Raw genomic sequence first — 72,089 nt, 5'->3', positions numbered from 1 at the left:
CCAGGCAGAGATGTCTATTGTCATTAAATTGTGTATTTCTAATGAATAATTTTGAAATTAAATAAATGAAAAAATTAGTTATTGACTCCTAAGCTATCAGTATCATCCTACTAGTCTATAGGTATGATGGGCTTGTTTTATCACTTTAAATTTGTTTTTTTATAGATTTTTAAATATTATAAATAAGCAATTACCACATATGATTCAATAATTTCCAAGTTATTCCATTACTCTCATGTAAGGATGAGGAAAGTATTTAGAAAGGTTATGACTTCTTTTGGTTTATAGAGCTAGTTAGTAGGTGACAGAAAATTTAAGTATAGCTATTCTAATTCAAAATTGTTCTTTATTATATATAGATATATATAATTTTGAGACAACCCCTTTGTTTAGTGGGGTATTTTTTGTTTGTTTGGGGACCATACATAGCTGTTTTCCAGACTTACTTCTTGTTTTAGTAATAACTGCTTATAGATCTCTTCCGGCAGAGCTCAAGGATAAAATCTCAATCACTTGCATGGTAAACACTTTGACTCTGTCATTGTTGTACTTTCTTTCTGGCCCCAATTATATAGTTTGTAATCTTTGGTCCTCACATCATCAGTCTTCGATTCACTGACACTAGAGTTTGACTTGCTCCTATTTTTTATGGTGAATCTTCAGCGACTGGTTTCACTTCACTAACTGGTACTGTGTTTGCCTGTATTGCTGAAAGATTACCTGACATCCATCCCATCTGAGTTCTGGATAGAATTTTGCCAATAATTACTATGAGCTCTTATTTTTTTTTAACAAAATAGCATTTGTTCTTTATTGTAAACTAATATGATATTAAATTATTATTAATAATAAATTAATTGTAAACTAATAGGATAATAAACTAGTAAAACTGCACAAAAAGTATTTATATTTATCTTCATCTCTAATGCTTTTTTTATTAAACACAGAGTAATATTAATGGATTGATTGCAGATTGGCAAAATCAAAAGGCATTTAAATTCTAACAGTTTTCTTATCTTTTTAACTTTTTGGTGTTTTTAAGGGCAATATAGCATAGTCACACTTGTTGAATTAGTTTTTTTTCTTTATTTATACAATTTGATTACAAACATGACTGTAGTTGGGTTTCAGTCATATAAAGAACATCCCCCTTCACCAGTGCATCATGCCCATCACCAGTGCCCCAAATCCCTCACCTCCCTACCACCCCCACCTGTATTTGAGAAGGGCTTTCTACTTCCCTCATTCGTTCACATTGTTATGTTAGTTGTCAGTGTAGTTATTTCTCTAACTGTAGTCATCACTTTGTGGTGAGCTTCATATTGTGAGCTGGATGAATTAGTCATTTTTACAATATTTATTTATCTAATTGATTATACTGAAAAATTGCCCCCCCAAATTACAAAGAAGTTACCTAGCATGTCATGTTATAGAATTACAGTGGTATATTAGCAGATCATGTTAGTGTGATAAAGTAACTTGCATGAGAACATGTATAATTTTGGTTGAGTTAAATTCAGATATAATTTAAAAATACAATTTTTATAAAATTGGGGGAACATTCTTAGTAGAATTTACCTTCCGGTCACTGAAATGTCTTCTTTTTTCTACTTTATGGGATTTTAAGTCATCTCCAAGAACTTTCCCTTTTCCTGTAGAGAAGATTTACTAGCTGTTCAATTCCAAATAATAATCTTTTACCTTTGAATAGCTAGAGGACTATTATCCTTTCTTTAAATAAATCTTTATTTAAGCACCATGATTATAAGCATGTTTGTAGTTGGATTTCAGTCATAAACAGAATACCACCCTTCACCAGTGCAATACTCCCACCATCAATTCATAATTATCCATTCTAATTGTTTTGTATATCTCTTATGATGCCATTTGTTTGTATTTATCTCTTGACAAATATACCTTGCCTTTTATACTAGATCAAACTTACTGTAAAGGGCCTTTTGGTCTCTCTCTGTCTCTATCTCTCTGTCTCTGTCTCTCTCTATCATTCTATCTCTTTCTCTCCCTCTCTGTTTTCAGTATCTGGCTCAGTGCCCAGCACATGATCCTCACCTAATGAATATCTATTAGGATGTATGTCACAGAATTCCAAGAGAATCACTTAAATAGTATTGACTGCATATTACTTTCAAGACAATTACCTGACTCTTACTTAGTAAACATGTCATGTTTTTATTCATAAGGTTATTAGCCTTGCAACCTTGAACTCTAGTTGATGGATAGCCAGGAGATGAGCCAACAGAATGTTTTCTGTGTATCTGAAAAATGTTTAGAAATTGTGAAATGGTTAAAGTCCTTTCAATCTACTACATCAAAATATCACAGACTGGGTAGCTTATGAATAACAAGCATTTATTTCTCAGAGTTGTGGAGACTAGAACTTCTGGGTTCTCTAAATGGTTTATGAGTCAATATTAGGGCACTTCTCTAGTTTTTAGACTGCTAAACAATATTCTTGTAGAACAGAAGGATCTAGAAATTTGTGCACTGATGCTTTTATAAGAACCTCATAGAAACCTCATGATTTAGAATACCCACCCCACAAAGATAACTCCTCCCAATTCTATCAATTTCCATTGTGGGTCAAGATTTTAGTATATAAATTTGGGGGGAGACACTTTCAGACCATAGTAATGTGAATACTAATTAGCAGCATTCACAATATTTTTCTGTTTGTTTATTAGAAGAGTGATGTCCAGTGATATTTTAAAGTACTCTGACTCATTGTTTTGCTAGGGAAATCACTTATAATACCTGGCACATCGTTACTTATTTAATATTTACAATCACCATTTAAAACCAGAAAATTGCCAGAAATAGTATAGAATGTGAAATTTTTGTCTCACATGCACTTGGCCTGTTCTTGATCCCTTACATCACATATGGTCCTCTGAGCAAAATCATGAGTGATATTCTAGTGCATAGCTAAGAGTAAGCTCTGAGCACTGAGAGGTATGACCTAAAATCAAATAAAATTAAACAGTTAAAAATGTTTATAGAAAGAATATTGCTTCTCTTTGAACAAATGAGAAAATGGTGCATTGATAGGTTACTTGCTAATGACTGCACAATTAGAGTTTGTCAGATAGCTCAAAGGGATGGAGTGTATATCTTGCAGGCATGGGATCCCAACTTTGGTCCTGACAGCACTTATCATCCTTAGCACTGCTGGGGTAGCCATGGTAAACCCCAGTAATGCTGTGCTAAGTGAGCACTTGTCAGGTTCACACTGCTGAATACTTCCGGAAGTAATCCCTGTGCCCCCAAGCACTGCTCAGGAGGATCCCACCCCCCCCCCCCCCAAATAGTATACAGTCTATAAGCCAAAGACCTGGAATTTGAATCTAGAAGCCTGACTTCAAATTCTTAAAGCCACAAACAACATTGGTTATATATTTTATAGTGATTTTAGAGACCAGTAAAAATGATTTAATTAAACAATTTGAAAATTAGGTTACTTTTTTTCCACAAGGTATGAAGACCACATGAAAGATGAAAAAAGCCATATGAGGTTAAGCACTACACCAGCTCAAGGTCAGATTGATACTCGGTTACTTTCCTATCTTTAAGTTATTTTCCATTAGTGTAAAAACAGAAACAGAAGAGTCCTGACTGAGGTGAAGAGAGCCTTTCATCTTCCTAGGCAGGGGACCACTTGGGAAAGCAGGCTGATCTGAGCTGCAGGCGAGCTGAGCCATTTAAAAACACATGAAAGTAAGATCTTAAAAGATAATTTTTATGAGGATGGCAAAGCTGAGGGTGTATGCTTATAAAAGTGCACAGGAAACGTGGGTTAAAACTGATCAGTGATTAAAATTCCCTAGACCTTTAAAATGCAAATGATTTGAAAAATGTCAGAGTTTTGAAAAGTAAGCATTTTCATTTATGGAAGTTACAACATGGCCCTTTCTTCCTGAGAATATTTGAAGTTCCATGAAATTCACAAGAACTTCAGTAAAAAGAATTAGTTATAAAATATTGCCTGCTGGGGCTGGGAAGGGTGTTCCACTGATCTCCCATCATTGTTTTTCTCCTTCAGAATGTGGTGAGGTAGTTAAATTTTTCCCATTTTACCCATTGAAAGAATGATGCAACAAATGTCTTCTGTGTAAATTGAAAAAAACAACACCACAGGCTACTTTTCTTAAATTGTAAATTTCAACTCACTGACTTTATTTCCTGGAGATAGAAGTCAGGCACACTGATTTTCATTGATATGTGGTGTGTGTGTGTGTGTGTGTGTGTGTGTGTGTGTGTGTGTGTGTGTGTGTGTGTTGTTGACCTTCTAAACTTGCTGCTATATTTTTCTTTCACAAATGCATACTGCCAGCCAGATTCTTCCATATCAATAGTGGTTAGGATCCTCGATGGGAATGTTGCATTGGTGATGGGTGGTGTTCTTTACATGACTGAAACCCAAACACAATCATGTATGTAATCAAGGTGTTTAAATAAAAATAAATAAATAAATAAAATCAACTACAAAAAAAAATATCTGACTAAAAAAAAAAGTCTATCTATAAGATTACAGGTCTAAGTTTGAAGGTTTCAACTTGCTTTGGGACACAGGTTGGTGACTCAGTATTTAATTCTATCATTGGGCTATCTAATTAATAAAACTCAACAATTTTGTCACAATACATTCAGCAGAGGTTTAAATAACTAGTTTTCAAAGATCTCTATTTTGCTATTGTCAAAAAATGTTCTTTAAATCTGCTAAAAATATCCTACGATACAGTAAAAGGAATGCAGAGCTTCTTCACATTGTTAAGATATGGTGAGTTTCTTTTGCCATTGACTCTTTAAGTATATGTCAAGGAGAGTGGGAAGCAGAAGAAGCAAAAAATTTTGGCATCAAAAGCCTCAGTTACTAAAGATGTACTTTCTTCATCCATAGCGACTGCAAGAATATGTTTAAAATTTTAAAGATCATCCTTTCCTCACTTTTGATTTGAACAAATGAATCTCAACCAAAATGAATCTAGTTGTATTGCATTTTTCTTCCTAGATGTAAGGGAGGAAATTTCCCCTTGGATTTTACTTTAATTAAAACCAACATCATGAGTTCTCAAGGATAGATAATCAGATGAATTAGTGATGGAAACTAGAAACTATGTATGGAGGTCAAAGGAAATTTGAAAATATATACTCAGTAAAAATATTCTCAAACACTAGATATGTTATAAGCCATTTACACAGTATAATTTAACTGAAAATTAGTTAAATAAAAAGTAGCTCTGCTTTGTTGTATTGCTGCAATAAAATTTGACTTATGTTTGTTTTAAAAATCTATCTGAGAAAAATTATTCATTACTTACTTCTCTTTTTTGTTTTAAACTTTTGGTTTATTCCCTCCTACACTCAGAGCTTTACTATTGTCCCTGTGCTTAGGGATCCCTCCTGGTCATGCTTGGGGAACAATATATGGTGTCAGTAATTGAATCTATGTTAGATGCATGCAAGACCAGCACTGTAACCACTTATACTTGCCCCAAAGAATTCAAAGAAATATTTATTCGACATTTTATGTGTCAGTTATTACTATTGGCAGAGAGTACACCCAATTGGTGCTCAGGACTTAGTAGTCTTATTCCTGGTTTATATCTTTCTCTGTGTTCAGACATCCATTTCTGGAAGTTCTTCTGGAGCAAATAAGGAACTAACTAGAATTAGCCAAATGCAAGTGCTTTAATATTATGTTATTTATCTGATATCTGGTTCTTTTTTTTCCCTTAAATATTTACTTGTTCACTCAGTGAATATTTATTTGTATCATCTATGTAACATTCTTCTTGTAAAAGTTAAAAACAAAACAAACAACTTTAAGATGTTCTTGAAGCTGGAAAGATAGTACAGAAAGTAGGGTGCTTGCCTTGCATGTGGCCCACTCAGTTAAGTTCCCAGCACCTCAAATAGTCCCCTGAGCTCACCAGGAATGATTCTTGAATACAGATTCAGAAATAAGCTCTGGAAACATTCAATTGTGACCCCAAAACAAATAAAAATATCTTTTTCCTCATAATTTTTTATAGTTGAGGAGACAAAATATGTAACACAATACAAATTGTTAAGAAGCCTACACTAACAACTACCATGATAATGATAGAGAGAGAAATACAATCCCTGTACCAAAGACAGGCAGGAGGTGAGGAAAGTAAGAAATGGTGGGAAAATAGTAGTGAAAAATTTGCACTGGTGATGGCAGAGTGCATTTAATGAATTAACACTAACTATGAACATGTCAGTTGCCATGGTGCTTAAGTAAAGAAAATACTATTAACAAAAAAGTTGTTAAGATCATGTCTCTAAATTTAATTTATTATAGCAATTTTCATAACAATAAACTAGGACCCCTTGAAATCTATCTTTTTAAGAGAACAAATAGATAACATATATTATATATCCTTCAGTTTCATCCATTTATACATAAGATAGATATTAAATATACATATATACTTAACATATATTAATATATAATTCATTAAAAGTAATAATTAGCAAAGAATAGAATAATGTACTTGAATATATTCAATGTGCATGTATACATACATTTTTGTTGTAAAAAGATGGGGGAGTCAATTTCCCCAACTTTATTCTTTTTATTATCTATCTACTTTTTTTTTTTTTAGTCTTTCACATTTATATTTAACATGCATAGTGACAGAGAATTAGAGCAATTCACACCACCAGAGTTGACCTCCCTCCACACTGTTCCCAGCATGCATCCCATACTTCCACCCTTAACCCCCTGGACTGCTAGTGTAACAGGTCTCTTTTGTGTATAGCTTGTTGTAGTTTGGGTCTTCTGATTCGATTGTCCACGATTTTGGTTGGGTATTTAGGTCTGATCATTTTTTATTTCCACTGAATGATCACGAGAATGCTTTGCCTTTGGTAAGCCCAAACAATGTTTTCTATATATACAAATAGGTATATATGTATAAATTGAAATATGAGTGTAACATTGCATAGAAACAAACTTAAAAATGTACTAGAGAAAATAGAATATGCATACAATTTTAAAGACAGTAAACATATAGAATAGTGAAAATCTGTAGTTGCCATTTTGTTTTTTGTTTTTGTTATATATATGTATATATATATATATATATATATATATATTTAAACACCTTGATTACCTACATGATTGTGTTTGGGTTTCAGTCATGTAAAGAACACTACCATCACCAGTGCAACATTTTCATCACCAATGTCCCAAATCTCTCTCCTTCCCACCCAACCCCTGCCTGTACTCTAGACAGGCTTTCTATTTCCCTTGTACATTCTCATTATTAGGATAGTTCAAAATGTAGTTATTTCTCTAACTAAACTCATCTTTCTTTGTGGTGAGCCTCATGAGGTGAGCTGTAACTTCTAGCCCTTCTCTCTTTTGTGTCTGAAAATTATTATTGCAAGAATGTCTTTCATTTTTCTTAAACCCATAGATGAGTGAGACCATTCTGCAGTTTTCTCTCTCTCTATGACTTATTTCACTCAGCATAATAGATTCCATGTATATCCATGTATAGGTAAATTTCATGACTTCATCTCTCCTGACAGCTGCATAAAATTTCATTGTGTATATGAACCACAGTTTCTTTAGCCATTCATCTGTTGAAGGGTGTCTTGGCTGTTTCCAGAGTCTTGCTATGGTAAATAGTGCTGCAATGAATATAGGTGCAAGGAAGGGATTTTTGTATTGTATATTTGTGTTCCTAGGGTATATTCCTAGGAGTGGTATAGCTGGGTCGTATGGGAGCTTGATTTCCAGTTTTGGGAGGAATCTCTATATTGCTTTTCATAAAGGTTGCACTAGACAGCATTCCCACCAGCAGTGGATAAGAGTTCCTTTCTCTCCACATCCCCACCAACACTGCTTGTTCTCATTCTTTGTGATGTGTGCCAATCTCTGGGGTGTGAGGTGGTACCTCATAGTTGTTTTAATTTGCACTCCCTGATGATTAGTGATGTGGAGCATTTTTTCATGTGTCTTTTGGCCATTTGTATTTCTTCTTTGTCAAAGTATCTGTCCATTTCTTGATGGGATCAGATGTTTTTTTCTTGTAAAGTTCTGACAGTGCCTTGTATATTTTGGAGATTAGCCCCTTATCTGATGGGTATTGGGTGAATAGTTTCTCCCACTCAGTGGGTGGCTCTTGTATCCTGGGCACTATTTCCTTTGAGGTGCAGAAGCTCCTCAGCTTTATATATTCCCATCTGTTAATCTCTGTTTTCACTTGCTTGGAGAGTGCAGTTTCCTCCTTGAAGATGCCTGTAGTCTCAATGTCCTGGAGTGTTTTGCCTACGTGTTGTTCTATATATCTTATAGTTTCAGGTCTGATATTGAGCTCTTTCATCCATTTGGATTTTACCTTCGTACATGATGTCAACTGGGGGTCTAAGTATAATTTTTTTGCAAGTGGCTAGCCATTTGCCAACACCACTTGTTGAAGAGGCTTTCTTTGCTCCATTTAGGATTTCTTGCTCCTTTATCAAAACTTAGATGATTGTATGTCTGGGGAACATTCTCTTTGGATTCAAGCCTATTCCACTGATCTGAGGGCCCATCTTTAGTCCAATACCATGCTGTTTTGATAACTATTGCTTTGTAGTAAAGTTTAAAGTTGGGGAAAGTAATTCCTCCCATATTCTTTTTCCCAATGATTGCTTTAGCTATTCTAGGGTGTTTATTTTCCAGATAAATTTCAAAAGTGCCTGATCCACTTCTTTGAAAAATGTCATGGGTATCTTTTGTCTACCATGGCTCTTTGCCAAGTTTGGATTTCGTTCTGCTGCTTCTGAGGAAGGACCTCTGTGGAGAGATCTCCGAGCGCGGAGTCCTGCCCCAGGCTGCGTCCTGCTGTCTCCCATCCCTCGGAAACAACTGCAGGGCCAGCGAGCAGGGGACCCATGTGCTACATGTTGGGTCACACATCTGGCCATTAGGTCTTAGTGTGGAGGACCCTCACCATCACTCAGGATTTTTACCCTCACTCAACATGGCAAAATGCAATATGTGTTTAATAGATTATTGTTAAAATTAGATGCTTTTGTGTGAGTGTTTGTCTGTTTGGGCAGGTCACTGCGTGGTGTGGCTCTCTGACTCTCACAGTTTAAAATTTTGGCTCTTTTGAACTTGTTCGCCACCCCTGCTTAAGTAAGGCATGCTCCAGGAAGACTAACTCCATGAAGTACTTACTCCATGAGGACTTACTCCAAGACTTAGATGAAGCCATCTAAGCCTTATACTTAAATATTTCACTTAACACAGTCATCTCAAGTTCTAGGCACAATTCCATCTTATTTTTTGGTATTTTTTTTTGCGGGGGGGGGGGTCAGACTCCTTGAAGCTCCTGGGTTACTCTTGGCTATGTGCTAAGAAGTCACTCCTGGCTTGGGGGGACCATATGGGACGCCAGGGGATCTAACCACGGTCTGTCCTTGGCTAGCCCTTTCAAGGCAGACACCAGACCTCTAGCGCCACTGCTCCCGCCCCTATCTTTTTTTTTTTTTTTTTGAAAAAAAAATTTTTTTTCTTTTTTTTTTTCACCACACCCAGTGATGCTCAGGGATTACTCCTGGTTAGAAATTGCTCCTTAGTCCTAGCTAGAAATCGCTCCTGACTTGGGGGACCATATGAGATGCCAGGGATCTCAATCCCATCCTAAGTTAGCACGTGCAAAGCAAATGCCCTACCACTCAAGCTCCCAATTTCATCTTTTGATAGTAGTTTAGCACCCCACTGAGTAAACAGTAGTTCATCTGTATCATTCATATCATATCATGTCATACCTTGAATTTTAGGCTATTTCTTTTGGCTATTGGGAATAATGATTATATTTAATATAGAGGTAGAAATATTTTTAAATAGTGTTTCCATTATGTTTGGCTAAATTTCTAGGATTGGCATTGCTGAATTATATGGAATTTCAATTTAATAAAAAAAGTAATAGGATCTATTTATCTCTATAATTGTTGTATGACCACAGCAACTAGAAAGAGGCAGTTCTCATTTACTGAGATAGTGTTGATAAAATAAAAACAAGCTTTTACAGAAATATATAGGAAAAGAAAAATGGAGAGAAGAAAATATTTCAGATGGGACTAGACATACATATATGTGCAAAATACATCTTTGTATTTGTATATCTTACTATCAGAGTCAATAGCAGATAGGTAATCATATAAAATCATAGAATTACATAACAATTGGCCTTGAAGAATAATTCTTGCCTTGAGATGTAAGACTGAGAGTTCAATCCTTGGGGATGCTTTACTTATTAAATGTCATCTGGCAGCTCTTCTGTCTGAGATCCTGAATAATATCAGGAATCACCAGCAACAACACATCCAGCAGTATGTGAGAAATACAACAAAAGGATGTAGTCTCTGGTAATTACCACTAATGAAAGGTGTGCAAACACCATAGCCAAGAAGTACAAATCCTGCAGAGGTTGTGTGCTCATGTGTGTGTGTGTGTGTGTGTGTGTGTGTGTGTGTGTGTGTGTGTGTGTGTGTGAAATGAAGCAAATGCTAACCAGCTCTAAAACTAGAATGTGCTTGAGTACAACCACTGAAGCATACAACCCTTGTTAAGTACAATGACATGACTGTGTAGCCAATTTAATCTGATGTGTAATTCCCAGTGAACCTTTGCAAGTCTCACAGATAGGGATGTATGAAACCTTTGGTTATTGTAACAACACTAACTATAAAGGAAATAAAAGTAGAAAATTAAAAAGAAAAGTATAGGTATGATTTTTGTGTGTTTATGTGTGGAAATGAAGTGTGGGATCAACTAGAGCACAAAATTTAATTTCAAGGAGATGAAGAGTTATAAGAGAGACTAGGAAGAAATGACTAGAGGAGTTGAATAAGAGTTAGACCAAGTGTGTTGAATCATTCTGAGTCCTTTGTGGAGAGACTAAGATAGAATTAAATATCCAAGTGTTTAATTAGAAAAACTTCTGCCTGTTAAAGCAATTAGGCTACAAATGCAGAGACAGCTGAAAGACTGCAATGATATTCTGATCACAGTGATGCAGAGAGGAGGAAAATGACTGCTGCAGTTTAAAAGTCCATTAGGCCATTTTCAATCCATTACTGACCACTGAAGAATGCTAACATTCCAGGAATGCTCTTGTCTTTGTGTCCATATCACAGAAAAACACTGGAAAACTTGATTTGTCTCCTATAAAAATGTAAGGAATTTCAGGGACAACAGTTGGGGATTTTTAGACAGTTAAACTCCCTCTATTTGGAGGTAGATTTTATGTATGGTAATAATGGTGATCCTCTTTTCTTTTTTTCTGTGAAAAAGCTTCAATAACTTGTGTCATAAATAATTTATTATTTTATGCAAAAGTTGTTTGAATTGATTGATAGAGTCAGTGAGGTGGCTCTTATTTGATGTCACTCATCTAGCTGATGTTTGGATCTGGGAGTCATTGAAGATTTGACTGTGTGAAAGGTTAAAAGACCTTGTGTGTGTGTGTGTGTGTGTGTGTGTAAATGTCCAGTATTTCCATTTTCTCTCAAGGGTCCTTCTTGACTATTGACATGACAGTTCATAATTCCAAGTGGCAGAAAGCAGGTATCCGGCCACTTACAGGCTTTATCTGGAACTTTAAATTATTTCCACCATCTCATATCATTCAAAACCTTAAAAGGCCAACAAAATTCAAAAGAATAGAATGTGTATTCAGCAATACAATGTGTATGACACCTAGCTTTGTTTGCTGGCATGTGAACAATTACACACATTCACGCATTCAGATATACTCACACATACACACAGATAAGCAAGATATAATCAAGGAGACAGGAATAAACCCTACTATATCAATAGGGAAATGGTATGCACTTCCTATAAAATAAAGAACTTCTCACAACTATTACTGGAGATAGCTACCTTTACAAGTAAGTAAAAATAAATAAATAAGGGAAAAATAATCAACTTGATCAAATATTACTGATAAATCATTAAAAATAAAAATGAGATGTACAAATCAAAGGAAAACTGTTAAGAAATATTCCCTGTAATGATATTGGCAAAATATCGTAAAATGAATGAACAGTATGGAAGAGTTATAGTATACGGAAAAAAGAGATAAAGGTAGTTTGAACAAATTTTTGAGTTTTTTGTTTTTTTTTTGTTATACAGAAATGAGTTTAGCAGAAGCAAGAAAAGGGATGAGGAAAAAGTTATTTTAAAGAAAAGATCTGTACCATATGTGGGATTAAAAAAAAAAGCAGCAGTAAGGGAACAACAAACGGTCAAAGTCATCAGAGTTGGAGATTTTCTCTATAGAACTGAACTTACATCAGAAGGCTATTGGGAGGGGTCTGGTGGGGCAGTGGTGGAGGGAATTGGGCTCTTCCTAATGATGTGTTGAATACTGTATGCATGAAATTAAAATTTATAGCGTTATAAATCCTAACACCCCAATGAAAGTGGTTAAAATTTAAACAAGATGTATCATGTGTATATGCTCAGTATAAATCTAGTAAGATAAAAAATGATAAAAGAAAAAAGAAAGCATTACTGAATATTTTCTGTAAGTGGGCCCAATATAAAGGAACTAATGGATAAGTGGAGAATGTGGCCTTAGGTACATGGAGAACATATGAACATAGATGTAGATAGCTGGAAAACTTGAAAATTCATTTTATTATTATAAAGTTCTGTTTTTTTCTGTGTAATATAAAATAGTGTTACCTGCTGTGAATTGGAATGAGTAGAAGATCTTAGAGTTTTCAGGAGTGTAGAGAAAGGGATCCATAGACTTGGAGAAAGAATTAAGGAATGGAAACTATTAAATATTGAAGAATTAAAGAATAGAAACTATTATGCTGAGTGAAATAAGTTAGAGGGAGAGAGATACAGAATAGTCTCATTCATCTATGGGTTTTAAGAAAAATACAAGACATTATTGTAATAATGTTCAGAGATGAGGGCCAGAAGGACCGGCTCACAATATGAAACTCACAATAAAGAGTGGTGAGTGCAGTTAGAGAAATAAATACACTAACAACTACCATGACAATGATAATGAGTAAAAGAAGTAGAATGTCTGTCTCAAATACAGGCAGGGGATGGAGGAGGAGGGAGATGGGGGCATTGGTGGTGGGAATACTGCACTGGTGAAGGCGGGGTGTTCTTTTATGAGTGAAACCAATCATGTTTGAAATCGTGGTGCTGAAATAAACATATTATTTAAAAAAGGAATTAAGGAATGATTTGGTTGCATGAAACTTTAGGAACCCTTTAAGGTTCATGAACTTAAAATGTAGTTAATCAACATATTTGTACATTTTATTCAAGTGTATTCAGCAGGCAAAGATTAGTAAAAGGAATACATTTTAGCCAGGGAGTAACAATCACAAGAGAAAGGGAAGTGAATTGCAGGCATCAGAGTGTTATTATACTAATTAATCAAGGAGTATACATTGTGGATTTTTATTGCCAAAGTTGATGACTATCTCAATATGCTATGCCTTTTTTTTGTGGCTTAAATTTTTTCCAGTGTTTGTTTTATTCTTTCCCATCAATAAAGTTTCCAACATTTTGAGCAAGCTTACTCAGAAGGCAGTGACTTAACATTAGATTAAAAGTATACACAGAAAAACCAAGCAGATGCTTTGTGTAAGATATTTTAAAGAATCAATACTTCAGACAAATGTTGGACAAGAACATGATGCCAGATAACTGAATATCTTAAAAATAAGATTAAAGTATAAAGGTACTGAAGAGTAAGTAGTTAATAATTGACAAAAGTTGATATTTGTTCATCTATTAGTTCTTATGTCATTTTATTAGTTATTGTGCCATAATGGAATAACTCCTATTGTTCTAAACTATCACACCATCAATAAATTTTAGGGTCAGGCAATATTACCTACCAAAAACCTTGGTCAGAGATAGAATTAACGGGTTGATTTTTCTCCTATAGAACCTGTCTGTTTAAAATATGGGTAGACTCAGGTTTTATTCATGTAGGTCATTGGAAAATGAAGAAAAACATGGAACACTTTGACACCAAAACAGAAAGAATATTTTTGCTGGGTTGTAAACATAATCATAGCCTTCTTTGTGTAGAAAAAACTGTTACCAGTATATAGGGCACTTCTAAATTCAGCCTCTGCATTAAACTGGGACACAGCTGATGCACTCATTTCAGACAGTACCAATTTCTGCAGATGGACCTTTAATTTATCAGTTGGCATATTCATTAACTTGGAAGAAATGATTAGCTTCATTGTGCCTTATTCTAGTTGTTTTATATGTAGAGTCCTGGTATCCTAGATACTCTTCAGCCTTCAGGCAAAAAATGTCATCCACATACAAGCATATTACTTTAGACAGTTTTATCATTAAGAAAACCCTGGCAATGCTGAGAGATTTTTGGAAAGGTGTTTTTCCATTGCACAAGGCTTTGTGGTGGCAAATGGTATGATAATGCTTAGATTAGAGTTTATTATATTCTGTAAACAATTGTTTTATTAATGACAAAATTCCTGTTGAGGTTGCTAAAGTTTTTTAAATGGATTGGTTACAAATGTATAACACATATATATCAGGGGAAAATTTGTAAAATAAATAAATGTTTATAATGTGAAATTTCTTTCTCCAGAAATTTATAAAATATTCAGCAATTACTGAATTTTAATATTGTCCAATATATGAGAATAGAGAGAATCCATCTCTGGAAGTAAGGCATTTGCCTTACACATGGTACCTGATAGGAGTTTAATCCCCAGTATGCCATAAGGTTCCCTGAGCCATACCAGAAGTTATCCCTGAGTGCAGAGCCAGGAATAAACTCAGAGCACAACTGGAGTGGCCCCAAGAAAACAGCAATAATGATAATAACAATAATAATAAATAAATAAAATTGTTTGATTTTAAATATGTATTTATTAATGAGTTCCAGGGGGTTTGTTAATGTCACATTTTCAATACTTAAATTAAAACTGAAAAAAAGAGGATATGTTGGCCAAATTTGCAAAAATCAAGTGTCAAAAAATACTGCAGAGCTCTTTATATTTTGTAATGTGTCAGAGGAGTAAATATCCATAGCTCAGGCAAGCAGGTGGGTAGACAGGCAGGTGGGTAGGCGGTGGTGAGCTCAAGAATGAACAAGGTGGGTGCACAATCTGGCAAGCTGTTCCATTCCTGTACTCAAGAAGATTCGTAGGCAGTCCATAGAATGGCAAGATATATTGGCAGCCAAAGAATCATCAATTTTTACTGAAGGATTTCAGCATTAATGCAGAGGCTGTTTGTTTTGTCTTTTGTCTGTGTGGGCAAATCACCTGCTCTGTGTGGGTCATTTGAGTTGAAGGGTTCTGAATACCCAGAAAAAGCTAGCCACTAAAGTAAATTCTAACCATGATTACAGAGGCTAGCATTACACTCAAACTAAACTTGTGATTGTGAATAACAGGGTCACTAACAAAAATGTATGCTTTGTTTCTTGGAGTTGATGGTGATAAAAATAACTTTAGTAGCCTTGTGGCCTTCCTTGATAGTCAGAGAAGACCTTGATGTAATTGAAAGTCATTTCTTCTCCAGATTTCTGTTTGAATATTCCAAATTAAGCAATAAATAAACCAATGATAGTTTTTAGGGTTTACTCCAGGCTATGAACTCAGGAATCAATATCAGCAATGCTGAAGGATCTTATGAGGTGCCCATGGTTGAACCCAGGTTGGGCAGTCACAAAGTAAGGCAATCATCTTCTCTGTTTTTTTTTTTATCTCTCTGGCCCCTACTGGTTCCTATTTATGATTGTAGTAAAAGTAAGGGATTTATTGAACTTGAAACAATAAAAATAAAACAACAAAGTCAAGAATAGTGTTGGCTCCACCAGTCAGGGAAGATGGTGAGTAAGAATTAGTGATTTTTTTACCTTTCAAGAAGCAAGCACCAGGTTTCACATTCTGAGAATGCTGTAGCAAAAAAAAATCAATTGACTCATAAATTACAGATTGTCTTCATATTTGGAGAATACTCAATAATCTGGGCCATGTCCTGTTCTTCCTAATACATGTGTAACAAATCTGACAAATTTGACATATCTTCTAACAAATCTAAATTTCTAATTGTCATGACTTGGTTTTATATATTTTACCTGAGGAAAGAAGAAAGCAAATGAAGCCACAACTTGTAATATCCTTTGTAGATTATATTTTATAATACTTTTAGTAAATTTTTTTTGTTTTTTGGGCCACAACCGGCAGTGCTCAGGGGTTACTCCTGGATCCAGGCTCAGAAATCGCTCCTGGCAGGTTCAGGGACCATATAGGATGCCGGGATTTGAACCAATGACATTACCTCCATTTCTTAGTGCTAGCTAAAACCAATCATAAAATATATACCTTATATCATCAAAGATTTATAGGATGTTGGACATATAGAATAACCCCCTAGCTTAAACTTTCTTCTTTTTTTCTTGGTTTCATTTTAATCTCTCACTGACTTAAATGCACAATTTATATATTCTAAGCTAATATTCTAATATTCTAAGCTATATATTCTAATATTTATATATTCTAAGCTAAAATTTAACTGGTCTTCACTTTGGTTGCTTATACTTTTTGTTCTAGTAATTTCATCTATTGCTAAGGCTTCAGAAATCACACCTATCCCTCAAACTTCCAAGTGTCAAGGAATGATGTTCATAGAACTCAAAGAAAGCATAGATCGAGTTGAATGAAACACAAATAAGAATCAAGAGGATATGAAGATAGAAATCAGACAAATCCACACTGAAATGACATGTCTGAAAAACTCAGTAGATGAATTGAAAACCTTAATGGAAAGCCTCTCCAAAAGGGTAACAGCAGCTGAAGATAGAATCAGTGAACTGGAAGATTAGATGCATAATAACTCCACAAAACAGAAGAGACTGAAAAAGAGCCTTAAAGCAAATGATCAGACAATAGAAAAATTACTCAAAAAATGTGAACAGATGAAAATAGAAGTTTTTGATAAGCTCAACAGAAACAACATAAGAATCATTGGAGTCCCAGAGACTCCAAAAAAAAATGCCAAGGAAGAATCAGCAGTCAAGGATATCATTGTAGAGAAACTCCCAGAGATAAAAACTGCATGCAAACAAATCCTGCCTGCCAGAAGAGTACCAGCTAAAAGAGACCTGAAGTAAAGTACCCAAGACACATCTTAGTCACAATGATGAATTCCATAGATAGGGTTAGAATATTGAAAACAGCAAGATCAAAAAGGGAAATTATATTCAAAAGAGCATCCTTAAGATACCGAGTTGCTAAATGGATCAAAAAACTGAATCCAACCTTCTGCTGCCTACAAGAAACACACCTAAATAGGCAGAACTAACATAGACTCAAAATCAAAGGCTGGTGGAAAATCATCCAAGCAAACAGCATCCTTAAAAAAGCTGGAGTGGCATTATTAATATCAGATGACACAAACGTTAGACTTGAAAAGTTGTAAGGGACAAAGATGAACATTTAGTACTAATCAATGGATATGTACAGCAGGAAGAAATCACACTCCTAAACATATATGCACCAAATGAAGGACCAGCAAAAGATTTAATACAACTGTTGACAAATCTGAAAAGAGATATCAATAACAACACAATAATTTTGGGAGACTGTAGCATATGAAAAAGTTTCCATAAGATGATTCTTGGAATTGTATATAAAAGTGTCTCCTTAGGATTGTTCTGTGACTTTTGCCCCACCTAACCCTTCCAGGTGGGGCGCTGTGGAGTTGAGAATAAATAGCTGGAGGAACAGGAGTTAGGGGTCCTTCTGTGAAAAGCTGCTGGCTGCAGGAGGATTCTTTGGCTCTCCTTGCCCGATCTTTTAAACCCTATCGTTCTGGTCTGTGTGAATTATTATTTGCTGCGGATAAATATTTCCAAGGTCTTCCCCCGAAAGGGGACAAGGGGATGGGAAGTAATTTCTCATTCTGGGGACTGTTCTTGGATTCACAAATACCCAGCCAAGATAACAGCGAAGATATCTTGCAAATGGCGCCATCCAGCCTCATACTTAATTAATACAACAAATGGCGCTCCGAACTTTGACCTGAATCCTGACCCAAAAAAACAGCAATAATGGTAATATTTCTGCTTTTCAGTTTCATTTTGGCTCTTTTCGGGTGCACTGAGCCCAAAACACTGGGCCACGTGCAACAATGTTCAAATATGGCCGTTGCCCCTTCTAGGGTAAAAAGGGCAATTAAAAAAAGAGAGGTGGAAGCTTGCATCACCTCCAGCCCAGGCCCAGGCCCAGAACTGAAACTTTGTTACAAGAAACAAAAACCTCGGCCTGTACAAAAACTTATTAAAAGTCTAAATTGGAAACGTAGGAGAAAAAAGACTATTGAAAATGGACTGATTTTCTGAGAATAACCTTCAGCTTGAATTTGGATTTCGGCTTTGGAAATTTCGGACTGAACTTTTAGTTTAAATAACTTTGAACTTTGAACATCCAAAAGCCCTCTGCAAAAAAGCTGTGGCCAAAAACTGGCTTGCTAAGTGTTGCCCTGAGGGGAAAAGCGGCGAAAAGTTATCAGCCCAAAAGCAGAAACGCCTCAGCTCAGCTCAGCTCAGCTTTTGCTCCGCGGCAAACCTGAATTTCAACTTTGAAAATTTCGAACTGAACTTTTAGTTTAAATCACTTGGAACTCTAAACATCCAAAAGCGCCCTGTAAAGAGGTGGGCCACAAACTACTTCCAAAGTGTGCCCGGAGGGAAGAAGCAGCAAAAAGCTCCAAGTGGCTCGGCTCGGCTGGGCTGGGCTGGGCTGGGCTGGGCTGGGTTCAGCTTGGCCCGGAAAAGCTAAAAACCTGAAATCCACCCTCCAGCGAACCGGCAGCGGGCAGCGAAACCTGCAACCTCATGGTCAACAGAACCGTCTACGGGGCCTGAAACTATGAAAGTAAGCCACATGGTGAGATCAGCGTGAAACAAATTAATCATCTAAACTGTGATTTTAGGTGTAGGGACTAAGCGAATAGTCATATATTTCACTCATAGTTGGTGATGGAATAAGTTTTAGTTAGTTAGTGGTTAAAAAATAAAAAAAGGGAGGTAATACAGTTTAACATCTAATTTCTAACCACCTGCATCTTTGTCTTAGTCATTTTCTTTATAATTTAAATGTGTTTTGTTGTCTTTCAAAGTTAATATTTTCAATTGCAAAATGTTTTACTGTGTATTTTAATGTACTTAGCCTGTTTTTAAAATGTATGTTATGCATGTATGCTGCAGTACTTGTGTATAGAAAAGGTATAGGAACAATGAAGTTCCCCCAATATAGTTTAAAAGTATAGAAACATAAAAGTTCCGAAATAGTGCTTGGTAAAAAAGCATTAATAGAGTTTTAGGTTACAGGTGTAAAGTATATTTTGCAAAAATATGTTTTTGAAAAGGGCTGGTATATTAATTTTCACTCTATTACGTTGGTGCATAAAAATATTAAGAAAAGGAGGAAATGTGGGTGTACCTATTTGAAACCCTGAGACCCACCCATTTCTGGGAGGGGTCTTGGGAACCGGATAGTAGGTGTAACCTTACCTGCGAGACCCTCCCATTCCTGGGAGGGGTCTTGGAAATGTTAGATAAGGCTTGGACCAAGGGAATTCGGGCCCCTTTTGGCTTTTTGGTCCTTTTGGCTCTTTGCCCTTTTTGCGCTGCTGTGCGCTCTGGCTTCTGGGTTTCTGTGTTCTGGTCTTTGACCAGCATGGAGCCCAAAGGAAAGATGGCTAACAGGAAATAAGATGCAGGGCTAGCAAAATATTGCTGTGCTTGAAAGATTATGAATAGGCCACACACACGTGGTGGCTAGGGCTTGAATAAAGTTGTTGCTTCCTAACGCCTGACTGTGAGTGAGTGATTTCACCTGGGCCTGGGACTCGCTGACTGCATGGAGGTTGCAGAGCCACGTGAACTGAAATGGCACGGAGAGAAATCCACCGCCATCCAGCCTCATACTTAATTAATTAACACAACAGGAGACCTCAACAGTGCCCTGCCATTCCTTGATAGGTCAACCAGACTGAAACACAACAAAAATATACTAGCTCTGAAAAAAGAAATGGAAGAAAGTGGACTAGTATATATATATATATTGGGTGCTCCAATCCCAGAAACCTGGATACACATTCTATTTCAATGCACATGGGTCATTCTGTAGGATAGACCACATGCTGGCCTATAAAACATACCTCCATAAAATCAAAAGGATGGAAATCGTGCAGACTACATTCACTAATCACAAGGCACTGAAATTAGATGTGAACAACAAAGATACACACAAAAAAATTTAATACCTGGAAATTAAACAGCTTACTCTGAACAACCAGTGGTAAGAGGTGAAATCAAAGAGGAAATAAAGGGGCCAGAGAGATAGCATGGAGGTAGGTCGTTTGCCTTGACTTGTATGCAGAAGGATAGTGGTTTGAATCCCAGCATCCCATATGGTCCCCCAAGCCTGGCAGGAACAAATTCTGAGCATAGAGCCAGGAGTAACCCCTGAGCGCTTCTGGGTGTGACCCCCCAAAAAACAAAAACAATAAACAAAAAGAGGAAATCAAAACATTCCTGGAAACAAATGACAATAAAGAACAAATTGTCCGAATATATGCGACACATAAAAGTAGTACTGAGAGGAAAATTTGTAGCTTTGCAAGCACACATCAGGAAGGAAGAAGGGGCCTAGATGAATTGCTTATGAAAGAGCTCATAAATTTAGAAAATAATCAACAAAAGGAACCAAAAATAAATAAGCAGAAGGAAATAACAAAGCTTAGAACAGAAATCAATGAAATGAAAAGTCAAAAAACAATCTGAAAAATCAATGAAAGCAAAAGTTGGTTCTTTGAAAAAATAAACAATATTGATAAAATTCACAAAGAAAGGGAGAGAGAAACTTCTAAACAGGATTAGAAATGAAAGGGGAAGATCACTACAGATATTGCAAAGATTCCAAAGGTAATCTGAGACTACTTTGAGAAACTCTAAGCCACAAAACATGAGAACCTGGAAGAAATGGATAAATTTTTGGACTCATAACCTTTCATGGTTAAATAAAAATGATAGAAAATATTGTAACAGCCCCATCACTATTAAGGACACTAAAATGGTAATCAAAAGTCTTCCCAAAAACAAAAGTCCAGGCCCAGATGGGTTCACTAATAAATTCTTTCAAACCTTTCAAGTGGATCTATTACCAATCCTTTTTAGGCTCTTTCATAAAATTGAAGAACTAGGAACACTTTCAAATAGTTTTTATGAAGCTAACTTCACCTTAACTTAACTAGACAGAGATATTGCCAAAAAAGAAAATTACAGACCAATATCCCTGATTAATACAGATGCAAAGATTCTCAGCAAAATTCTAGCAAATAGGATCCAATGCCTTGTCAAGAAGGCCATATACCACAACCAAGTAGGATTCATTACAGGAATGCAAGGATGGTTAACATATATAAATCAATCAACATAATACACCATATCAACAAAAAGAAAAATATAAACTATATGATCATATTAATAGATGCAGAGAAAGCATTCAATAAGGTCCAACACCCATTCTTAATAAAAAAAAACTCTCATCAAGATGGGAATGTAAGGAATGTTTCTCAATATAGTAAAGGCCATCTAATATAAGCCAATGGCAAATATTATTCTCAATGGAGATAAACTAAAAGCCTTTCCTCTAAAATCTGGTACATGGCAAGGTTGCCCTCTCTCACCACACCAGTGTTGGAAGTTCTTACAATATCATTTAGTCAAGAAAAAATATCAAGGCCATTTAGATAGAAAAGGAAGAAGTCAAGCTTTCACTTTTTGCAGATGACATTATACTATATTTAGAAAACCCTAAAGTCTCTGCCAAAAAGCTTCTAGAAACAATAAATTTATATAGCAGTGTGGCAGGCTACCAAAGTCAATGGCTTTCTTATAGACCAATAATATTAGAGAAGAAATCGACATTAAAAAAAACCCACCCCATTCACATTAGTGTCACACAAACTCAAATATCTTGGAGTTAATTTAAATAAAGACGTGAAGAACCTATACAAAGAAAACTACAAAAGCCTGCTTCAAGAAATAAGAGAGGACACAGGAAATGGAGAAATATTCCCTGCTCATAATTTTGCAGGATGAATATCATTAAAATGGCAATACTCCCCAAGGCATTGTACAGATTTAATGCAATCCCTCTAAGCATACCCATGATATTCTTCAAAGAAGTGGATAAAACACTCCTGAAATTTATTTGTAACAACAAAACCCATTGATAGCTAAAGCAATTCTTGGGAAAAGGTATATGGGAGGCATTACTTTCCCCAATTTTAAATTGTATTATAAAGCAGTAGTTATTAAAACAGCATGGAATTGAAATAAAGACAAACATTCAGGTAAGTGGAATATATTTGAATATTCAGAGAATGTTCCCCAGACATACAATCAACTAATCTTTGATAAAGGGAAGAGAAATCCAAAATGGAGCAAGGAAAGCCTCTTCAACAAGTGGTGTTGACACAACTAGTGAGCCACTTGTAAAAAACTAACTCAGACCCCCATTTAACACCATGCACAAAGGTCAAATCCAAATGGATTAAAGACCTTGATATCAGAACTGAAACCATAAAGTATATAGAATAACATGTAGGTAAAACACTCCATGACATTGAAACTAAAGGCATTTTCAAGAAGGAAGTAGCACTCTCCAAACAAGTGGAAGCAGAGATAAAGAGATGGAACTATATTAAGCTACGAATCTTCTGTACCTCAAAGAAAATAGTACCTAGAATACAAAAGCCACCCACAAAATGGGAGAAACTATTAACCAAATACCCATCAGATAAGGGGCTAATATTAAAAACATACAAGTTACTGACAGAACATAACAAGAAATAAATATCTAACCCCATCAGAAATGGGGAGAATAAATGAACAGACACTTCCTCAAAGAAGAAATACAAATGGCCAATAGACACATGAAAAAATGCTCCACATCACTAATCATCAGGGAAATACAAACCAAAACAACAATGAAGTACCATCTACACAAAGAGACTGGCACATAACACAAAGAACAAGAACAATCAGTGCTGCCAGAGATGTGGAGATGCTACACCAGGTCTAACACCCATTCTTGATAAAAATAATAAACTCTCATAAAGATGTTGAGAATGCCGTCTAGTCCAGCCTTTATGGAAAACAAAGTGGAGATTCCTCAAAAAAACTGGAAATTAAGCTCCCATATGATCTAGCTATACCACTCAAGGGATATTCCCTAGGAACACGAAAATACAATTCAAAAATCCCTTCCTCACACCTATATTCATTGCAGCACTATTTACAATAGCCAGACTCTGGAAACAACCAAGATGCCTTTTAACAGATGAATGGCTAAGGAAACTATGGTACATATACACAATGGAACATTATGCAGCCATCAAGAGAGATAAAATCATAAAATTTTCCTATATGTGGATGTACATGGACTTTATTATACTGTATCAAATAAGTCAGACAGAGAGATAGACACAGAATAGTCTCACTCATCTATGGATTTTAAGAAAAATTAAGGACATTATTGTATAAATGCCCAGAGACAATAGAGATATAGGCCAGAAGGATCAGCTCACATAATGAAGCTCACCACAAAATTAGGGAAGTTAAACAAGTTAGGGAAATAAACTACACTAACAACTATCATGACAACCTTAATGAGTGAGAGAATTAGAATACCTGTCTCAAATACAGACAGGGGTTGGGAAGGAGGGGGCAGGCAATGGTGATGGGAATGTTGCATTGGTGAAGGGAGTGTTCTATTTATGACTGAAACCCAACTAAAAACATGATTGTCATGGTGCTTAGAAAGCATGTCTCAAATACAGGCAAGGGTTGGGAAGGAGGGGGCAGGCAATGGTGATGGGAATGTTGCATTGGTGAAAGGAGTGTTCTATTTATGACTGAAACCCAACTAAAAACATGATTGTCATGGTGCTTAGAAAGCCTGTCTCAAATACAGGCAGGGGTTGGGGAGGGAAGAAATGGGGCATTGGTGATGGGAAGGTTGCACAGTAAAAGGGATTTTCTTGTTATGACTGAAACCCAACTACAATTATGTTTGTAATCACAGTGTTAAATAAAGAAATTATAAAATAAAGTAAAAAATAAAATGGGAGAGGAGAAAAAAGAAAGAAGAAAAAGTTCAGTGACAAGTATATATGTGAAAATAATAGTATCTCCAATAAAGTCTTTAATGCAATAGCAGAAGGTTTAGTAAGCCTTTTTATTAAGATAAGAGATCAAAAATACAATGAAAACGTGTGTTTGTGTGTGGCAGTTGTTGTTTTTGTTGTTGTTTGCATAGACACAACAAAATCTGGGGAAAATAGAAAGGAAAAATCTTTGTCTTAAAAACAGGGAGACCTTACCTATGAAATATTCTGGCTTAAGACCGACTCCATGTTTCAGGCATACTAAGTTGTCTAACACCAAAGTCTTTCTCTGTGGTCCCAGTAAAAACTCTTCATATTCACTGCTGTTGTTAGATCTCTGTGGATAGAGATCCTGGTTACTGTACAGATCCTATGCCAAAGTTAGGGTGACGTGGAGAGTCTTCTGGTTTCATCTCATCATTAGGTGGCAATGCAGAAAATCTTGCCCTGAAAACTGTTACCAAGTCCTCAGGGAGAACCCACTCTGGAGTAAGTCATGCCAGGGCAGCAGTAGGGTCTTCCCTGGTATAAGTCCAGTTCCTGGTGCTGGTGTAGAAAACCATATTATTTCCATAGATGGGATCCAAGGTTCAGAGGTGAATGGTCAATGTCTGATTTTCTAAAGCCTAAGCCAGGTGTCGGCAACCTGCGGCTCCGGAGCCGCATGCGGCTCTTTTGAAGGCTTGCCGCGGCTCCGGAGCCGATGTCATAAAAAAAAAATACTGCTTTAATCTCAGCTCCGCTTCTCTCCGCTATATCTATAGCAGTGAGGCGGAGCTGAGGAGCGGAGCCAATGGAGGCAGCCGTACCTGGTGACGTATATAGCATTAAGGTAAGAAACAATATATGCAGTGTTATATTTGTTTTAAATGTTGCAATGGTTTTGCGGCTCCCAGTTTCCTTCGGAAACGGGTCCAAGTGGCTCTTTATGTCTGAAAGGTTGCAGACCCCTGGCCCTAAGCCAAATCACTTTGACAAGTGTTCAGGATGTCAGGCCTTACTGTAATATAAAATTTAAATGTTCCTATCTCTATTAGATAAGAACTTGTTTGCACACTTAGATTTCCCCATTTTAATGTGCCTATGCATAAAGGAACAATGCCATATGATTGGATAATACTTTTGTATCTCTCTCAAGATCTCCCTGCTGCTGGGGTTGGTAATTGGATTTAATAAAGAAGGAGGTGCTCTGGCTTGTTGGCTCAGGAGCAAACACAAGGAGAAAGGCCACAGAATCCATGATTATCCTTTCCTGACTGGCTTGGTTGATTATTTCTTCCCTGCTACCCTGCTTCTTCAGACCGATCAACCTAAGGTTTTAGAAACACTGTGTTTCTAACAAACCATGAATTTTTATTTTTTGAATATTCATAAAATGTCACTTTAAAAATATTGCATATTATATAATTAGTATTGTGTAGTAATTTTTTACTAAAAATCTAAGAAAATTTTAATCATTATTAGTGTCATTTAAAAAAATTATTTTTGTTTGTCTGGGCCCTAACCTGCAGAGCTCAGTACTTAGTACTTAGTCTGGGCTCTGCACTCAGCAATCATTCCAGGAGTGTCTCAGTGGACCATATGAGATTATGAAGATGGAACATTCACTGATCATGGGGAAAAAAATTCCTTTCTTGTTGCACTATCTCACTAATTCACCAATATTTTAAAAGATGCTGCAGTGTTTTGATCATAGATGCGATAATGAAAGCAACACATTTTGTGGTCAATTAAATGAGGAAATACAAAAATATAGAAATATAGTAGAATAAAATGTCTTAATAAGCAAAAATGGAAGAGGAATACTTTCAAGTTGTTAAGAAACAACATATTAGTATACTTTACATGGATCATTACAGTTACCTGATTATATCACAAAGCATTTATAATAGTTATTGAATTTATTTTTTAATGTCAGTTCTTAGAATTGAAACATCTGAGTTTTCAGAACTATTCAGTATTATGATGATTTTCTCCTGAAAACAAAATCTCTGAGATGATACATGGCCTCTCAAAATTATTGAAAAGCACACATGAATAAAAATAAAGACCATTGGTTTAAATTAAGGTGGAATATTTGCAACAGACTTCTCTATTTGAGCTAGCTGGAAATGCAAGCTAAGGTAATTATATCTGTGTTCAATTAAAATAATTTCCATCCAGATATAAATTTGGATAATAAAGAAAGTTGGAATTTAGAAAATAGTAGATCTAGACAGGAATTTCAAGCGATGAGATTTTTCAAAAGTTCTGCCAATTTTGAGAATTTGATCTGAATTGAGAAGAGCTTCTCAGTTTTATTGATATCACAGAGGGCTTTGTAGTTGATCTTTTCTTGTTAGAATATTTCCTATTGTTCTGTATTAAATAATATTTTGCCTTTTATCACTCTACTTTTCTTCAACTATTAAACCTGCTTGATGTAAACCTATTTTATAATATTTCCTTTCCCTTGATACATAAAAGCTTTTTGAGTTATAGATATTTGGCATCTTAAAATTGAATTAAAGGTTATGCTTTAAAGTTTATCAGAGTTCAAAGTTTTTATTACAAATTTTGTAATATCAATAAGTTCTGAGAATCTGATGTATAAAATGTATAAGCATTGTATTATTTATTTTTCTTATTAGAAGGGGCCTGCCAGATGGTGCTCAGCCATCCTAGGAGCCCATCAATGATTCTCAGCCTATAGGACCAGAGATTTAATTTAAGAACCAAAAACAGTGATTCATCTTGGGCTTTACAGTGTTAGGGTTACCCATCCACAAATCTGGGCCTCAAGAGCTGCATTTGGTGATGCACAAACAGGCCAGGAAGTGCCAAGAATCAAACCTAGGTCTAGCATGTACCTTGATTATCATATCATTTCTTGGTCCCTATATGTGTTCCAAATTGATTACATCTTAGGTGTTTTCAACACACACACAGTTAACTGGATGAGGTTATGTATTGCATAGTGGTAATAATTTTTAATATGATGTAACAAATCAGCATCTTATATACCTTTAAATGTAGAGATTATTGCTTATACAATGTCACATGAAATATTGTTAATAAAATCAAAACAATAAAGAAACAAAATTATCATTTTAATGCCAAGATATCTAGTTGAATACCTTACTAAAGAATGCCAAATAGAAATTAAGAGATTTTTCACGGAGCAGACATGGGGATTAGGAGGAAATGAAGCTTACATGATGGGAGGAAAGAGCGTAATGAAATGAGTAAGATAATATCTATGGAAATGAATGCTATAGGAGAAGAAAAAGGTTGTGAAGGAAAGTTTGTGATAATGGAAGAAGATAGCTGTGTGTCTCTGAGGAAAGAAACAACAGCAATATCAACTGGAGAAACTATAAAAACCTGCTATGGACTCATGCTGAGAAAATATCTGAAGGAGCCCAGGCTGGAGCTGATAAAAGTAAGTTAAGGTCTAACAGTTAATGGAAGGCAGGACATCTCATAGAGCAGTATTTTATCATGTGTGTGCTGGGAAACCAGTAAATAATTTTCAGCAGATATATAATAGACTTTGACAGATTCACTCAGGATACTGGGTAGAGATTAAACAGGAGTAGAATAAAGGTAGATGTTCAGGCTTTTTAGGCAGCAGTTAATTCGTACAGGTTAAGATGTGGTGATGACAGAAGCTGAGTATCATCAAATAGAGAAAAGGAGCATTCAGAATGTGGCAAAGACCTGAATTTAAATAGGTGTTATTAAATAGAAATGTTTTATTTTGTTTTTATAGTTTATAAGCTTGCTGAAAATAGCAAGGCACCAATCACATCTAGAGTGCTTTCAAACCATTATCAGTCTCTTATATTTACCTCTGTAACTATAAGGACAAGAGATACTGAAAATCAGCTTCAGCACAGAAACCAAATGCTATTAAGGTGTTGGTTCTTTATTTTGGAAAGGTCATTGATTACTATTGAAACCAAAAGACTGGACTGAGACTACACTTAGAAATATGGGAAGAGAATTGCCAACACAGTCAAAAATACAACGTGGAAAGTATCTACTGCTGCCTGATATAATTAGCTCAAAGATGAAGATGTGCAGGCATGCCACTGGGGTGGAAAATGTAAGCTCATAGCATATGGATCCCCTCTAGAGTGTTATTTTCTCAGCAGGCTGGAGACACAGGGTTTGTGAGATGAGGTGAGGGGACTGTTGCAGAGTCAGAACACATGGACTTGAACATTTGCTTCTGAGCTGAAACAATTTTCCCTTCCAACTGACAACACAGGCAGAGCCCTCAGTTTTGTTCCAGGAGCTTCTTTGTTCTCCTATTTGAACATACATCTGCTAACTGACAGCTTGGGAATTTGAGTATTTACTTCTCTTGTCTGCCAAAAACCAGGCCTTTCCTGCTAGACCTAGGGACTAAAGTGATTGCCAAAGTAGCCAATTAGTCTTATCTCTTTTCCAGAGAGATGCCAGCTACATTTTCATATGAAAAGAAACAAAATTCTCAGAAAGATAACCAAGTGGAGAAGTTGGATAGTCAGAGAGAAGTGACTAGCTAAAGGGGCACTTAACTTTACCGGAATATTAAGCCCTTTGAGACAGACATATATTTATAAGGAGTCATCAAACAAATTTCTAAAATAGTTGTATGCTCATTTAATATATTGTTTGTAGACTCCTACATTACTTTTTAAGATTAGTTTTCTGAATGGTAGATCCAGATGCGAACATCTTCCAGTGTCCTCCTAAAAGGATATTAGAGATGTTAAAAACTTTAAAGCATTAGGGAAAGTATATATTCTAATTCTGATTTTAGAGATCATCACAAATGGTTGTTATGACTATATAGTGCTATTGAGGTAGAAAAATTTTAATTAATTAATTAGTATTAGAATGTACATTTTCTATGGCTCTTCTGTTTATCTTTCTTTTTTTTTTTTTTTTTTTTGGTTTTTGGTTTTTTGGGTCACACCCGGCAGCACTCAAGGGTAACTCCTGGCTCTATGCTCAGAAATCGCCCCTTGCAGGCACAGGGGACCTTATGGGAAGTCAGGATTCAAACTACCGTCCTTCTTCATGAAAGGCAAATGCCTTACCTCCATGTTATCTCTCCAGCCCCTGTTTACCATTCTAAAATGACTGATTTATTATTTTTCTTAGTTTGTCTTTAAACTAACTCCTTGTTTTAAAACTTCTCAATCCTTAAGCCTGAGCTCCCTGGAAATATGCTTATATGAAAATAAGCTTTAAAAACCTTCAATAGTGAGAGATTATTGGAAAGGGCAAAATAAAATAATATTGGGTAAAGCTGACCATACATATACCAATATATTCGAACTCAAGTAATGGTGTAGAAAAAGATTTTAGCTCTCAATGAAAGTCAATTTTAAACTGGAAACAAAATCAAAAGTTTTATGATGATGAAATATTGATGTCAATTTAATATAAAATGTGTACAAATACAGTGAAGAATAAGGATCTGGTTCTATGTATCATTTAGATTATAAATACTGAATAAGGTTTGCACACATTTGTAGTACAATCAGCTAGCAAGGAAATTATCTCCAAGAACTATGCTGGAGCCAAATGAGATTACCATGGAAAACAACCATTGTCTTTATTATAATGTCATCCTTCTGGAAGGAACTGCATATAAAAGCCTCATTTCCACACTGAATTTTTTTCAAATTCACTGGAAACCTGAAGATAAAAGAGAGAAAAGATTAGTATAGTTATAGACTTTATATAAATGTGCATACTTCTAGGTGAGAGATGACTATCCTGGAAGGAAAACTACCATATTTTTCACTCTATAAGATGAACCTGACCATAAATGCACATAGTTTATAGAAGAAGAAAACAAGAAGAACAAAAAAAAACTAAAGCAAATGGGGCAACACGAGATGCTGTCTGAGATTGTGACTGAGAATAACCAGCCTGTGTGGCCAAAGTATATTTGTAATAAGGTAGTCCATGGCAGGTAAAAGATATTTACTTCTTTTATTTTACATCAGAAAATTAAAAAATCATTTTTTAAATACATTTTAGTTAATATAAAAAAATGAAAGTCGCAGCAGCAACCAATCAAATAGTCTTAAACGAAACTCTGTAAGTGATGTTAAAAGTGCATTAACCTCCCTCCCTACCAAATCCTTCTACCGTGGACTGTTACTTGAAACCGGACTTAGCTCTAAGAGTATCCCCAATGCAAGAACTCTTACTAGACCTCCCTGCCGCAAATCCTTTGCCAATCTCAAGAAGGTCAGGGGGAGCAATGGAAAGGTGCCTGGGAACCCACACACCACAAGAAAATCCCAAAAGACAATGGGGAAACCTATACTTCCAACATAAGTATAAGACCGGTATTGCACCACCTCTTTACCTGCTTTTCCCCATAAGTAAGGTAGTCTCATGCATCACATGGTTCCTTTAATTATTTTGTTAATTCATTTTTTTAAATGTTTGTTCTATGTATAACATATGTGAGCACATATACTTTTATTCCTAATTTTATCTTGTTTGGATGTGTGACCTGTTTCTGTTTTCTTCTCTGTCCACCCCCAAATGCACCAACAATATAAAGTAGCACCATTTCTCCCTGCAAAGGCACACTAAAAAAGGGGGAAATCTTACATATAAAAAAGAGCTCTTATCTACTAGAGATAAGAACTCATACTTGTTTACAATACAGGAATATTTCCTACTTTGAAAATATGTCATGCGGACCCAACTTAGACCTCAGGTGATTACACACCATCCGTCCAGCCTGAACCCTGGATCCCAGACATAGAATCAACACAGTTCTTCACAACAGCTACAGGAAACAAATCCCATCCAGGACATCCTTAATACTGCTGGGCCACCAACAAGTGCCAGCTCTAATATGATAACCTGACAACAAAGAAAATGGGAACAACTTGACCTAAGAACAGGTTATCCTACCTCACCAGCTAACGATAAGACAAAATCAGAAACTTGTCACCCTTTGATCGGCCCAAAAGCCAAGATCGCGATTTACAGATGACTGGCTGCTAGAACCATGACTGGACTGAAAATATCTTTTTTTTTTTTTTTTTTTTGGCCACACCTGGCGGTGCTCAGGGGTTACTCCTGGCTGTCTGCTCAGAAATAGCTCCTGGCAGGTACGGGGGACCATATGGGACACCGGGATTAGAACCAACCACCTTTGGTCCTGGATCGGCTGCTTGCAAGACAAACACCGCTGTGCTATCTCTCCGGGCCCTGAATATATCTTGAGACCAATAAAAAAGCCCTAGTCTAGGGTTTGAACTACGACCCGCACAACCATGATCCCCAGTTCCAAAGGTCCAGCAGTGACAATCGCAACGGAATGGGGCTTCTGGAAACACAATGAAAGACGCTATCCTAGGTTACAGCCTAGGATCAGTGCAAAGACCAAGACCACCAACCACAGAAGATTAAAATGACACTGAGGGAACAGAACTTCTAGAACCACAAAGAAAGACTTCATCATAAGTCCCACTCCTGGACTTGTGCAGATACTGAGATCTGTTGATATAGAGGTCTTATTTCATCACCCAGGACGGAGCAGAAGTTTTCCAAACACCACGAAAGTACCACCTGTAGAGTAAATGAACCTGAATGAAGTCTATAGTTAATCCCGTGACAATATACCCCAAGGGTGGAGAAAACCCATAGCGCTAAGGCCAAGTGAATTCCTTTTCGAATGACCCCAATATTTACTGTGCCAGTGCAGGAGGGGGAAAAAAAAGGCAAAAAGCACAAAACATTTTTATCTTTTATATATTATTTTTTTCATTTATTTTTTTTAATTTTTATTTACCTATCTACTTTTTGTCGATATCTTGGTTTTGGTGTGGTTATTGAAGTTGTTGTCCCCATTTATATTTATATTGGTTTTTTTTTTCTTCTTTTCTTTTCTTTCTTTAGGTGCTCTGCCATGTTTTTTAACTCAAGACCATGTTTTTTTTTTTTTTGTTTTTGTTTTGTTTTTTGTGGTGCCTAATGTTATCACTGGAGTGCTCACTGGATATTTGACACTTCTTTTTGTACTGTTGGGGTGTTTCACCTTCTTTTTCTCCTTCTTCTCTCAAACTGTCGATGAGAGCCTCTAGAAGGATTCCCCCCATTTTGGGCATATTAGACTTTTACCCCAGTTAATTACTTTTCTCTTCTTCAAACAAAACCACATAACTTGAACTATGTAGTCCTTCCTCCCAGTTAGAGGGGGAAATAGGGAGGCACCAAGACCAAGACTACTAAGTAGTAAGCTAGGTATTGAGGGGACCACATATTCTCGCAGCCCGGGGGTGAGGGAGGAGGATATGGGAGGTAGGACGAACACGGAGGTGTAGGGAAGACAAATCGGTGATGGGAAGCCCCCTGATTTTATGTAAATGTGAACCTATAATATTATTGTCAACAATATGTAAACCACTACGATCAAAATAAAAATTATATTTAAAAAAGTGCATTGACCTGATTGATTGCTTGTACTATGTAGTATGTCTGCACAATAAAGAGGGTGTAACACTGTGGATGTCCAATGGTTAGTGCATGCTCTCCTCCTTTGCACTCAGGATTCAGCTCCAAGCAACATTCGCTCCATAAGACACACAGAAATTTTCCTCCATCTTTTTAGGGGGAAAAATTGAAGTTTATGATAAAAAGAGAATACGGTAATTGTTTTGAGGTACTGAGAAACTTAATCATTTAATTTCCTGTGATTAATAATTTCAATGCCTGTTTTTGCTGCAAAGAAAATTGCTCTTAGAATATCTCAGTAAATTCCTTAATATACAACATGGATTCTGACATTATCCTTGTTATTTACCCAAGTACAAAAGTGAAAAAAGGAGGTAAATGATAAAAGTATTCCATTGACTACACCACTTAATAAAATAAAATTTAAAATGGAAAGACTTGTTCTTTTGTCTTTTGAAAATGAGGATCAAAAGGAAGAGAAAAACTAATCAAAAATACATGTTTGATATATGCTATAATGAACTGTAGTAGATGTTTTTGGGAATTCACACCTATATAGCATTAAGGATACAAAGTATAAATACATATTTCAAAGAATAAATTTATTGGACTAGTTTGTGACCCTTCATCTCAAATGAACATTGACAGTGTGAAGTGTGGTGTACCTGGTATTTCTATCAATTGTCATTTTCTATGAGCCTAAACAAAGAAAACTATTATGACAGGACCTCATCTTTTCTTGCAAGCTAGAATTTATAAAGATGAGAATATATATCCCTTAAAGCACTCATAAATAACGTGCATGTTTTCAGATTAAATGAATCTTAAATCTCTGAATTTGTTTGAAACTGAATAATCAATAGAAAATTTATTCTTGAAGGACTTCTCAGAAGCATAAGTCAAATTACTGCATAAAATCATCTAGGAGAAAGCCATATGCTTTGTGATGCTAGGATTTTTAATAACTTAATTTCACTTATTTATGCTGTTAGTATAAGCCTAAAACTGAGTACATCTTGAGAATATGTTCAAATCAAGAAGCAATACTTCAACCATCATCACACCTGATTCATAAATGTGATCATAATTATAATTGTTGATTCATACTGAAAGTTTTCCTCGATTACTTCTACTACTTGTTCCATGCTTTTTTGTTTATATATATATATATATATGTTTATTTAAACACCTTGATTACAAACATGATTGTGGTTGGGTTTCAGTCATGTAAATAACACTCCCCATCACCAGTGTCCCAAAACTCCCTCCTCCCCACCCAACCCCTGCCTATACTCTAGACAGGCTTTCTATTTCCCTCATACATTTTCATTGTTAGGATAGTTTTTAATATAGTTATTTCTCTAACTAAACTTATCACTCTTTGTGGTGAGCTTCATGAGGTGAGCTGGACCTTCCAGCCCTCTTCTTTTTTTGTCTCTGGGAATAACTGCAAAAATGTCTTTTATTTTTCTTCAAACCCATAGATGAGTAAGACTGTTATGCATTTTTATTTCTCCCTCTGGCTTATTTTACTCACCATAGTAGATTCCATGTACATCCATGTATAGGAAAATTTCATGACTTCATCTTTCCTGATGGCTGCATAATATTTCATTGTGTATATGTAGCACATTTTCTTTAGCCATTCATCTGTTGAAGGGTATCTTGGCTATTTCTAGAGTCTGGCTATTGTAAATAGCGCTGCAACGAATATAGGTGTGAGGAATGGATTTTTGTATTGTATTTTTATATTCCTAGGGTATATCCCTAGGAGTGGTATAGCTGGATCGTATGGGAGCTCAATTTCCAGTTTTTGGAGGAATCTTCATATCACTTTCCATAAAAGTTGGACTAGACGGCATTCCCACCAGCAGTGAATAAGAGCTCCTTTCTCTCCACATCACCGCTAGCACTACTTATTGCCATTTTCTGTGATGTGTGCCAGTCTCTGTGGCATGAGATGCTACCTCATAGTTGTTTTGATTTGCATCTCCCTGATGATTAATGATGTGGAGCATTTTTTCATGTACCTTTTTGCCATTGTTTTTGTTTTTAAGTAGAATGCTTCCTAATGTGTCTTTTTGCTCACTCTTTATTTCAAAACTTCACTTCTACCCCCTCCCTCAAATCTCACAGAAAAGGATCTTTAGGAAAGAAAATTACCAAAATCTGGAGGAACATTATTCTGGGAAAAAAAATCTTTGTGGACTAATTTGTTTAATCCAGAATAACATTTATCTCAATCAGAATAGACATCTAAGATCAATTTATAATTCTCTAATAGTTACGTTTTCCTTTTTAAGCTTCTAGACTTCAGGAAGGTATACTAAAATATGTTTTTTCACCTGGCTTAGATTAATACTTCATGGACAAAGATAAAGTTACTGGATTGAATCTATGACTTTGCCTATATTCATCGAAGTGAAGTGTTCCAGCCAGATGGTCCATTTGAGACTAGTTAAATCTATTTTAACTAATTATGCATTTTTAGATAAGCAAGACAACTCTTAAATAGTATAATTTGCCCACCAATAAGAAAAATTATACCTAGAATTGAAAATTATATAGCCTCCTCATTGGATGGTTTATATTAAAGAACTCTTAAAACTCATTTTTTAAGGACATGTATCCAAGGTAGTTTTGGAGTGGGGGAAAGAATGAATTTTCTAGATTTTACTCTTGAAAATTGTCAAGTGAAAATAAGATGTGCAACTCATCTATATATAGCATTCTCATTGCAGTTGTTACACTGCCACTAACTGTTTAGTATCATTAAATTCTGTATACTGGGACTATATGAATAAAAAATTATCTTTATATGTATATATCTATTTTTTCATTAATCCATGTCAAATATAATTTTACTTACTTATACTGGGGTATATTTTGGAAATATGAATTTTTAGCTAGAAAATGATAATGTCAAAACAATTACTAAGATCTTTTTCTTAAATAAGTGTTACTATGGGCATGCAATATAAAGAAGAAAGCTCTCAGAAGTTTTTAGTTTCTTTGTAATTTTTCCCATATATACTAAAAAAAAAAGTCATGAAACATCGATAACCAGAATCTAGGATGAATTGCTCAGTCCTCTTAATTAGAAACCTACAAGTTATCTAAAAGTCTATGCTTGCTCTTACCTCCATCTTTCACCATTTCACATACCTTTAATCAGAAACTAACTCTTGTTATTTTATGACTCAGGTAATACCCAAGTTATTTATTCATTTCATTTTCTACTGTTATTGACTTGGCCGAGGTCAATTATTTCTCAACTCTGCAGACATAATGGAATCATCTGAGTCTAGAAAATGCCAATACCTAGGTCATATTACAAATCAATTAAACAATCTCTGAGTAGTGGATCCAGGCATTGCACATTTGAGAGCTTCCCATATAATTTCAATAAACTTTCAATATTTTCTGACTAATTAATGGATAATTAAAGTGACCTCAAATTTCATTTTTCTCCCTCTCCTTCCCCCCAGTCTCCTCTCCCTTTCCTTTTGACCCTTATAATAGTTTCCAAATTTTCTCTCGCTTCTGTATTATTTAGCCTATTCTCTTCATAACTTGAAAAAAAATGTTCCCCAAAGACAAAATTTTTATCATGTTACTAGTTAGTAAATTTAGTATCTTGAAACATCATGTTAGTAGTTTAAAATTTACATGTGGTTCTTCACTGCTTACAGGGGAACAATCTCCAAATTATCATTTTCAGAAAAAAATCATACTTGGAGATAAATCATATAAAATTCAAATCAGTTTCTATTCAAGGTGCCCAATCTGTAAAAATAGTAGAGAGATGAAAGTGTGAGTTTGCATGCAACTCCTGATTTGATCCTGATTTGATCCCTGGATCCACATGGTTCCTAGAGCATCAGAGCCCTGATAATATGGTAGCACTGATAATTCTAGGTCTTAGCAGTCTGCATTCTCAGGCTTTCTCATTAAATCTTTGGCCCAGTTGACTGAGAATTGCCAACAGAAGCCCGTTGGTCTCTTGGGCATTGCCTGGGATTTCCTTCCACCAATATACACACTAAATAAGGTAAATGATGTGATCAGATCACCTCATCTAACTAAACTGAAGTTTCTTCAACTGTAAACTTTCCCATAGACTATTGTGTGTAAAGTACTTGGAACAGCATCACTTATAAAGTGTAGATTAGATTTAAAATAATTAAAATAATGGTAATGATGATATTGTAATAATCAGCTGGCTACCAATTCTTCAAATTCATGTTCTTTCTCCTATTTCTCAATAAACTTTAATCCAGCATTAAACCCTAACCCAATCTGTTGCACACTAATCAATGATTTCATGACTGTGTTCTTGTGACAATAAGGTTCCCTCTGGCTAAACCTACTCACTACCAACTCCACTTCAAAACATTACTTCTGTGAAGATTTCTTTGACTACACCCACCTTTACAAACACCTCTTGTATCTAAGTTCTCTTACATATATTGAGATCATTTGCTTTTCTACCTTTTTTTTTTCACATTATGAACTGCTACAGAATGAAGGTTTCTTTACATATTTATATCCTTAGTAACAAATGCAATGCACTGCACTTTATAGGTTCATCAGAATGTTCATTTCACAATTACATTAAAAAAATTGGAACATAGGTCAAGTATTGATAAGAGTTGACACTGTTTATCTTTGACAGCAAAGCAGTATTATGTAGTGTAACAATTATCTTTTTCTACAAGGAGATTCTTTATGAGAGAATGTCAACTCAAAAGACTAAGGTTAATATCTACAGAGTTCAAAATATTTTTGAGGACAAAATCCTAAATGAAATTAATTGTATCTTAACTTCACTATTTATTAGATATATGTTGATAAATTTGTAATTAAAACCTCCCTTATTTAAACTCTTGGAACTTGATATGGAAACAACTCCAATGTCAAAATATGGATGAATGGACCTATAAATTTAAGTATTAGATGATGGAGAGATAGTGCAATGGGCAATGTGGTTACTTTGCATATGACCAACCTGAGTTAGATCCCTGGTATCACATATGGTCTGCCAACTACCTCCAGGAGTAATTCCTGAGTGCAGAGCCAGGAATAATATCACTGAGTGTGTCCCAGAGACCAAGAAAAAAATAAAATGTGGTAAACTATGTATTGTGGCATAAAAAAAATTTATAGAGAATTAAAAATTATCTTCTACAAGATAGACAGTGCTACAAGATAGTACAGTGTATTGCTGCTGTACGAAATGATATAACACACATGAAACTTATAGTATGGTGAATATTAATTAAATACAATTACTATAATTACTATAAAGTAGAAACATTTTATTCCTAATTTCTGTTGTTTTACAAACTAAAGCTGGTTTAATTTTCTTGACTAGGTGATTTAATAGTAAGAATAAACGGGGCCGGAGAGATAGCATGGAGGTAAGGCGTTTGTCTTGCATGCAGAAGGATGGTGGTTCGAATCCCGGCATCCCATATGGTCCCCCGAGCCTGCGATTTCTGAGCATAGAATGATTTTGTCCCCCATATGGACCTCCATCTGTTCCCCCTAACCTGTGATTTCTGAACATAGAACCAGGAGTAACCCCTGAGTGCTGCTCAGTGTGCCCCAAAAACCAAAAAAAAAAATTGTAAGAATAAACAAAACTCACATGTCGGAAGCTACTATATTGTGTTTAAAAATGCTTAATTTAGAAGTTTCAGGTAAAAATAAAATTTATGCAAGTCCAGATAAAAGTATCACTTGTGGGAAGTTGGGGCTCTACTCCCACAACTGATGCATGTATCTTTTTTCTGCCTCTTGGTAGAAATCTTGTCCCATCTTAGTGGTTACTATGGTGATTATGTATTTTTGTCAAGAGATAAGGAAGCAGTCCTAGTCAATTGCTACAACTAATTTCACTCAATTATCTTGATAAGTGTAAATGGTAGCTAATCTAATCCCAGAGATAGACATTACATAATATTTTGTATATTAAAATGCTATAATGTTCAATCAGTTCTACATTTCAGACACTAATAAATATATGGTTGATTTTAACAACTTTGGTTTATTCCCTTTAATAAAAGTATCTTAAGTACTGAAGTTTAGGTGCTGATATGAAGTACATAGTAAATATATTATTCACCTATAATACATTATTCACTTGATTAATGGTTTGAAAACAGTAATAATCAAGATCTTTTGCAGAGTTAATTTAAAGCATATATAGAGACATAAATATATTATGCAATATATTTGAAAAATAAGACTTCAGGATATTTTTTTAAAATATTTTCGATAATCACCTAGGTTTAGGAAAAATCCCTGTTGTGAGGATATAATTCTACAATGTATGGGGTGGGAGAAGAGGGAAATGGGGCATTGGTGGTAGGAAGATTTACTGGTGAAGGGGGTGCTATATTTTATAACTGAAACTCAACTACAAATATGTTTGTAATTATGGTGCTTAAATAAAGATATTATATAAAAAATTCACACAGTAGATATAGATTTACTGAGATGATCTATGCAGAATAAGATAGTTAGTCCTAAATTTATGTAGTCAACTGTTTTTGGTTTTATTGTGCCTTTGTGGTATTAGGTTTTTTTAATATTAGATACACAGGAAAACATTAATATAGTTTATTAATCTGGGAATTTCTCTTTGAATTTCAAAAAAATTTACTGAATGTTATGGCATAAAAATCATGACAAGAATATGGATTTTGGATAGAAATTCAAAGATAAATGCCGTTTATTCTTTTTCAAAAATGTATTTAAAGCACCATAATTTACAGTAATTCATAATTGAGTTTTAAACAAACAATGTTTCAGCACTAATGTCAACTTCTCTTCACCACTATTCCCAGAAACTATCTTATACTAACCCATATCAGCCTCCCATGTTAACAGGCACCTTTTTAACTTTGGTTCTCATGATTTCAGTATAATTGACTCTTTGGTTTTGACATTTAGTTCTTTCTTCTAAACATCACCAATTCAGAACAAAATGTCTTTGAACCTTGTCCCCTATTATGCTAAATCTGTCTCTCTCCCTCTCCACTATATTGATAAGAATTTTTTCATTTGCCTGTTGGCCATCTGTTAACTTTCCACCAAGAGGAAGGTGTCTGTTCAATTCCTCTGCCATTTTGATGGGGTTTTAGATATGATGGGTTAATCTTTGTGAACACTTTGTATATCCTGGATATTAACCCATAGTTGAGTTTTAGACATACAATTGTTGGGGCCAGAATGATGGCGAAGTGGTAGGGCGGTTGCCTTGAGTGCGCTAACCTAGGATGGCTCAGGATTTGATCCCGGTGTCCCATATGGTCCCCTAAGCCAGGAGCAATTTCTGAGCTAATATCCAGGAGTATTCCCTGAGCGTCACCGGGTGTGCCCCCCACACAAAAAAACAAAACAAAACAAAACAAAACAAAACAAAAGACATACAATTGTTCTGGCACCCATCCCAACAGTATCAATTCCCCTCCTTCAATGTACCCAGATTCCCTTTTCTATGCAACCCACCAACTTGCCATCTTGACAAGACACAATTTTTAGTTGTGGTTGTTAATTTTAGGGTCTTATTGTTTCAATTTAGTTGACTCTGTGAATTGAATATATAGCTCTATCATTCTTTTGCACCACTAATGTACCTGAATCCACTTGGTCATTGCTTCTCATCTGTCTCTTCACCATCCTCTCCACTTCATTTAATTTCTTCTTCTCCCTGTATACTAGGGCCAAGGGTGATTTAGGCATCCCATTTTAAATAATTGCATACCCCTCAGCCATTATTTTAAATACCACATATAAATTATATCATTCTATATTTATTTATCTTATTCTGGCATACTTTATTTAATGTGATATCTTTTAACTTTACCCATGTTGCAGCAAATTGCATTATTTCAGCATTTCTTACAGCATTCTATTGTGTACATATAAATCATCATAATCCATACATCTGTCAATGAACTTCTAGATTGACTCCAAATTATATCTATTACACTGAGTACTGCAATTTATAATAAGCTAAATATGCCTGTTAGAATAATGGTTTTACTCTTCTGGGGATGGATACCCAATTGAATTGTTGAAACAAATGGAAGCTCAATTCTGAGTTTTCTCAGAACCTTTCATACTGTTTTTAATAGGAATTAGACCAGACAACATTTCTACCATCAGTGAATGAGAGTTGAATTTTCACCACATCCCTTCTAACAGAGGTCATCCTAAGTTTTTTTTTAATATGTGTCAATCTCACTGATGTAAGAAGACATCTCATATTTGTCTTGATTTGGATTTTTCTAAGAATAAATGATGATGAGCATCTTTATGTGCCTACTGATGATTCATTAGTCTTTCTCAGAGAAGTGTCTGTTCATTTCCTCTTTTTTTGATAAGGTTTTAAGGTTTTGTTGCTGTTGTTGTTCATCTTTGTGACCAACTTGTATATCCTGGATATTAACTCTTTATCTGACATATTGAGTGCAAAATTTTTCTCCCAGTCATACAGTTGTCTTTTAGTTTTAACCTGTGTTTGTTTTGCCACACAGAAACTTTTTGTTTGACATAGCTCCATTTGCTTACTCTTGATTCAGTAGACTTTGTCAATATCATCATATCCTTCAAGACTCCATTGAGGTCTAGGACTTGGGAGTTTCTACTTCTGTGTGTCTCAAAGTACTTCATAGATCCAGGTCTGATTTCAAAGTTTTTGAAATACTTTTAGTGGCCTTTTGTTAAAGGTGTAAGTTATGGATCAAGCTTTAATTTATTACACATGGTTATTCAATTCTCCCAACAGTATTTGTTGAAAAAGCTGTTATTATTCTATTTCACATCTGAGCTGCTTAGTCAAAATCAACTGACTATGTATATGGAGGTTTGCCCTTGGGTATTCTATTTTTACCCATTGATCAGTATCTGCCTTTATTCCATTACCATATTGTTTTGATCACGAGGCTTTATGGTATAGCTTCAAGTTATACAATGAGATGCTCCTAGTTTTTCTTATTTTTCAATATGGTTTCTGATCTCCAGGGTGTTCTATAACTCCATAAAAACTTTATGATTGAATATTCTAAGTCCTTAAATAATGTCTGTATTTAGATAGGGAAGATATATGAAAAAAGTAGTTTAGGTACAATGATTTTTTTAAATTTTCCAATCCATCAGCATGGAATGATTTTAATTTCTGCTATGGGCTTGCGGACCTGTCCCCTTGGAATTGGGGCATGAGGAATTCTATTTCTTTCCTAAGATTTTTTTTTATTTTTCCTTATAATTTTTTTCTTAAATGTTTTGAAGTTTTCATGGAATAGGTATTTTATTACTTTTTGTTGATTCCTAGATATAGTCTCTGGACACTATTTTAAATGGGATATAGTCTTTGATCTCTTTCTACTCTGATTCATTATTTCTTTTTTGTTTGTTTGTTTGTTTGGGTTTTTGAGGGACCACATCCAGTGCTGCTCAGGGGTTACTTCTGGCTATGTGCTCAAAAATAGCTCCTGGCTTGGCATACCATATGGTACACCAGAGAATCGAACTGCGGTCCATCCTAGGCTAGGGCTTGCAAAGCAGACGCCTTACCTCTAGCCCCACCACTCCAGCTCCTGATTCATTATTTCTATATTGAAATATGACCAATTTTTTGTGTACTAAATTTGTAGATGGCCGTTTTCATGCACTGGTGCATTATTTTTATTAATTTTTTGTGGACTCTAGGGTGGTTTGTTGTTGTTTTCAAATGCAACATACAAACTTTAACAAAAGTAACTAGTAAAGTCAAATAGGGACCTATATTGAGAAAAACTTAAATAAATTTTGTCTTAAATATCTTATTGTGATCTAATATAGTTAAATTAACTGAGATGTATTTTCATGAAGAATAAGCTGATACACAGATATGATGAACAATTTGTATAATTTTAAGTAGTCACTGATATTACCATATATACATATATACATTAGATTTGAAAAAAGTTTTAATAGATATTTCCAAATATAATGTAATCATGTATATCATGTAATCATATATATATATATCATCATGTAATCTGCAAATAGAGTTAATTTGACTTTTTCTTTTCCAATTTGGATCTTTTATAGACCTTGATTATTGTTGCCAGGAAATCTCATACTACATTGACTGAGAGTGGAAACAGTGGATACTCATGCCTTATGTCTGATCTCAGTGAAAATTTTTCAGTTTTTCACGATTAAAAAAATATTGTGTGTGAAAGCCATGACTGATGCCTCGATCATCCACAATACCTTTTTCACAATGATCCCACCTCATCAACTCTCTAAGATTCTCTCTAGAGACATACATCAAACCAAACTTCAAGAATGTAAGTTTATTTTTAATTAATTTCTTTATTTAAGCACCATAAATAAAATATGTCTGTAGTTGGATTTCAGTCATAAAATGTACACTCCCCCTAACCAGCACAACTTTCCTACTACCAATGTCCCCATTACCCTCTCCCTACCCCCTACATTTCTTTGAGACAGGCATTCTATTTATCTCTCTCATTGTCGTGAAAGTCCTTAGTGTAGTTATTTCTATAAATGCTCTCTTCCAATCTCTTCTGTTGTATGAAGTTGTTATGCATATCATCTTCCAGCTCACTGATTCTGTCTTCCATCATTGTTACTCTGATGGAGAGACTTCCAGTGAGCTTTTCATTTTGCCTACATATTTTTCAGTTCTATTAGTTTCATTTAGATTTTTCTCATTTCTATTTTTATAACCTCTTGACTCTTATTTGTGTTTTTTTCAGTTCATTGGGTGCTTTCTTTGAGTTCTATGAACATCCTCAATATTTCTTCTCTAAAGTCATTATATGACTTTAATAATTATATTATAAATAGATTGTTGGTACATTGCAGATCATCAGAGGTACTGTCTTTATTCTCTAAGCATTGTAGAGGTCTGTGTTGTTTCCCCATTGTCACTCTTGTAGTGTGGTGTTTTCTATGTTGTGCTGGGGGCTCATTGACTAGGAGAAGTGCACTGCTACAGAGCAGAGCAATATTCTGGCTCTGGCTTCAGGGCTGAGTCTGCTCACCTGAATTGCAGTGCACACCACTATCAGGGAGTATGCTCAGTGTGCATCCAGCACCATTGGTAGGTAGGAGAGGGTTCCCAGGTATGCCAATTTGGGAGCTAATGTCAAAAGGTCTATTTGGAGTGAGTGTGTTCACCCTCCCCTTTCCCTCTTGTAACTTCCATCTTTGGAAAACCTGGCAGCTGAGAACATGACCCTAAAAGCCACAGTATCAGTAATAATTTTTTGAATTTCTGGAAAACTTCATTTGTTTGATGCTGTCATCCCTGTAAGAGCACACCAATTTAACAGAATAGAAGTTAACAACAAGAGCTTACTACTTATTATGACTTCATTGGAAATATAAGTTTCACAAATGTGCTTGCTACTGTACATTTTCCTTTATATTTTTTCTAACTTTTCTTTATTGTACATTTTGTCTATTTTTAACTTTGTTCTCACTTACATGCAAAAAAATGTATTGTGATTAATTATACCACCTATGTTATGCATTTTCTTTAAATAAAGTAAAATAAATAAAAATAATATTTTCTATGATCTTGTAAATAGCTATTACAATACTGAAGTTTTCATTTACAACTTTTCAATAAATTTTTATTATTGAGGGTTTTATTATGAGTGCTGAATCTTCTGAAAAGCTTTCTCTGCATTGATTGATATGATTATGATTTTTATCTTTCCTTTAACTCAAGTGGTATATTATGTTAATTGATTTACATATATTTCATCCTGTGAAGAATTTTATTTGCTAATGTATTTTTGATGTGCTGTTGGGTTGTTTGGTAAGATTTTTTTTGAGGTTATTTGCATAACTATTTATAGGGAGATTGATAAAAAAATTTCTTTCTTTTTTGTAGAGTTTAATAGTAGTTAAATATTAGTTTAAAAAATATTAGAAATGATTCCTTTTCTTCAATATTTTTGAATAGCTTACATATCAGTAAATCTCTAAAAATTTTATAAACTCACTCATAAGCCCATCTGTACCAGGACTTTTGATTCTTAAAGAGATTTTCAATTACTTTCTGTGAATGGCCTATTTCTATTTCTTCATTCACTTTTGACTGGTTACATGTTTCTAGATATATGTCCATATCTTCTAGGTTCTCCAGCTTAAATGAGTAGATTGATGTCTTGCTTATTTGGGTTTCTATAGTAAATTCTTCCCTTTTGTTTCTGAAATAGTTTATTTGATCACTTTCTCTTATATTTCTTATAATTCTAACCACCAGTTTATCTACTTTGTTTATTATTTTGAAGGTCCAATTACTGGCTTCATTGATTTTCTGTATTGACTTCTTGGTTTCTATATTGTTGATTTTTTTTGTTTTTTTGTTTGTTTGTTTGTTTGTTTTTTGGGTCACACCTGGCAGCGCTCAGGGGTTTCTCCTGGCTCTATGCTCAGAAATCACTCCTTGCAAACTCAGGGGACCATATGGGATGCTGGGATTCAAACCATCGACCTTCTGCATGAAAGGCAAATAAATGCCTTACCTCCATGCTATCTCTCCGGTCCCTCTTTTTTTGTTTTTATAATATTTTATTCTGATAGTCTTTGGATTCATTTGTTGTTGATTCTCCAGAAATTTAAAGTATGTGTCTAGGTTGTTGATTTATCTTTTTTCTTTTTTCCTTATGTAAGTCTGTATTGCTGTGACTTTCCCCCTTATTACTGCTTTTGCTTTGTTCCATAGGTTTGGGGGAACTTTTTTGTTTAATTATCATTAGTTTTAAGGAATCTTTATATGTCTTCCTTAATTTTCTCTTTGATCTAGTTGTTATTTGCAGCATGTTGTTCACTCTCCAGATGTAAATTTCTCCAAATCTTTTTTTATGGTTAATTTTTACCTTTGTGGGATTGTGGTCCATTAAGATTTTAGCATGATTCTTATGTTTGACTTATGTCATAAAAATTAATCTAATGTGGGGAATGTTCCATATGCACTAGATAATGGGTGTAAATGTGTGTGTGATCACTTTTAAATTTTAACCTGATCTTATGGTATTTAGAATGTTTTTCTAAGGGTAAAACTGTAGATAGCAAAAATGATGTTTTTTAAAAGCAAATTAGGTAATGTCTTACATTTAAAAAGCATGTTAAACACCTCTGCTCTCACCATATTTTGGTCTTTTCAAAAAATTTTTTTCTTTTTGTTGATGAAAAGCCTAGACCTTCATTTTATTTTCTGTTTGGTTCTATAATCCCATGAGCTTTGCTATTAAAGTAAACCTAATTGGATTACTGAATTACCTGAACAAACTTTCCTCTCAACAAGAGAAAAATAGAGAATATTAGATTGGAAGGGAAACTAGGAAGCTGTCTTGGTTCATTTGGTTGGTGAGTCTCTTAAGAAAAGTCTAGAGAAAATCCAGAAAATTATCCAAACTGTTTACTGACAGAAACAGGACTGGAAAGAAAATAACTTTCACTCATCATTTCAGCATCATTTTAGATATGGGGGGTGTGTGTGTGTGTGTGTGTGTGTGTGTGTGTGTGTGTGTGTGTGTGTGTGTGTGCGTGCTCACACTTTGTTTATCTGTAAAACCAGAAAATAAGGCTCTCTATCTGGGACCAGAGTAATAGCCATGCACACAGAGGCCCAAATTTGATCCTTGATATGGTTCTTCTTATGCCTCTTAGAATGACCTGTGAGCAAAGAATCTAAAATATATCCTGAATAATTAAGGAATATTTCACTATATATAATATATAATATATAATTTTTACTATATATAATATTTCTATTGAAATATAAAGATTTGGGGCCGGAGAGATAGCATGGAGGTAAGGTGCTTACCTTTCATGCAGAAGGTCATCGGTTCAAATCCCGGCGCCCCATATGGTCCCCCGAGACTGCCAGGAGCAATTTCTGAGCATGGATCCAGGAAAAAAAACCCTGAGCACTGCTGGGTGTGACCCAAAAATCAAAAAAAAAAAAAAAAAGAAATATAAAGATTTTTACATTAAAGTCATAAATTCAAAAGTTGTGTAGTTCTATAGATAAAAATTCAGACTTTGATTATCAAGTAATAGGTTTGAAATTATGAATTGAAAATCTGTGGCATATGTATTCGTTTTCCTTTTTCCTCAAGAAAATGCCATTTCTCCAAACTTCTTGCAGATTTTTAAATGTAGGACTTTTTACTTTATCAACTGTTGCTGATATATCAATAGATCATTCCATTTTTATTCTTTTGGGGAGAGGGACATACCTACAAATATTCAGGGACTATTACTAGTCCTGTGCTCAGGATCCCCTCCTGGTACTTGAAGGAACATATATGGGTGCTAGGGTTTTGAACTCAGGTTGTCTGCATGTAAGTCTTGACCCTAAGTCACCAATTTTTTCAGATAAATAATAAATATTGGGTTTGTATAAAATCTCCCAATTTTAAATACTACCCTCAGTACTTAGCATTGGTGTAAATTAATGGGCTGAACCAATAAATTGGTTTAATACAGCCTCAGGCTAGGCTTTCTTTTGACACACAGAATCAAACATACTCAACTTTAACTTCCATGTTTTAAAAAATTAAAGTATCACATTAAGAACCCCAACTGCTAAAGGGATCTCTGCTCAGATCATTATGTATTTTGACAGCTTAGTAGTTTTGTAATTCAAAAACCAAAATTCAAGATATTACTCAAGGAATTACTTTCTTTAAATCTTTTGGTACATCTGAGTCACAACTAGTGGTCAGGCATTTGATGTGCATAATATGGAGAATGGTATCACATATTAAAACATAAAATTTAAGATTACATATAATATCACTAGAAACACATTTATGTGTACAGCACTATACATGTGACATGAATATGTAAGGTGATTTAGCTAGAAGACTCAAGGATTCAAACTTAAAACCTTACTCTTAATCCTTTTATTCCCTTAGTTATATTATATTTCTAAACTGTCTTTATGGATTATTTTTTTTCTCGCAAAAATGTCTGCACTGAAGTTGTTTCTTGAGTGAAGGGCTACACTTGAAAAACTTATATAATTCACTTTTGCATCTGTCATATAGAAATTTTAAATGATATATGCACTGTTATTTGAGCTGCCTAATCTCTGATATCTTTCCTGTATCTCTTATTTGTCTCCTTTGTTCTGTTTTAAAGTTATTGTCTAGTTCAGTGGAACTATTGAAAGAATAAAACGTCTCTACAAAAGAATCTTTATAATTGCAACCTTACTTTGCAACCCTGAACAAATATTTCTGGCAGAAAAAAAGGGGGGGATATATTTTCACAGCAGGAGTGAAGAGATTTTTCTAAATAGAATAGTATGAAAGCTCTATCTAAAAAATAATAACATTGTTGGCCTTTGTCTCTTACTCAGTGAGGAACCGGTGAGCTCTCAGAATTGTGACCAAGGACTGTTTAATCTTCATCCCTATTTGGGAAACTGGGCTGATCTATCTGTGTAGCCTATTATTGGTTGAGGAATTTATGCAGCTGCAATACAAGGCACCAGTTCACAGAGCAAACCCAGAACAGGCAAGCAAATGAGCATATTTCAACCTGGCACCTTTCCATAATTCCCAAAGGTTTTGCCCACATAAGCAGAAAATAAAATGAAAGGTCAAGCCATAACTTGTTTTACTATCTAACAACAGGAATAATCTGACAACTAAAGATGCCTTACTTTGTTTTAAAATGAGGGAATAGTCACTTTGCTTTGGGGGAACAATGAATATTGATGGTCCTAAATATAGCTAAAGATTATTTGCACAAATATGGCAGGTCAAGGTTTGCCAATATTACTTCACACGAATTAATATAGTATAATATCTATAAGAATTTTTCATGTGCACCAAGTTTTCAATGTGTATATATGTATATAAATTGGTGTATTTCATGTGTACCATGCCCAAGTGTATTAAAAGGCTCAAAATACTGTTCTCATAGTTCAATTTTGGAAATGGCATTTTTTTTAACAGGAAAACCTCATTAAAAATCTCTAAGGAGACAGAGAGATGGTATAGTAAGAGAGGCACTTGATTACATGCAACTGACGCAGGCTCAATTCTCAGTACCTGCCAGAGTGATCCCTGAAATAAGAGCCAGGAGTAGGCTCTCAGAATTGGTGGGTGTGGCCAAAACAAAAGAAAAGAAAAAAATAACTATTAAGGTTTTTAAATGATAGCCTGGGCAGAAATGTTAAATGAGGGATTTTGTCTTTTAATTTTACTGAGATAAACTGTTCTTTTTATTTTTATAGAGATCTTGGTTTATACCATGAAGGTAAATTTTTTATTTTAAATTTATGATTTAAAGAACATATATTGTATAGTTGACATAGTAAACCTATGTTTCCCGATAAGTCAGAGTAATGTTTAAGAAAAAAGAATATAGAAAAATAAAATAAAAAGGAAGATAAAAAAAAGGGGACAAAAAAGAAGTACGGCCCAAGCAAATTTGCAAAAATTATATCTCCAATGAGATTATTAAATCATTGACAGAGGGCTTAATAAGCTTTTGTATCTAGCTGACTATTCTGTCATTTCATTTGTTTTCAAGCATTATGCTACAGATTTCCATCTAAATTGGTGTGTTCCTATGAGGATGATCAGCATTAAACAAATAAAATTTTATTTTTAACATTTGTGACTTCATAGTCCAGGAATCCAAAGCATTATTACTGATAATAAGGCTTTTGTAGAGTGTCTACTCATGTGCCAGGTCTCCCAGAAACAGGAGAATATGGTGGTGGTGGGTTGCTGGCACTTACTCCAAGAAAAGCCTGGTGATATGAATCCAAATACAGGAAAACCTGAAGTTTTGGTCAGATTGATGTCTCTGTAGAGAGTTATAGAGGAGTGGTGAAGCAGGGCCATAAACTAAGTGGCGATAATGAGTGATGGATGCAGCAAGCATGGCTTTAGTAGTTGGGAGTATTTAAGCCATCCTCTCCTCCTGAGATTGACAGCTTTCAGTTGTGTGGCTGATGTATCAATGACTTTCTTTTTTTAAATAATTTTTATTTTGACCATATCACAGTAGTATTTTAGGTACATATTAAAATTGAATCAGGGGAATTCCCATCACCAAATTTGTCCTCCCTCCACCCCCGTTCCCATCTTACATCCCATATCCCCTACCCTCACCCCCCCTCCCAGGGTGCTAGAATAAGTGGTCCCCTCTGTGTCTAGCTTACTACTTAGTGATCATATATCTGTTTGGTCCCGGTACCCTCCCTTATTTCACCCTCTATTTGAGAGGCGAAACTAGATAGTTCACGTTTTGTTTGAAGAAAAGAAAAGCAATAAAATGGGGTAAAAATCAAAAAGCCGAAAATGAGTAGAGTCCTTCTAGAGGCTCTCAACCTCAGTTTGAGAGAGAACAGGAAAAAATGAATTGAAATACCATACCAATACAAAAAGAAATATCATATAAAATATTCAGTGAGCACTACCTCAATAAAGACAAGTGCGGGGTCCTGCAAGCCCCCCCGGAGGGGCCCAGCCAGCAGGAATCAGTCGAGAGGCTTACGGACAACCGCACCTTTATTTAGCAGGGCTAGAAGCACGACCACACCTGTAAAAAATCTGAGAGAGGTTAGTAATAATGACCTTAGACGATCAGACCGTTCAAAGGTGATTTTATTGGGGTCCTGCATCTCTTATATAGGGAAGGTGAAGGGGGCAGGCAAAAGGTGGTGTCAATCATACTTTTGGCGCGAAAGCCATTTCATTACAACTCAGGCTAGATGAAACAAAGGCAGTAAATCATTTTCCAAATAGGGCAAGTGGGCGGTGGGCTAGGGGGCAGGACAACCTACAAGTCATTTCCAGGAAAACATTTTGTGACCTTCTTAGCTGCATTCCTAACTCTTAACAATTAGGAGGTGGGGGTTAATGTTTTACAGGAATAATCTTGGACAGACAATGTAACATATATCTAATGATAAATGCCTTGTTAATTCAGGAATGTAGTTAAGGGAGTAAAACCTTATTTCTGGGAATGGTACCGGGCTATGTTTGCTCTTCTCCGGGCCACAGAGTTAATTATCTCCTGCAGCTGCACATTCTTTCCTGTTAACTCAAGGACTCACAGCAAAACTGCACGTAGGCAGCTTTTAGGTGAAAAGCTGTACTAAGGCAGAAGACAGCAAAATGGCCTTTGACAAGTCACAGTATCCAACAGACAAGCACTACATACTAGTCTCAGTCCTGAAATAAAACCATGCCAGAGTGCAAAAAGAAAGAGAAAGAGAAAATAATAAAATAAAATAAAATAAAATAAAATTGGAGATATCAGCTTCAAATTCTACACCAAAACAAAGAAGTTGAAGAAAGAAAAAAAATAACTAAATGGATAAATAGATAAAAAAAAATAAAAGATGATTGTTTTGTGCCTTTTTTTCCTGCATATGCACAGTAAATATTGGGGGCATTAGAGAGGAAATTCCCTTGGCCTAGAAAATACAGGTTTGCTTCATGTCTCTTTAAAGAATAGAGTGAGTCTAAGGAGCTGACCTGGTGCAAACATGGAAACTAGGTTTGGCAAGGGTAAATTTGGTTTTTTTGTTTGTTTTTTTTTTTGGTTTTTGGTGTTTGGGCCACACCCAGTGATGCTCAGGGGTTCAGAAATCGCTTCTGGCTTGGGGGAGCATATGGGATGTTGGGGGATCGAACCGTGGTCTGTCCTAGGTTAGTGCATGCAAGGCAAATGCCCTACCAATTGCTCCACCGCTCCGGACCCAAGGGTAAATATGTTTTTAATGTTCTTGAAAACAGTATTTTGGCCATTAGACTCCAACTCATTGATTCAATCATTTTTACTCAAAAACTTTACCATACTTTGTTTGTCGTAGTATGCATCCTAAAGTATTTGTCTCTATATACTCTTCAGTTTTTACAACACTTAAATCAGTTGAGTGATGTTTCTGTCCCCCTTTACATCAATTTACTGTTTATCTCTTTACTCTCCCATTTTTTTTCTTCAAGGTGGAAACATACTTAGGAAAGAAAAATACTTCCAAATTAGACTCTATTTTCCATTAGATTTGCAAAAATACTAACACTGCTATACTAATACTTTTTTATTGCTAAATCCTCAGTTATGTTCTGAAAGAAAAGTTTTTCCGCCTCTAACCACCCCCAGCCAGATGCTCATTTTCCTTCATTTTATCATTATGCTCTTATCTCAGGTTTGACAACTCACAACTTGCTATTATAATACAGATATGAATATTTAATTACTTCTACAATTCAGGTTAACTTAATTCAGCCAGCAGGTATAGCCCTTTATACTTTGCAAATTTCTTTCGCACACATTATCTCATTTAACTGTACCAAAATTAATTAGTATGAAATGATTGACAGAAAAGAATTGAATCTTTGTTTAAAGCACAGATGTCCCTGATAAATCAGTAGACAGAAATGATTGCAAAAGAAAAATTACCATAATTATGTGAGCCAGTAACAGATCATGGATGCTGGTTGTTGCTAGCCTCTATCATGTCAAAGTTTTCATCTGACTTACCATCAGTGTATAAGCAGGGCAGCTGATCTAAGCGCACTCTCGCAAATAAAAACACTTAGTCAGTTGCAAATATAATTGGCCATCTGTTCATTTCACTCATTATGCCATCATAAATAATAATGGACCCTAGAACTAGTTTATTTATCTCTCACATAATTTAAATCCTATATAAGATTTAGTTGTTACAGAAGTGACTATACCCTAGTGCTAGTTTAAAAATATGTCATGGAACATTCTTTTTAAATATTTTTCACTGGATTTTTTTCCATAATTTGTTTTGATTGTGCCTGATGTAATAAAAATGTTTTGGTCTCATGAGTAATTTCCATTTTATATATTCATACCACTCTAGTTATACTTGCTTGGTCATTTTGTGTTTATACAAGACCAGTCTTACAAGTAGCTGAAAATAATTATATTCCAAGTGATGTACTGGCTTAAGAGGACCTTCTAATTAAAAGGACCACACCCTTAACTCAATTCTTTGTTGATGCCATATTCAAATTTTTAATAAGGTTTTAACAAATGATATTGCATTTCTTTTGAGCACTGGGCTCTCACAAGAAGGAAACCTATTTTGGTCTTAAGATATCATTGCTCATCTCTGAGTTAGCTCCCAAATTCTTGTACCTCTCTCTCTCTCTCTCTCTCTCTCTCTCTCTCTCTCTCTCTCTCTCTCTCTCTCTCTCTCTCTCTCCCTCCCTCCCTCTCTCTCTCCCTCTCTCTCTCCCTCTCTCTCCCTCTCTCTCCCTCCCTCCCTCCCTCTCTCTCTCTCTCTCTCTCTCTCTCTCTCTCTCTCCTGGAGCAATCTATTGTATTTCATGCCTATTTGGTTCCAGAATGGATTTCTGGGATTTATGATCTTTTAATTCTACCTGGTTGAGTTATTTCCTCTGTCTGCCCCACGTGTAGCATCTTAGGCTCTCGTAGCATCTTAGTTTCTCTCAACAGGAGAGAGATTTTTGGCCATAACTCTCAGAGGAATCTTTCTTAGGTTAGTCTTAGTTCTGTTCTTTTGATTTCCCATTCTAGCTATACAAATGGAATTTAAGATACATTTTAAAGGCCCCTTTTCAGGTAGGGCAGTTGCCTAGCATGTAGCCATCCTGGGTCTATTCCCAGCATCCCATATGGTTCCCCAGCACCACCAAAAGTAATTTTTTATTTCAGATCTAGGAATAATCTCTGAGCATTGCTGGGTGTGATCAAATATAAATATATAAATAAATAGAGGCAGTCCTTATAATGCACAAGTGATGAGTCATGTGATAGACAAAGAGAGTTCAGCTTCAGGCAAGGGCCTGATGGTACCTTGCCAGAAGAAAGAGAAAATAGAATGTCAGTATTCTCATCTTTCAATTCTTTTCATCATAAAATGTTAATGGCACTAATTTGATGCTCACATACTTAAGGTTGCTTTGGGGAACTCTTGGGAACAGGGGTGGAGGGAGGACAATATTGGTGGTGGGAATGCTTCTGATTCAATATCACTATGTACCTAAAATATTACTGTGAAAGATTTGTAATCCACTCTGATCAAAATAAAAACAATAAATTTAAAAGAAAAGATAAAGAAAATCATAAACTGTGGAAGGTTAAAAAAATGTTCTTTTTCCATTGGACTGGAGAAATAGCATGGCAGGTAAGAAATTTGCCTTGTATGTGTCTGAGTGTGATCTGTACTGATACTGTCCTCTGATCTATGCCAGGAATTATTCTTGAGCACAGTCAGTAATAAGCCCTGAGCACTACTGGGTGTTGTCCCAAAATAAAAGTCTTGTCATGGTATTATAGCATCCTAAATGAAAAATTATGAAACCAGATCATTTGTTTGGGTTTTGTTGTTGTTGTTGTTGTTGTTGTTGTTATAGGTGTTGTGAGCCATACTTAGTGGTGCTCAGGGACTACACTTAAGTTTATGTTTCATTCTAAGTAAAGTGAGTCAGAAGGAAAAAAACATACTACATTATCTTTCTAATGTGTGGAGCATAGAGAAATAAAGCTAAGAACTAGACAACCTCCAGTAGAAATAAGGCTTGGATAGTTTCAACAGAACAAGGAGTTTAGGATACAAATATACAAGTGGAAAGAAAGAGAGGAGGAATATGACACTTTAATGGATATGTAGGGAATAGTATCATTGCAAATATAAAAGATAATATTAATTCTACCTATGAGAATGGTATTTCATTAAATTTTATCTTTTTTCTACTAATAGACTGTATATGTAAGTAAATATAATACACTTATACAGATACATGTGTAGTTATGTATATTTATATGAATGTAACTATTTAACATAATTAAATGCATATTACTACTTTATTCTTTAAATTTTTTTCTTTTTGACTGGTTAATTCAGAGGCAAGTAAGAAAGCCTAAAGCTATGCTGTGACACAATTGTAAAATTCTGTCAAAAGTAGGTCATTTTCAAGGGAAGAAGATAGAGAGGTCTGCCATGGAGCTAGGAAAGCAAAAACAAAAAGAAAAGAAAAGGAAAAGAAAACAGAAAAAAAAGGTTGATTTTCTCTGTACCTGCTATTATTATATTAAATACAATTGCCAAATAGATTTATGGATATGTGGTATCCTGAGCCAAGATTTTAAGTTCAAATATATACACATTTAAAATATATATAGATAAGATATACATATTTAGATTTAAAATGTGTATATACATATTGATATTAATATTAAATTTTCATGTATATTTATATGAATATATGTTTTTTATATAATTTTTGATATTTTTATTTAATCACCCTGTTTACAAAAATGTAGTTGGGTTTCAGTCATAGAATGTACACTCCTCTTCACTAGTGCAACATTCCTACCACCAATGTCTGCCATTTCCCTCCTCCTCTATTTTCTGCCTGTCTTGGTGACAGGCATTCTATTTCTATCTCTCACTATCAAAGTCATGGTAGTGGTCAGTGTAGTTATTTCTATGAGCTCACCACTTTTTGTGGTAAGCTTTATATCATGGGCTGGACCTTCCAGCCTTTGTCTCTATTGTCTCTGGATATTATTACTATATTGTCTTTTATTTTTCTTATATTCCACAGATAAGTGAGACTATTCTGTGTCTATATCACTCCCCCTGAATCATTTCACTGAGCATAATAGTCCCCATGTCCATCTATGTATAGGCAAATTTCATGACTTCATTATTCCTAACAGCTGCGTAATATTCCATTATGTAGATGTACTATAGTTTCTTAGCCACTCATCTGTTGCCAGGAAAATGAACTATTTCCAGATTCTGGCTATTATAAATAGCACTTCAAATGAACATAGGAATGCATAGGAACTTTTATATTGTTTGTTTGTTTCTAGGGTATATCCCTAGACTGGTATTACTGGGTTCATATGGGAGTTTAATTTCTAGTTTCCTGATAATATCCATATTATTTTTCAGAAATACAGGACTAGATAGCATTCCCACCAGCAGTGACCTTTTCCCCCACATCCATGACAGCACTGATTGTTCTTGCTCTTTGTGATGAACACACACTCTTTTAATACTTTGAGGGGAAGCTTTCTCAAGTAGTACTGAGGTGACTAGGTGTGCTGAGGCCACTCCTGATAATACTCAGCTGTTTGGATGAGACATTCAATCCTAGAGAGCAATAAAGTAGAGCTTCTCAGGATAAGTGATCATAAGGGTAGATGGGGTGGGTTGGTTACCAGAGATATGCCTTTAGGGGTATCTCCTGTGGTGATAGTAACAGGTTTCAAATTCATATTCTGTGTCCTAGCGTTTGTCCTACTTCTGTGTTATAGCCCTACCCCAAACAGGTGGAGATATTTTCTTTTCATAAATTTCAAACAAACCAGGATATTTTGCCTTTAAAATAAAGGATTCAGTTCAGCAGATAACAGTTTTAATTTCTTTAAAAGTTGTAAAAAACATTTAGAATAACATACTAAGATTAATAAATTTATTTTCAGAACCAATCCCAAGCATTTGAAATTCTCAAGCTTTTTTCTTTGATGTTTCTGAAAAATAAAAACAAATTTAATAATCAAATGCCTTTTCTTTCCCTTTTATTTTTATTTTTATATTTTCATATTAAAAAATTCAGCAGTATATGATTATTTATTCCAGGATGAGTTTTTGTCATTGAAAATTATGTTGTCTTAAGATGTGGTTTAATAGTATCCAAATTCAACATTAATTTAATAATAAACTTGAATCATGTAACCATGGATGATAAACCTATAAGAATCTAAAACATTTTTTGTGACTAATAAGGTAGAAACTATAGTTATGTAAATATTGGATTTTTTTTAACAACTTTCTTTCTTTTTATAGTTTTTGTTGTAATGACCAGAGGTTGATAGTACAGCAGGTAAGGAGCAGACCTGGGTTTAATCCCTAGCATCCCATATGGTCTCTAAAATTCTGCCAGGAGAGAGTTTTGAGTGCCAAGTTTGGCCCAATACCAAAACAGAACAAAAACAGAAAATTCTCTCTCTCCTGCCTATATGTCTGTCTTTCTCTCTTTCCCATACACAAAATATGAAATGCATATTAAAATCATCTTTGGAATATTTCCCAAACTTAAAATCACAAGTACCTCTCAAGTATTTAGATTTACCTATTTTATTTAAAGTGAGAAGGAATTTGAATTTCATTTATATTCTAAAAAAGCTTAAATTTTGTTGATTTCTCTCTCTTATTAACCTTATATTGATCTTCACATTTAGTCTTTTAAAATGACCCAATGGATTATTTGCTATACATGAATTCTTGGGTTCTGGCAATCTCAAGGTAATCACAAAGCAAAAAAAAAATGTATAATCTAAAACTTAATTTCCAGTTATCAATTTCTGTATTCTTTACTCTGGCAAATTCTATGAAAAATAGGGGAAAACTGAAAGATAGCCTGAAAACTAAAAAATATATGACAGATCAATTTTCCAATTTGATACTTTGAGAACTTGCTTTCTACCATATCTTGCATTCTTAATATGCAATATTCTTTGATGAAGTGAGACACTCATTAATTTGTTTTCTCCAATGTTTCTAAGTTAATGTTCTTACAACTTCCAAGTTCACATATTAAAGGCAAATTTCAGGTTTTCCTCTTTATCCCAGGCATCCATTCTTCATTATGTAATTTGTACTCATTTTACTTTTTTTATCAAAAATATGAATGACTGAGAAGTAAGTTTGTTTGAATGACAATCAACTCACACTGAAAAACAGAAAACATCTAAAGTTTAATAGAATCCCCCACATAAACATTTTAAAGAATGACTCAAGCATACTTTAAATCTCTGCATCTTTAGAAGAAAATTAGTCTGTTAAATTTAACTCAATCATGTACCCTTTATTGATGATATGGTAAATATCTGGATAGAGATTTAAATTTATTTTAAAATTTTCAGGACCATCACTTAGGATTATAAAGAAGAAAGCACTAGAACCGCATTTAAAGGTATTTTTCATATTTTTTAGGCAGACATATACAGGCAGCAGTTATCTGGATATTTTGATGGAATAGTAAGTGAAAGTATAATAAAGGAGCAATATTTCTGACCTACAGTCACCAGACACTACCTTCTAAGCATACGTGCATAGAGCGGTGTTGATAACCTTGCATATTTGTTTTGACAATGGTCCAAATACAAGGTGATTTTTCCAGAGAGAAGTTTAGAACACATCTTGTAAACTGTTTTAAAAGGAGCATCAAAACTATACATTTTGACACTATTTGACACCATTTGAACGCAAAGTTAATGTAGTGCATTTCTAGGGCACACACCTGCGAATAAAATTATTTTGCTCTGAATGCTCCTATTCTCTGATCCAATTGCTCCTAATTTCCTAATGTCATACCTTAAAAATACTTCTGTGGCTTTGCATCAAAATTTAGTAATTTCTTATTGGTATCAAGAGAACTAACTCATAGATATGATGAAAATCAGGAAAGGAGAAAAATCACACTAGTCATATACACTAAATGTTTTAAATTACTGCCTTCAACCTTTAATATTTTATTTATGTTTTACAGAATTAGTTATATATTGATACATTTGCATATATAAACATATAATATAAAGTTGCAATGTTACCTTTTCATAGAAAGTTACTTTTTAGTTACCATTAAAATCCAAGTAAGGCTTTCCCTCATTACAGATTATTAACAGCATGTGGGATATTTTATATTTATAGCTGTAAACTGACTATTGCTTCCAATGCTCAGTATTTTTCAGCTTTGTTGTGAAAATAAACATGTCTCAAAAAATAAGATCAATATCACAGCAAGAGAAATTAGAGTGGTTATTAGTATATTAATTGAATACCAGATGGAAGAGAAAAACAAACAGTAGCCTACCAACCTCCACAAGAAACATTTTATAAATATTTATTAGAAATTTACAAGTATCATAAAATCATCTGATATATCAATAGATGCAGATAATACATTCCCAATATTCAACACCAGTTTATCACAAAAATTTTCATTAAAATGAGATAAAAGAACAGAAAAATGTCAAGTAGTATGTGGTACTGAGGTTTATGGGTAATATATTTTCAGTTATACTTTGCTTGTTAGTACATTAAAATAATTCATATATTATATACCACTAGGGGTGAAATCAGGCAGTTGTAGAGAAGCCTACCAGCAATATAACTAATGGCTTATATAGATAACAAAATAGAAATGAAGCTTTGATGTTATATGTTAGTTCAATTATCAAGTTTATGAGTGAATCACTCATGTATTTCTTGCAATTTTCAATATCCACATTATTGCTAACCATAGAGCCAAAATGTTGTCAGAGCAGTTTCAGTTCCAATCAATAATCAGTGAGTTTGCTTTGACTGATATGTTTCACCTTCTCATTATTACTGTGAGCTTTGTCTCAAGTGACATAATGTCTCTCAAGTGACATAATTCCCATACTAATTTTCTGTTTATATACTGACTGACCCTCATTCCTAGTTGAAGCTTTTAAGTGACAGAATCCCAGATTTTTGCAATAATTTTTTTTTGTGAGAACTTAAATTTTATTAAGAAACCTCTTTTTTAAAATGACAATACAAAATTTGTATATATAATATAGATCTGTATAGATACAAGTATATATATATATATATATACACACACACACAAACTGCTCACACATATATGTAACAATTTTGCTCTTCAGAATCAAACTTTTTTTTTGGTTTTTCGGCCACACCCATTTGATGCTCAGGGGTCACTCCTGGCTAAGCGCTCAGAAATTGCCCCCAGCTTGGGGGGACCATATGGGGACACCGAGGTCCTTCCTTGGCTAGCGCTTGCAAGACACCTTACCTCTAGCGCCACCTCGCCAGCCCCTTAAATCAAACTTATTTAAATAAAATTCTACATAAAACGGAAGATCATTTGAGAACGATCGAGGCACGGGGCAAAGCCTGAGCAGGCAGCCGCTGTCTTTATTGTTAACGGAGGAAAAGGCCCAATAATTTTAAATAGTGCTTCAATCAACTGGCACTTGAAAATGTGTCCAAACATATAAAAGCCTATTTTGATCTTTTTGATGAATAATAATGGTTTGCTGGTCTTTTCACATATTTCATTCTAAAATATACAACTAGTTCTGCATAATAAAAACAATTCCTGATTCTTTTATGTTCCCATAGTTTCTTATTTATCTTAAAATGGGAAAATGTCAAGGAAGATGTAACATTTACTCTTTGTTTAAATATTCTTCAACTTTACTTGAACAAATACTGTTTATTGGATATGGTTGGGCATAAACAAACCTTCTCTGCCCTGATGGAATTTCTTTCCAAGAATGAAGGTAGTCACTTTTACAAACACTGTGATGTAAAAAGGTAAGAGTGATATCAGACATAGAAGATGTGCTGTAGGCTATCAGTATTGGGACATTACACTCTTGGGGAAGGTCAGGAGGAAGCCTGAAGGAAAAAGACAATAGAGATGAGGGCCAAAAGGACCAGCCATGATATGAAGCCTTACAATAAAGAGTGGTGAGCACAGTTAGAAAAACTACTGCACTAACAGCTACTGCTAAATTGATAGTGTGAGAGAGAAATAGAATACCTGTCCCAAAGACAGGTATGGGTAGGGCAGTGCTTCTCAACTACTGGGGCACCAGGTGGGGCACGAGGCTCCGTAGAGGGGCGGCACGTTTGACTTCGGCAAACTCTGTCATAACAAGCTAAGCCCCGTGTTTATGTCTTTGCACGTCTCTGGAGCTGAGAGTTGCTGTGTCCTGCTTCAAACCCCACTTCGAAAAAACCTGCTCATTGTAGCCATTAATCCAGAATTCACCTCTGATTAAAAAATCAGCTCAAATTATTTTATATATTTTTGTTTTGCAGGTTAAAGTGTTTTTTTTTTAATAAAGATACTATTTACAGTTGCGCAAGAGGACTCTAAAATGTTTTCTTCTTCCTAGGGGCACATAACAGAAAATAATTGAGATGCACTGGGGTAGGGGAACAGGAAATAAAAAGCATTGGTGGTTGAAGGTTGCACTGGTGAAGGGTGATGTATATTTGATGACTTAAACCCAATTCCGAACATTTTTGTAACCATGGTGCTTAAATAAAGAAAATATTTTTTAAAAAGAAAAATCTTTCAAAAGAGAAAAACAAGTGAGTAATTCTCAGTATAAGTGTATCTTCCTTCTGGTTTTGCTTTCCATGAAATTTCTTGGTAGCAGGTAGGGATTGATCGGCAGCTAGAAACAGGGTCTAATATCCCACTCTGAGTGAAACCCACACCATGGACAGAGATTAGAGTGTTCTAACTGCAACCTGGTTATGGACTTGGAAGTGAAGGATCAAGGCAGCAGTTAGGAAGAAATAGATTCTGAATACACTGTAAGATGTGCTTTCCAACATGTACCACTGACAGAAATATGGAATTTTATAGTAACCAAGTAGGAATCATTATTGAGATCACTGAGTTCTGGAACAGGGCATAGGAAAATCTAGTTGTTCAAGGAGTCACTATTGGAAATGTTCTGGTGCCAGGCATTAAACCCAGGCTTCCTACAGGTGGATCACATGTACTAGGCTTTTACTCTATAGCCTCAAACCCTATTAACAACTTTTTATTACTAGTTTAGTTAATTAGACAGTTCAGGTAAGTCTAAGATGGTATGTAAAGCATCTTAATGTTGGAGAAAAAAATCACTAACCTACAGCAGATTAATTATATTTCCCTCCACAGCAGTGTTTAAGGAAGATTCCTACAATAAACTTATAGTTTTAAGATTAGAAATCAGTTGACTCTGAGGACTTCAAGGGAAACTTCTCCTGTGCCTGTCTGTGTCTCTGAATACCTGAAGGTCTCCACAGAGGCCTAGGGAGCGCACCCCCCAAAAAACTGCATTTTGAAGCTGCCCAGTGAGTAAACTCTGGCTGTGGGTGTCGCCGTCCAATAAGCTCAGCTTTCTGGCCAGCAGAGGCTCCGCCCTGCTGTGCCCTTGTTCACTCTGAGGACTTCAAGTGAAACTTCTCCTGTGCCACTCTGTGTTTCTGAATACCTGAAGGTCTCCTCAGAGGCTAGGGAGCACACCCCCAAAGAACTGTCAACTAGAGGCAGCAGAAGAGCGTGGAAGTGCAGCCACGCACTCTTTCTAACCAATGAACCCACCACAACACACAGGAAAAACCACACTAAAAGCCTGATAATGGGGGAAAATTGCAGGCAAACACCATGCACAGAGAATGAAAACAAAAGCTCGGATGACCTAATAAATTCCAACCACCTGATTAACCTCTCGGTTAAGGAACTTAAAAGAGCAATATGGAAGATGTTTGTAGAACTCAGAGAAAGCATAGATCGATCTGAACAGAACACAAAGACAGAAATCAGGAAACTCCAAACTGAAATAACACGGTAGCTCAACTGAAAACCTCAATGGATGGCCTCGCCAGCAGGGTAACAGCAGCAGAGGAGAGAATCAGCGTACTGGAAGATGTGATGCAGAAAAACTCAACACAACAGAAGAAATTGGAAAAGAACCTTAAGACAAACGAACAGGCAATGGAAAAAGTACTCAAGAAATGCGAACAGATGAAAATAGGAGTCTTTGATAAACTCACCAGAAACAACATAAGAATCATTGGAGTCCCAGAGACCCAGGTAAGAGATCTCCAGGAAGAATCAACTGTCAAAGACATCATCAAAGAGATACTCCCAGAGTTAAAGACTACATGCAGTCAAATCCTGCATGCCCGAAGAGTACCAGCTAAAAGAGACCCAAAGATAAACACCCCAAGACACATCCTCATTACAATGACAAATCCCACACAGATAGAGATAAAATACTGAAAGCAGCAAGATCAAAAAGGGAAATTACATTCAAAGGAGCATCCCTAAGACTTACAGCAGACATGCCACAAGAAACTCTCAAGGCCAGAAGACAGTGGTGGGATATTGTGACAAGACAGAATGAAATGAATGCCTCACCGAGAACACTGCCCCCAGACTGACTCATGTTCAGGTTTGAAGAAAGAATACATAGCTTCATGGATAAACAACAGCTCAGAAACTTCACAGATAAAAATACCAGCCTTAAAGGAAAAACTGACAGGTCTACTCTAAGACAAGAGAGACCAACAAACACAGCAAACTTACCTACAAAGATGACATTAAATCCTATGACAATCATCTCCCTCAATGTCAATGGACTAAATTCACCAATTAAAAGACACAGAGTGGCAAAATGGGTCAAAAAGATGAATCCAACCTTCTGTTGCCTACAAGAAACACATCTGAATAGTCAGAACAAACATAGACACAAAATCAAAGGCTGGAGGAAAATCATCCAAGCAAACAACACCCTCAAAAAAGCTGGGGTGGCCATATTAATATCTGATGACACCAACTTTATACTCAGAAAAGTGGTAAGGGACAAAGATGGATACTATGTACTAATCAAGGGATATGTGCAACAGGAAGAAATCAGACTATTAAACATATATGCACCCAATGAGAGACCAGCAAATTATCTAATAGTTACTGACAAATCTGAAAGAAGAAATCAATAATAACACAATAATTTGGGAGACCTCAACACGGCCCTATCAACACTTGATAGGTCAACCAGACTGAAACCCAACAAAAACATACTAGCCCTGAAAAGAATAATGGAAGAAAGGGGACTAGTAGATATATATAGGACACTCCATCCAAAAAAAAAAACCTGATACACATTCTTCTTTAATGTACATGGGTCATTATCCAGGATAGACTACATGCTGACACATAAAACATGCCTCCATAAAATCAGGAGGATAGAAATCTTGCAGGCTACCTTTGCTGACCACAAGGCTCTGAAATTAGATGTGAACTACAAAGGCACACAGAAGAAAAACTTTAACCCTGCGACTGAACAACCAGTGGGTTCGAGATGAAATCAAAAAGGAAATCAAAATGATAATGAAGACACAAACTGCCAGAATCTATGGGACACAACAAAAGCTGTCCTGAGAGAAAAATTTATAGCTCTACAAGCACACATCAGAAAGAAAGAAGGGGCATACCTGAATACTTAATAATGCAGCTCAAAAAATTAGAAAATGACCAACAAAAGGAACCAAAAATAGGGAGACAGAAGGAAATAACAAAGCTAAAAGCAAAACTAATGAAGTGGAAAACCAAAAAACAATCCAAGAGATCAACAAAGCAGAAGTTGGTTCTTTGAAAAAATAAACAAGATTGATAGACCATTGGCAAACTCACAAAGAAAGATAGAGAAATCTGATAACCTGTATTAGAAATGAAAAGGGGGAGATCACGACAGATATTGCAGAGATCCAAAGGGTAATCAGAGACTACTTTGAGAAACTTTATGCTATTAAACATGAGAACCTAGAATAAATGGAAAAATTCTTGGACACTTATAACCTTCCACATTTAAGTAAGGAGAATGTAGCATATCTAAACACCTGCATCACTACTGAGAAAATTGAAACTGTAATCAAACATCTGCCCAAAAGAAAAGCCCAGGCCCAGATAAATTTCCTAATGAATTTTTTCAAACCTTTCAAGAGGAGATACTACCAATCCTAGTCAGGCTCTTCCATGAAATTGAAAAAATGGGAACACTCCCAAACAGCTTTTATGCAGCCAACATCACGTTGGTACCAAAACCAGACAGAGATGCTGCCAAAAAAGAAAATTACAGACCAATATCCTTAATGAATGCTGATGCAAAGATCTTCAACAAAATCCTGCCAAATAGGATCCAATGCATCATTAAGAAGATCATACACTACGATCAAGTAGGTTTCATCCCAGGAATGCAAGGATGGTTTAACATCCGTAAATCTATTAACATCATACACAACATCAACAAGAAGAAAAATTAAAATCTCATGACCATGTCAATAGACGCAGAGAAAGCATTTGACACGGTCCAGCACCCATTCTTGATCAAAACTCTCAGCAAGATGGGAATGAAAGGAACCTTTCTCAATCTAGTTGAAGCCATCTACCACAAGCCAATGGCAAATATTATCCTCAATGGAGAAAAACAAAAAGCCTTTCCTCTAAATTCTGGTACAAGACAAGGCTGTCCTCTCTCACCACTCCTCTTCAACATAGTACTGAAAGTCCTTGCTATAGTGATCAAGCAAGAAAAAGATATCAAGGGAATCCAGATAGTAAAGGAGGAAGTCAAGCTCTCATTGTTTGCAGATGCCATGATACTCTACTTAGAAAACCCTAAAGACTACCAAAAAGCTTCTAGAAACAATAGACTCATATAGCAAGTTGGCAGGCTACAAAATTAACACACAAAAATCAATGGCCTTTTTATACACCAATAATGATAGGGAAGAGAAGAAAGTCAAGAAGGCAATCTCTTTTACATTAATGCCACACAAACTTGAATATCTTGGAGTCAACTTGACCAAAGACTTGAAGGACCTATACAAAGAAACTATAAAGCCCTGCTCCAAGAAATAAGAGAGGACACATAAAAATGGAAACACATACCCTGCTCATGGATTGGCATGATTAACATCATTAAAATGGAAATATTCCCCAAAGCATTATACAGATTTAATGAGATCCCTTAAAAATACCCATGACATTTCAAAGAAGTGGATCAAACACTTATGAAGTTCATCTGGAACAATAAACACCCTCGAATAGCTAAATCACTCCTAGGAAAAAGGAAAATGGGAGGCATTACTTTCCCCAACTTTAAACTGTAATACAAAGCAATAGTTATCAAAACAGCATGGTATTGGAATAAAGATAGACCCTTAGATCACTGGAATAGGCTTGTGTTCTCAGACATTGTTCCCCAGATGAACAATTACCTAATTTTTGACAAAGGAACAAGAAATCCTAAGTGGAGCAGGGAAAACCTCTTCAACAAGTGATGTTGGCAGAACTGGTTAGCCACTTGCAAAAAAGCGAACATAGACCCCCAGTTAACATCATGTATGAAGGTAAAATCTGAATGGATTAAAGACCTTGATATCAGACCTGATACCATAAGGTATATAAAACAACACATCGGTAAAACACTCCATGACATTGAGACTAAAGGCATCTTCAAGGAGGAAACTGCACTTTCCAAACAAGTGGAAGCAGAGATAAACAGATGGGAATACATTAAACTGAGAAGCTTCTGCACCTCAAAAGAAATAGTGCCCAGGATACAAGAGTCACCCACTGAGTGGGAGAAACTATTCACCCAACACTTCAGATAAGGGGCTAATATCCAAAATATACAGGGCACTGACAGAACTTTACAAGAAAAAAATTTCTAATCCCATCAAAAAATGGGGAGAAGAAATGAACAGACACTTTGATAAAAAAAGAAATACAAGTGGCCAAAAGGCACATGAAAAAATGCTCCTCGTCACTAATCATCAGGGAGATGCAAATCAAAACAATGATGAGATACCACCTCACACCACAGAGATTGGCGCAGATCACAAAGAATGAGAATAAACAGTGCTGGCGGGGATGTGGAGAGAAAGGAACTCTTATCCACTGCTGAGAATACAGTCTAGTCCAACCTCTATGGAAAGCGATATGGAGATTCCTCCAAAATCTGGAAATTGAGTTCCCATTTGACCCAGCTATTCCATGACTGAAACCTAATCACAATCATATTTGTAATCAAGATGTTTAAATAAAGGGGAAAAAATAAATTTAAAAATGTTTAGAAATCAAAGCTAGAACAAAATGCTTAATATTAAATATGAAAAAATGAACTTAGATCAAAACCCATCTTTATTTAAAACTTTTTATTGGACCAGTTGGGGTCACACCTGGCTGTACTTAGAACATACTCCTGGCTCTATACTTAGTGATCACTCCTGGTAGCACTCAGAAGACCATCTGTGATGTCAGAGACCAGACCCAGGATGAGTGCATACAAGGCAAGCACCTTACCTGATATACTTACTATCTGATCCAAAATCGACTTTTATAATAATTTATAAGTTATAAAGTAATATACCTTTATGACATATATTATAATTGTATTCATAAATATTCTAACTTCTCTTTAATATAGCATCAAAAAGTACTAATTATTAGGTAATTATTTCATTTTCATTTACTTGCATTTACAGATCCGTAAGATTTTTCTAAAAGAAATTTTTGCCAGATCTATATTGGCATTTGGATTCGAAGTGAATTTTATGTTTTGTTAATTAACTTACTCAGATATTTGAGGATTATCATTAACTTTTCATACTTAATGGAATATTCTGTCATCTATTTCTTTTTACAGTGTTTTCTCTTTATCTTCTCAGCTTTAAATAGTAGACTTATTTGTGTGCCAAAGGGCATAAATATTCCTGGAAAGAATTTGGTATTTTATTTTCCTGGAGTATACATTTTATTTAAATAACTCAATGGTTACAAAAAGGATAAGCTAATTGATTTAAACCATTTTATATTAAAACAAATATGCAATGTTATGTGAATTATATACACTCAAAATGAGTCACACAAAAAGACTTCAAATAGCTGTTAAACTGACTACTATCTGAATTTTATTCCTCACCTCTTCTTGAGCTTTTATATTTTCTAAAGATAGCTTTACTGGTATTTATGTTGATCATTTTATAGTATTTATGTTGATCACTCTAAGTTCTGGGTTTAAAAGACTTCAAGAAGATATCATAACAGAATAATATGTCAAAAATAAATACAAGCATATTTGCATATTTGATCAGCTAGTAGTTGACAAGTGAGTCAAGAATACTCTGTGCAGGAAAAAATGTCTCTACAGTAAATGGAACTGAAAAGTTGAAGTTCAAAAGTAAAAGAGTGAAAGTTGATCCCTCTTTCTAACATCTCTCACAAATGGATTAAATTTTAAACATTAGAAACATTAGGTTTCTTCTTCTATTTTTTTTCTGAAGCCACAGATTTCTAAAAGAAAGCACACATAAAAAGTTTCTTGAAATAGGTTCAGGCAATGATATTTTTGAATATGATTCTTAAGGCAGAAACTATTGAATACAAAATGAACAAGTGGGTTTATAGAAAACAAAAATAAACCCTATAGAGCAAAAAAGAAACTCTATTATCCAAAACAAAGGCTTTCTCCAACTTCCTTTTTCATATCACTAAGCTCTTTGACTTTTTTTTAAGTCCACCTGGATCTCATTCAACCCTCCCCCTTCTGATTGGATAATAAAGAGGTTTCAAGTTTGGCTTGGCACCATGAGGTGAGAAGCCACTGGCTCCATGATTCTCTCCTGATGAATTAGTTTATTAATTCTTTGTGGCTACCCTGCAACAAACCCATTCACCTGAAATTAGAAATATGGTGTGTAGGGTGATTTCATACCCAGTGACAGTAAAGGAAAAGAAGAAAGGAACTTAAATATAATGATTTGATAGGAATGATAGGATGTCCTTCAACAGACAAATAGATAAAGAAAATGTGGTACATATGCACAATGGAATATTATGCAGCCCTCAGGAGAGATGAGGTCATAAAATTTTCTTATACCTGGATGTACATGGAGACTATCATGCTGAGTGAAATAAGTCAGAGGGAGAGAGAGAGACACAGAACAGTCTCACTCATCTATGGGTTTTAAGAAAAATAAGTCATTTTTGCAACAATCCTCAGAGACAATGAGAGAAGGGCTGGAACTTCCAGCTCACTTCATGAAGCTCACCGCAAAGAGTGGTGAGTGCAGTTATAGAAATAACTACACTGAGAACCATAATCATGTGAATGAATGAGGGAACTGGGAAGCCTGTCTAGAGTACAGGTTGGGGTGGGGTGGGATGGAGGGAGATTTGGGACATTGGTGGTGGGAATGTTTCACTGGTGAAGGGGGTGTTCTTTACATGACTGAAACCTAATCACAATCATATTTGTAATCAAGATGTTTAAATAAAGAAAAAATGCAAAAAAAGAGAAGAGATTGGAAGAGAACTTTGTAGTTGGGTTTCAGTTAAAACATGAAAAAAAATTAAAAAAATGAAAAAAAAAAGAAAGGAATATATTTCATTTCTAAATTATTTATAATATCCAAAACATGAAAGCAAACTCTTCATGTGTTCCTCAGAAGATGCAAGGTTTAAAAAATAACTTATACATACACACATACAGACACATACACATGCTCAAACAAAACACTTGAAGTTAGTTGCCTCTGGATCTCCAATGTACCACTGAGGAGCACCTATGAAGAAAATAAAGGGAAATGTAGGAAATCCCTTCATTTGTAACAACATGGATCCCTCTTTGAGGGCATTACACTAAATAAAATGTCTTTCAAAAACAGGCAAATTTTGCAAGATCTTATTTTTATGTAGAATCTAAAATGATCAAATTCATATAACAGATTAGATTTGTGTTTGGGGTGTGTATGAACAATGGTGACCAAAAGTATGATCTGCCACTTAGATCTGGGGATGCAATATGTTGCATGATGGTTAAATGCTGTATTTGGTGAGCAAGAGCAATAGCACAGCAAGTAGGGCATTTGCCTTGCATAAGGCCGACCTGGCTTCATCCTATATGGTTTTGCTGAGCCTGCCAAGAGTAATTTTTGTGTGTAGATCCTGGAGTAACTTTGGAAGGCTGCTGGATGTGGCCTTCAAACAAAAAAAATTCTGTATTATAGGCCAGTAGGATATTATAGAATTAAAATGCTTACCTTGCATGTAGCAATGCCCAACACCTCATATGGTTTGCTGACCACCTCTAGAAGTGATCCTTGAACTCAGAGCCAGAAGTAAGCCCCGAGCACTTCCAGGTATTACCCAAATAAGAATTTGTTTTTAATATGATAATACTGTTGTATTTTTGAAAGTTGCTAAAAGAATAGATCTTAAAAGTACTTATCACTGGTGAGTTGATTAAAAACTAAATGTATGTGATAATCATTTTTCAATTTTTACTTTCATAAAACTTTGTTACACACATTAAATTTATAGTCTTACTTGTCAATTATATCTTTAAAAAATAGGCAAAATAAAGGGCCAGAGCAATAGCATAGAGGTAGGGTGTTTGCCTTGCATTCAGCTGACCCAGGAGGGACCATGGTTTGATCTCCAGCGTCCCATCTGGTCCCCAAAGTCAGGAGAATTTTCTGAGCGCATATCCAGGAGAATCACCGGATGTGGTCCAAAAAATAAAAACAAAACAAAAAAACCTGCAACCAAAAAAAAATAGGCAAAATAAGATTTCAAAGATTTTGAAGTAGTTCTTTTGTGTTTAACTCACTCCTACCACATTTTCATCAGAGTATCTGAGTATTTATTCAAGTGTACTGCTGCTTATCACATCACCTAACAAATATTTATTGTCTTCTAAAATGTGCCTGTTCTCAGAACATGTTTTACCTACACCTTAATAATTTCTGTATTCTCAACTCCTAGCTCCTGCTACAGAGTAAGTATTTAAAAATAGTATGTTGAAGAACTGGGTGAGAAATGCTTGAGTGAATCCTAAGGCTAACTTGGACATACCATAATTCATTTACCTAGACACATAGCACTCTGGGGTTGCCCTCACATTTAGTCCAGGATAGAATTGATCTTCCCAAGAGGTGACACACTGGATTACAGAATTACAAGAGTTCAAATAAAGTTGTCCAGTCAAGAGCAAAAGAGTCTCTTAGAAAATAAAATCTCCATCCACTATCTAGGGAAGCTGTTACCGGTACATTAAGGAAATGTGCATCCTGCCAACTCACTGGAAGATAAAAGACTTCAGAGAACATTTTTCCAGCATCTAAAATAAAAAGACAGAAAATATATGCTTTGGGGTATGTCCCCTGACTACAAGGGGAAGTGATCATCTACAATGAATGTGCCATTATTCCAGTAATCTATTTTTCCTCAAAGGGTCACATTATTATGATTATGATGACATTAGGACATCTTTACCATAGCCCTTTTTTCAGTCACCCATAGATGATAGGCAACCTTGGAATTGGCAATTTTTTAAATATGAGGAAAGGACAAGTGGAAGAGACTGAGAGGACTCACTCCAAGGGCTGGAGTGCTCCAACCTAGTATGTGTTCTTTGAGTTTTGGCTCTTTGAGAAAGTGGGCATACTGAGAAGTTCTCAAGACATTCCTTCAGGCCTCTATGTAGTGACAGAGGTTTAGTCAGTTTCCATTCTGGCACTGAGTATTCCCCTCCTGAGTATCCTTCTCCTCCAAAAACTAATAAAGTAAAAAAAAAACTGCTAAAGTAAAATTTGCACACAGAAGAAGATAATCCTAAACTACATAGCAGGCAGATATATCAAAACTTGACATTCAACAAATAGTTGAATACAATTTATTACAAAGAACTATTTGAAGCAAATTACAGGACAAAATAAAATATGAATAATAGATCTAATATATTTTACAACATTTTAAATAATGTGGTCAATAAAAATTTTGGTTTTGAATATTTTATACTTAATTATTTGTGACCTTATAATAGATATCCAATGAAAGGTTTGGAAACCACAGGAAACTTATTTTAAAAAGTGAAATCAAATAGTTTCCTATGGTTTTTTACTTCTCTGGTAAAGATCTACAAATCAGTATCTGTACAGTACATAGTAGGCACAAAGAAACTTTACCTTTCATATTGCTATTTCATATAAAATATGAATATCATAAGATATTTCATATCTTAGAATGCAAGCAGAGGAATAGATTATGGACTCGTGTGTTTTTGGTTAGAACCATATTTCTTTCTAGTGGCATGTGTTTATACTACCAATGTCTTTATTTTCTCTTTAGTAAACAGAATTAACCTATTATTCCTTCTAGTTAATAATTATTATGATCAGATGTAATGCTCAGAGCAGTTCTTGGCCCCTGGGTATAATACTCAGTAAAGTAAGCTATTATTTGTAAGCAGAGTTAATACCTGAAACTGAATACTAAGTAGATTTTCTAAAATTTCTTAGAAATGGACATAAAAACAAACAAGTGGGTGATATTATTTTGAAACTGTAAGTTAAGAAAAGTTGTCTCTGGAGGTGGAAATGTTCAGGTGCTGAGGTGGGAGTATGGGAGAGACCTAGTAAAGGATGCTGGCACTCTAGAAGATGGTACATGTGAATCTCTGCTGTTAACAGTATTGTTAATCATGGAACCTAAATTAAAATTGCAAAACAACAAAGAGCTTAAATCAGAAATTTTAATTGGCCCTCAATGTCCTCCTCACTGTGCTAGTTGCAGTATCCTAAAAGTGCTATAGAACTTTACATTTTTGTTGAAGCAACAGGGCAATAACAGATGGAAATAATTAAAGAGTAAATGACTGAAACAACTATTTAATACCATAATAAAGGAGATATCACAATGTACTCTATTAAATAATTAAAATATTATTT

Source organism: Suncus etruscus, chromosome 1 (genome assembly GCF_024139225.1).
Source record: "Suncus etruscus isolate mSunEtr1 chromosome 1, mSunEtr1.pri.cur, whole genome shotgun sequence".
Classification (NCBI taxonomy): Eukaryota; Metazoa; Chordata; class Mammalia; order Eulipotyphla; family Soricidae; genus Suncus; species Suncus etruscus.
The sequence above is the reverse complement of the archived record's forward strand: the minus strand, read 5'-3'. Positions refer to the sequence as shown.